At 43.2% G+C, this 71,713-nt stretch overlaps 4 protein-coding genes across 10 annotated transcripts; 2 read left to right on the top strand and 2 right to left on the bottom strand.

Annotated features, from left to right (window-relative positions):
• Window positions 1–32,031: 32,031 nt before the first annotated feature.
• On the top strand, window positions 32,032–32,658 carry LOC139657394 (GTP-binding protein Rhes-like). Its single transcript, XM_071535212.1, has one exon. The coding sequence runs from the start codon at window positions 32,032–32,034 to the stop codon at window positions 32,656–32,658; it is 627 nt and encodes a 208-aa protein (XP_071391313.1).
• Window positions 32,659–36,426: 3,768 nt separating this feature from the next.
• LOC139657386 (phosphoribosyl pyrophosphate synthase-associated protein 1-like) lies at window positions 36,427–49,373 on the bottom strand. 7 transcript variants are annotated; one of them, XM_071535201.1, is made up of 13 exons: window positions 49,258–49,338; window positions 48,897–48,962; window positions 48,659–48,762; window positions 45,756–45,808; window positions 45,534–45,600; window positions 43,698–43,870; window positions 43,422–43,537; window positions 43,163–43,218; window positions 42,701–42,846; window positions 41,394–41,435; window positions 38,604–38,674; window positions 37,995–38,141; window positions 36,464–37,324 (listed from the first exon to the last, which is right to left on the bottom strand). In XM_071535201.1, exons 3-13 carry the CDS (start codon window positions 48,739–48,741, stop codon window positions 37,166–37,168), a joined length of 1,113 nt encoding a protein of 370 aa, XP_071391302.1. In that variant the 5' UTR covers window positions 48,742–48,762; window positions 48,897–48,962; window positions 49,258–49,338; the 3' UTR covers window positions 36,464–37,165. The 7 variants fall into 7 exon arrangements, with proteins under 7 accessions (XP_071391304.1, XP_071391299.1, XP_071391298.1 ...); XM_071535198.1 differs by having other exon boundaries at window positions 36,463–37,324; window positions 48,659–48,962; window positions 49,258–49,339; XM_071535200.1 differs by having other exon boundaries at window positions 48,897–49,373.
• Window positions 49,374–50,766: 1,393 nt separating this feature from the next.
• On the bottom strand, window positions 50,767–56,443 carry LOC139657393 (uncharacterized). The gene is made up of 7 exons (XM_071535211.1): window positions 56,346–56,443; window positions 55,254–55,376; window positions 54,331–54,472; window positions 54,063–54,171; window positions 53,160–53,250; window positions 52,858–53,043; window positions 50,767–51,802 (listed from the first exon to the last, which is right to left on the bottom strand). Exons 1-7 carry the CDS (start codon window positions 56,380–56,382, stop codon window positions 51,675–51,677), a joined length of 816 nt encoding a protein of 271 aa, XP_071391312.1. The 5' UTR covers window positions 56,383–56,443; the 3' UTR covers window positions 50,767–51,674.
• Window positions 56,444–60,099: 3,656 nt separating this feature from the next.
• On the top strand, window positions 60,100–70,640 carry cygb2 (cytoglobin 2). Its single transcript, XM_071535209.1, has 3 exons — window positions 60,100–60,296; window positions 68,934–69,165; window positions 70,476–70,640. The coding sequence occupies exons 1-3, from the start codon at window positions 60,100–60,102 to the stop codon at window positions 70,638–70,640; spliced, it is 594 nt and encodes a 197-aa protein (XP_071391310.1).
• Window positions 70,641–71,713: the final 1,073 nt, after the last annotated feature.

Below are 71,713 nucleotides of genomic sequence, written 5' to 3'. Positions count from 1 at the left end.
CTAAGATAAGACAGGATGATACTTTAATGATCCTCTTGGGGAAACTGGGTCGTTCCAGCAGTAAACACTGATATGATACAGCAAACAGAATATAAAGAGAAAAAACGAGCTACATAAACACATGCAACCCACAAGTGCAACACTAGAACACATTAAGTAGAAGGTATGAATGAAATGTATGGGGAAAATGAGGGATTATGAGGGTGTCATTATGAGGGTGTCAAATTTAAAAGCAACAGCATTCACTGAGACAAAGACAAGAATGAATGCAGAGTATGTAAATTGCAATTTTGTGACTCTTATGAAACTCACATTTTCCCGTATTTGGTGCCTTTGAAAGTGGATACACACATATATACTGTATGTGTTCATGTGTTCATGTGCCCCCTCACAGTGAAGACATAGTGTTTAAATGCTGCATCTGAGCATAATGCTGTGCAGTTTTATTGGACACACACTGGCATTATTCAGCCTATATGATACTTAACCTGATTTGTGTTGTGTTTGCCCAGTACAGATGTATTATGGCATGAAGTGAGCTTAGATAGATAGATAGATAGATAGATAGATAGATAGATAGATAGATAGAGTTTAATGCTCATCAATTACAATACAAAAGAAGGATGTACAATGCTGCAACAAACAAACATTTGCAGCACCACAGTCATCAATCACCATTAGCATTGCCTATGGCTCCTTCAAAACCTCCAAGGTCACACCTATATAATCGATCCCAAGGCTCCCATGTGTAATAAGGAGTGCCGCTGCAGCTGCCTTGCATGGGTTCAGTGATTTCTCTACTCCACTGGTGCTGGAACTCATTGGAGTGCAGCAGACATCATCAAAGGAAAACCGGCCTAGTCAAATAGTTAAGAAACTACCTAGACATTGTTGTTTGTACTCGACGGATTTCATTAATGCATGAAAACCAATTACCAGTCTTCAAATTGACGTCCCTCTGCTTCCTCGGCACGGACCTCTTATGGAATGGGTCTCGGTATTTTCCTGCCATGAAATATGCATAGCCTATTGAACTGTTCTGAGTAATATGGAATCGATATCTCAACGTGTTTCTGTGTAATCGCACATAAATGCATGACATCAAGCAGACAAATGGCATTAGCCAAGTCTCTCAACAGCACGTGGCGTCATTTATCGACACATACCAGGTTTGAGGGAGTGAAATCTATGAGAATGGATTGCGCAAGGCTTAAATTAAGTCCAATTGCCATCTAATGCCAAGGCCCTTTGAGTCATATATGGATCAATAAGCTGCATCTACCCTCCCTGTTACATAACACACAGAATCTGTGGAGGATTGGCCCCCAGTTCCCGCATCCGTGGGCCGTTGATTAGCTCATATCAAAAACTCATCTCTATCTTTTCTCTGTGTATCCTGTATAACCTTCCCATTTATCTTCCCTCGTTTTCGGCTCGGAGAAGAAACAAAAGAATTCTCGGTAATTTGCGCTCGCCCCCGGTCTTTCCACACATCTCGCCACCAGCCGTCCATTCTCTGCCTGAGAGGAGGGGGTCAATACCCTCGCCGCAGCACCGGCGTCTGATTGGCGAGACGCGGGTCGATGTACGGAGGGAGTATAGCCCAGATGGTCCTCATTACCGGGAGACCCCAACAACTTTACATCATGCTCCACTGCTCCAGCCATTTTCCTGTCAATGGTCATGTCTCTGTGTAGTTATGTAACCCGGGCATTTATGTAACACTTGGCAACCCAGACCCTTAAACCAGCAAATCCCCCATCCCCACTGTCCCTTATTCTACGGACTTGAAAGCTTTGAGGGCATGCTTTCCTGTTTTGTATTGATAGGGCGATTGCCTCATCCATTAGGTCTGAGTGCTTTCAGAGCACAACAGATGACTTTGAAGTGACTGAGGGCGTAGGAGGAAGAAGAGCAGGAGGAAGAAGAGGGTTGCTGGGCCTAGCGAAGGCCAAATATGGTGAGAAAGGACAATGGCAGGATCCCCTTTGAAGAGTGAGGAACCTTAAATTGAGGTATCTTGACATCTTGCTAGGATGTAAAAAACAAATAACCCAGTCATTCTAAAATAATGCTCAATTGGCCTTATATGGCGGCCATTTTGTACACTCAGGGTGGGAAACTCTACCAGGAAGAGCAATTACAGCCCAGCTGTCCTACTGTTGTGTACCATCATACAAACATTTGTCATTTCACAGACTCCCCACTGATAAACATTTATATATTAGACATTTTTATATTAGAAACAATCAGGAGTGATATCGGTTCACATTTTAATATGGCGCATTATCACTAGCTACCAGAGTCTAGCCTAGCTAGCTAGTATATTACCTAATTAGTAAGCTAGCTAATGTCCTTGCTAACTTCTAGCAGTCCTGGGCGTCTTGGGTTTGAATACGTCCATGGACCTTTGTCATCTCTCTCTCCCTCTCTCTCTCTCTCTCTCTCTCTCTCATCAAATAAAGTTAGGTCTATCTGAAGTCCACACTTATGTGTTGAAGTAATGCTAGTTTTATATACTGTATGTCAATCATCTGGGTAGAGTTTCCCACCCAGATATTCAAAATGCCATGTGAATAAGGTCAGTTTCTTGCTGTACTACAACTTTGTTTTCACTTACTTTGTTGGTAGAAGAAATATCCTCAGCTGTTTAGATTTTGCATCCCTGCTGTCAAACTGTGGGACTGTGTAGCTGTCCATCCATCCATTTGAATGCCACTTATCCAGCTTAATGTGTGGCTGTAAGAAAAAATCAGAGGCAAGCTGTGCTATATTTGTCATCTCTCATGCAGTTGCTTCATTTTCTGATATCTTTTTGTGCATGATGTAAGCTTTGTTAGTAATAGTTCTTATGATGATTCCAGTTCTGACCATATCTTTCCTGCAATGGAAAACCATGTAATTAGTGATAGTGAAAGTTAATGTCCTCTTTAAGAGACAGTATTAAAAAAGCATAAGGTCGTCACATATCTTATCACCTACAATACCTGGACTGTTATTTTATATCAGTTGTCCTTGTTCAACAGTTTACATTGGTGAAACTGAACGTTCTCTTAAACAACAGATATCTGAACATAGAAGTTCTATCAAGAGGGAATACAAAAAATCCTGTACAAGGCACTTTAACAAGGACACATTGGTTTTTATGTACCAATTAAAGACGTTTTTTTCAGAACATCCAGCTGAATTTGTTCCTCCTTTCTACAAGATCTCACTTGTCACACCGGAGCTGGGGAAACCTGCAAACTTGTTAAATGAGCATTACTTGAGCGGTAAAACTAAACAGTGATACTGCAGGTCTATTTTTGGTTAGGTACCTGGAGTATAATCCAGTGTTAAAGTGATAATTCTTGATTTTCATCTTTGGAAGGCAATGCTGACGTTCACTCTGACATTTATTCATATGAAAGAGTTGCAGATTATTACTTTAAAACACCAGAGCCGTGAATATCTGAGGATACCACCTCACTCTTGGATTCCAACTTTTGCCTTTAGAGAACAATACGTCATGACATTTATTACCCGTTGCATTCAGCATGTCACACACCTCAAAAACCTTCTTCAAACCCCGTGAGATAAACACACTAAAGGCTTCCTGTTATGGCAAAAGTAAACAGAAAACCTTCCGATGCAACAGACACCATGACGAGGGCAAAGAAAAGCGGGCCAGACACAATGTTCTTAACGCACATGCACATTCACACACACACATTCAGGTGCGCGTACACACACCGAACAAACCCGCACAAACACACGCTTCACGCCTCCTCCGCCGGACATAGTGTTTCTATTGACTTTGCTTTAGCAGGAGGAAATGTGCCTTAGTAAATCCTTTTCATCATCACGGGCCTATCTAACCCCACGCTGTCTTTCACTCAGTCACATTTCATTTATACAGCCTATTTTTGTACAAATGTTTGCAATGCGATGTCCTTCACACACACACACACACACACACACACACACACACACACACAGTCAGTCGCAGTGTTTGGCAAGATGACAAGGCACGGGCCAGACTGGAGGTCCAATCTGCCTGGATCAATAGCACAGGTGGATTAGGTACCAGCTGGCTGATCACCACACACATACACACACAATCACACATATTCACAAACATATCCGCCTCTAAAAACCAGACTAAATATTGATTCATGACACGCACATCTCTTATGTACCAAATCTGTCAAACCACATCCTTGTGTTCAAATATATCCGCACATGATGACATGAGATTACATCCACCCCATGTCGTTTTTCAGAAATAAATCTCCAAATATAACTAAATAGGTCATGCAGCAGAATGACGCCTTTTGATCGCAGCCGTGTCCCGTGACAATTCATGAGTCACAGCACAGTGTTTGACAGCCGGACAGAGAGAGAACAGCATATGCATAGAATTCACATTCTTACCTGTTATTCTTGTGGGTTTGGGCAGTTCAGTCTATTGTGTGAACTTGGACGAGACTGTCCAAAAACCAAAATTCATGCGCAGAAACATGACAGCAAATCCTGAAAATGGTCAATTGAAAGTGAATGGGAGACCACATTTATGGACATAATAACAGTACACTAGGTGATTTTACAGCCAATACAGTTAACACTACAATAAAATGAAACGTATTTGGTTGTAAAAGCTCAAACAAGTCCTTAAGGTCAATATACAATCATTGCCAATAGAACAGGTCTGAGTTTTCTACTAAAACCTTTATGTGGGAGACTTCTGTTCATTTTCAAGCCTCTGTCCTGGTTCCAGGATGTTTTATATTCTGCTCTGCAGTCTATTTTATCAGCACGTGATAATTGAGAGTAACGCTGAGCGAGGCTCAGTGTGTAAATGCATGCGACGACGTGGATATGCAGAGGAAGCACGGGCAGAGTAACACCCGCTGCTTTCTACTCCACATTAATGTGCAACGGCGTGTGAAATTTTAATTGCATAGTGAAACACTTTATCACCTCTCTATCCTTTGTACTTATTTGGTGATTAGCGTGCAAACTTAATTTTTTCTTCTTATTTAACTTCTAAATTATTTCTTAATAAATAAGAGGTGCCATTTTCAAGCCAAAAACTTTTCAATAATTGAATTTTGAAGAAACTGAATTCCCTGACTTGAATGAAAGTTAATGAAACCAATCCTCCTTCCATTTAAGGCTATTATTAGGTACTCAGACCGGTTCCAGATGCTTGCTCTAGATCGGAGAAACAATCCAGCCGATCAGCGACTTTAAGTTTGAATCACATTCAGTGTTCTCGTAATTAAGACACAATTTACTTGAAAGTCTTCATTGCAGTGAGGCAAACAAAGATCATAGAAGTGAAAGGCGAGTCATCCTCCGCAACATTTGTCCCTGTGTGAATTAAACATTAGGGCTAAATGGAGATACAGTTCTGTAAAAAGTCACGGCTGCATAAACAGGCCCTATAGCAAATAAGAAGCCACTGTCAATACAACCCAGCTGATTAATGCAAACACAACAGGCCTTAGGGGAAAAAGCCTAGCTAGAGATTGCACAACAGCAGGCTCAGTGAGGCTGAAGAGGACTGAGGAGGGCTTTCAGGGTCGCTCTGACCTCTCCAAAAAGAAACCTCTGCGGCACGATCAATCAGTCCTGCTTCTCTTTACAGAAGCCCTGCAGAGCTTTCTAAATGGATTAAGACCTCAGAACGACGGGTCATCTTACACACATACACACACACACACACACACACACACAAAACCAACAAGGACACGGCACGGCGGCTGTCAAAATCCAAAATCCTCACCGTTTTTTTTTTCCTTTTAAACCCAGAGTCACATGAGGTTTGCTGTTTGTTTGACATTTGATATTCATGCTTGATTGATGTCTTAGGACATGCAGAGTGATAGTGAGGCAGGGTGAATGTGAGGGTGAGTGTGTGCCTCATAATCTCTAGCTCTATTTTGATATGCTGTTTGCGCCATTCTTCACACATCGGCCACTTGACCTTAAAACTTAATACATTTTTAAAGATCATTATATTTTTACAAAAATTTCTGCTTCCACTGATAGAAAGTGACAGGAGACAAAGAAGGGGGTGTGGGGTTGACATGCAAACTCACATCACAGATACCAAGCCACCAGAATTCTCCTTAACTTTATCAATTTTAATAGTGAGAACATTACGTGTGAGTGGAAAGTGAAACATCTTCATTCATCTCCTTAGAAGATAATGTGTCCAGTATGACAATAGTATGGCAAAAGAGGCCTGTTGATACCTCCTCCCTGTCTAGAGGTCTTTACATGTTCAATGCCGAGCTGCTGGGCTTTTAGGGACTTGATTTCTGATGCTGCTTCTGTGGCTTGTGAGCTTGAACGTTGTACCTAACAGGCAACACGGTCTCATAAAATTCCATGAAATGAACAAGAAACTCTAAAGTGCAGATTACATGCTGTGGACATGGATGATGTGAACAGTATGTTCCTCCACCACTAATTGGATTATCAGACAAATTGGACATGGTTTTGGTCAAGGTAAAATAAAAACTTCACTCACAGCAGAAAACTTCTTTGAATTGAACCCAGTTTGTCAGAGTTGAAGGTAAATGTATTCGCCCATCCACCACCCCGACCACAATGCCCTTAATTTCCTCCTCGCTATTTCAACATCAAACTGCCTGTTTCTAATTGCGTCTCCTTCACATGGGGGAAATGTAGTTCTGTCCCTTTTCTTGCACGGAGCAGGTATTCGCATTTGAAGACATCGTACTCATTTCACAAAATTTCAGGAAACCAGGCTCTAACAAAAAAGTAAGGGAAAGTGTGGCCTTTAGAGGTAAAATTACACTGAGCACAGTGTGCACACCTGTAGTTGCCATCTGGAATATCAGGTAGGAGCACCATGTTCTTATGAGAAGGAGATTAGATTGAGCAATCATAAATATGATCCGGGGCTCTTTGAACAACCGTTGCTTACTATGTGCCAGTGCTCTTTGATCACTTTTTCAAATGTCCATGCTAAAGGTGAATATTGTAGAAGACATAGAGGTTGGTTACAGGTAAGAACAATGCCATTCGAACATGAATGGAACCAAATAATCGCACTGGGACACCTGAAGGAGACGTATTGTGGGTCTCGGCCCTCTTCCAAGCAATCTGTGGTGCAGTTCATTGTGAGAACGTAATCCGAACCAACTGCAGAAACAACCCCCAGACATACGGTTTAAACTGAATCCAATAATTGAATGGGTATAAGATGTTGACATCTGATAGTCAGTTCCTCATGCATGGAATTTCCAGCTATTTATTTATGTGTTCTTAACTGGTACGAACACCAGAGAAGGTAAATTACGTCCAAAGAGCGCAAGACGAGTCCATCATGCTTAGCTAAAGTTACAGGAACAGGAATCGGATTTGTTTTGCTATCATTTACTGTCATCCAACACTCTTGCTTGCAAACCTGTCAAGTCAAGCCTAAAACATGAACTGCTTAGTCACGGAGCTGTTCAGCTCGAGGCATAATCCAAAGCTCAGAGACTCACTCTGAATATTATTGGTATGCTACAGAGACTTTATACGTGCATTTTTGCCTTTATTATTATTACAATAAACAACAGTCACTGTGTCCCAGGTGTCAAAAGCTTTCCATGACCCAGGGACCAAGCCAATTTATTAGGAAAATTGTTAAATATCGAAACTTTACAGGCATCCATGGGAAGATCAATCAGTATTTGTCCATTCCTAAAAAAGATACAAGATCACTGCAGGACATTGACGATATAGAGACTACACTGAACACAGAGATGACCTCTCTTTTTTCACTGTACTATCCTACTATTTTTTTACTGAACAGTTTGTGTTGTGTTTGGTGTTGCGCCAGCCATCACAGACTTCCCCCATCATCCTGCATTAGCGCCGCAGTAACCAGCCAGCGCAGACAGTTCTTTCTCTGTGGCCAGGTGGGCTTTGTTTCTCTTTGCCATCCCACTTAGCGGAGTTTCCATGGTGACCGATAACAGGTATCAACCGAGGGGAGGGAGGGAGTGAGAGAGAGAGAGAAAGAGAGAGAGAGAGAGAGAGGTGAGAGAGGGCAAAAGAAAAAAGCAGGGTAGCATCGATTGGTGCCAAGAACTTCAACCCAGAACAAACACAATTTGCTGTACAGTCCAATAACACACCGACCCGGCTGAAACAGAGTCTCAAGACTCCAGGCAACTGCTATCATTCATTAGTTTAGGGAAATATCAGAGAAGTCCTCTTTTTGCAAGGCAAGCAGCATGAAACAACATTAGTCTGCTGCACACTATGCTCACACCAATGCCAGTCAACAGAAAGGTTTGTTTGGTTTCAAAGTGCTCCAGGGTGAAGGTGGTCTTAACTAGACATCCTCTGTACATCCCATCCTAGACATCCCCTCCCCTTTCTCCCTTCCTTACTATTGGTGGAGGAATTCCAAAATTCACCCTAGGTGAGTGTTTACAGGCAATTTCATCCTTCTCTAAAGATAGTGCTTGGGCAAATAGTGAGATTGAATTGGCCTACCTTTGAGCCTGCAAACAAGGATGCCGGGGTACATTCATCTCAACCCTGACATTTACTTCAAGACATCCTATAAAGGGATTGTGTGATTGGGAGCAGTTTGTTGGTCCTTGAGTACAAACAGAGCCACTCAAAATCAACGCAGATACACATTTTTCGAACCAGTCAGTCCAATCCGGATCCAAGTGTCAAGTCGTGACCCTCATGATTGATGTCATTAGGTGCCATTATTTAATCATTCAAAAAAAGCTGGCAGGTGAAACCGTAAACAATTAGCTTTGAATTTCTATGAGAAGATGAGCCATGATTGTTCAGATGATGCCAGCGTACAAGAGACCCGTGATGAGGATCTGCTCTTTTTGTTTCGAATCCACGGCTTCCATCCTAGCAGAAAGGTAGATGTAGGGGCGTATGGTAATATGGGGCATTAGCATTAGAATGTGCTTGTGCTCTGTTCCTGAGCTGCCACTGTGTTTACCATTTTTCAGAGGGCATGTCCTTTCCCCTCCGCACCTGCCTCTCTCATGATGGCTCTCCTGCCTCCTGCTCTAACCTGCAGGGGCTTTCAGTTCGCAGTACCAAGGAATCTATAACCTATATCATTACAGGTTCCTTGTGCGGCACCTTTGGCTATTGGCTGAATGAGGTCTAGGTCATCCGCAATCACTAGTTATTAACACGTTGATCATTAATCAGTGACAAACAATCCATCCATTCAAATTAAGGCATTTATAATCCTGATTGCCTGCATGAATGTATGTGTTTCAGGAGCTGTTATTATGTTTGCCGGAGTAAGGGTGTAAGAGTGTGTATGGAGTGCGGGCGCAAATGAATGCAGTCGTGTGGAACTGCACAATAAATGCTAATTACATTCACGGGAGACTGTGGACACATGCTGTGGACACACACTCACACACAGTAGACCAATTACCTATCCCCAAGCACATGCATTTTAAGTTTTGAGGGCCATTATCCAAATTCTGCCATAGCCTTCTGTCAGAATGAGTCCTCCTATAGACTCAAATGCATAACTCCTATGCCTGCTGCCATAATATACAGCCACACTATCAACCCAGCTAACTCTAAAGACAGAAATTAAAGCATATGAGGGTTTTGTTTTTCACCAGAGCAGTGAATATAACACACGTTTCATCTCTGTTACACAACAATCTTACAGATAGACTAAATCCATTGTCTGTTTAGTGTAAATATGTGTGTGTGTGTGTGCAGGGTTGTGGATGAGGTCGTGCGTGTATGTAGGTGGGTGCATATTTTTTTGTTTGTATGTGGGTGAATGGGAATGTGTATGCATGTGTGTGTGTTGTATATGCCTCCCACTGATTGCTTGTGCTTCCAATCAAAGCTTCTGAGGGGGCTGAAGTCGTGAGAACCTCAACTAGGGCATTAGGTTCTTCCACGCTGGGAGGGTCAGGAGAAAGAGCAAAGCCGTCTCTTGTGTCCAGAACATAGCTTCAGGCCTGTCGGTCAGTCTCTCTCTCTTTCTCTCTCTCGCACACACACACACACATAATCCTCTGATGTCTAACCTCAACCCTCTATTGTTTATCTTCCATCACTATTCCTCTCCTCATTACCCCTTTTAACTCCACCTGAGCAGTGACTGAGTAGAAATTGACCTAAATCCATCCATTAAAGGAGTACATAGGAAGGAATGTTGTGGGAGATTGGCCCGTCGGTCAACCCATAAGTGATGAGAACATAAACACCAAAATCATCAATGTGTCCCTGGTAGATTATTGGCTCCGGTGCTCCATGGTAACAGTTTAGCATACACTATGGTGAATGATAGTAGGCCTCTAGCATTATCCAAAGCACGGAGACTGACTTTTAGTAGTATAAAATGTTGTCAGTGGTTTTTATTATATGGCCTGTAGATTCATGCATTTTAATAATGAAATATCATTAACTCAATATAACTAATGTATATCCTGTTTTATTTTTGGAACTATTTCAGGTGAGCAACCATGTATTCATCTGCTGCATAGTGATTTTTAGCTGCACACAGTCTCCCATGACCTGCTACCGTCACTTCTTTATGGAAACAGGGAAAGTCCCTGCTAGTTCAAAACACTATATTATTTCGTATCATATTTCATGTAGATTTTACCTCATCTCATAGACAAAACCTCCAGACTTAGCTGCATATCATTTAAATTACTTACCATTTAGCTTTAGAGCTGCTACAAGTTCTCATTTTCTCAAACTTGCATTCCTTCAGCAGGCTGCAGGCAGTGGTGGCAGGTGGGCATCAAGTTCAGTTAGCCTGATTCCACGGGGTATGGGTAAAATATTTACAAAACCAGCGCAAAGACTCTCCTCAGTGACAGTCACACTGACAGAGTGGATTGCTTTCTCTGCCACGATATTGGTTCAGTCATCTGCTTGAGTGCAATGTCAGAGTGGTTATCATTACTGCAATATTGATTCTGACTGATCATCTGGGCCCTCCAGCTGTATGATGGTGATCATTATCAAGCTGCTCAAACCATTCAATCATTCAATGTCATCCTTGAAGACACTTATCATCAGGAAAAATGTTATTTAGGATAAATACAACCTCTCAGAATCAATGCTAACAATGTTTAGAATATCCCTGGCCCTATGCAACAGGTGGTTATTGCATAATATTCAATTTTGTGGTTGTGTAATAGTGAACAAAACAATGAATACAAACTAATTGAAGTGTTCTTATTTAGTCTAGCAGCAGTTTCAAATGGGTTTGATAATGCAGTTACATCAGCAATTACATGTCTATTGTGCATTAAGATGCCTGGAGGTATAGTAGATAATAGAGATGTTTACAATGAGATGTGTGCAATTCAATCAATTCAAAATAGCAACAGCAACTGCAATTCATTTACTGACAATATTCATTTTGTTTTATTTCTCATGTAAAAAAGGTTCTCAATAGAACATTTTGTAAGAAGAATTCCCTTTCTGCATCGACTGAGTTTAAAGTAAATTCACTGCAGCCCCGATGGTGGGAAATTCAGCGATGCTCTCCTGCTCATACAGAAACAAGCAGATTGATGTGCATGAAACCTCTGTGTTTGAATGAAGAAGAAAAACCCTCTGGAAATGCCATGGAAACCAATCACCGCTCCGTGGAGTTCATTATCTGAATTGGTGGCGAGGTGGAGAAGGAGATGCGGGAGGGGGGGGGGGGGGGGGGGTCAAAATAAGAGGAAGGAGAGAAGATGATGAGGAGAGACAGGTGGAAGGAAAAAAAGGGAGAGGTAGAGAAAAGTAAGGGGAATGGGGAGAGTGCGGGAGAGAGAGAGAGAGAGAGAGAGAGAGAGAGATCCAGCTGAATGAATGTGATCAATATTCCCTCTGCTGTGCCGCGCTCACAGACTTGGGGAGCGATAAGGCGATGCGGACGATCAGATGTGGAGGACATAATGAGCTTTCAGGGAGGGAGAAATTATTCATGCCGAGCGCGATGTGCACACAAACCCTCCATTTCTCGTCACCCGGGGTGTGATCCTCTGACATGTGCTCTGCAGGGGATTCAGAGGTCTAGCGGTGGCAAGGGGGATGGAAAGAGGGAGGAATTCATGGAGTAGCCGTTGAATTGTTGATGTAGGAACGGAAAGAAACCCCAGATGTGCAGGGGGTGCAGCTGCGCCCGGGCCCTCCACAGTGTGTGTGTGAGTGGGGAGGAGGGGGGGGGGGTATCACAGACCCTCTAAATACAGAATGGGTCCCCCGGCATTCAGATTTGAATTAGTAGTTTGTAAAACATCTGTACTATCTTGCAGTTTCGAACATCAAAACTGTACCGCAAATGTGTGTGTTAGCTTGGAAGTCTTGAGAAAACAACAAAAAGCTAAGATGCTTCATCAAAACTGTGGTGCCCAAAACAAAAAAACAAAAAAAACAAAAAAAAACAAAGAAATACAAAAAAAAGGTTGGGGTACAGGGGGCATGCTGGGATGAGGGGGGGGCATAACAAAATTCTGAATAAACGCCCCTGAATACTTACATACCTTAGCAAGAACAATCTGATAACAGTAACATTTTCTCCACTACTGACCTTTTTTTACCACTATGCATTTAATGTTACGCTGCATTAAAAAGCTGTATGAGACACATTTTAGCTGTATGCTTATATTGGATTGGATTGTTAATAGTGGGGAGGCAGGGGGCGGCATTAACTGTTATCTCTGAGAGGAGCGTGAAGATTGCTAGATAGCTCAATTTCTCCTCTTTGACATTCTGACAACTCAATACTACATTTGCCCATGATATTATTATCTCCCTTTTAAATTGCATTTACTCGTATTTACCCTTGAAATGAAATTTGTGATTTCCACGAGAAACCTGCAAAAAGCAATTGCAATGTACTCCATGTGGCACGTGTAGTTAACTTCCCATCCCCGCACCAGATTGCCCCCAATTTTCAACAAAGACCTCCATTTCCACTCACACACGGAGGCAAGAAAAGGCAATTCCAGAGCCAGCATCACACAAAGTGGAATAGCCATTCATCTCACAGAGAGTGAGTGCCGTCCATATCCTGTGAATTGTCACATGGACCTGATTGCTTCTATTTGCCTTTGGGGCCAATTGAAGGACGGGACTTGTGTCTGCACAGTGATATGTGGGGGCTTTCACCCAATCACTGAGGCACCATAGAGGAGCTCTTCATCACGCTCTGACTCCGGGTGACAGGATCCAGATGGCACGGTGTAATTCAGGTCTTTGTATTGCCAGGAACCATCATTTTGCAAGGAGACGCATAGGCGCTCACTAGCCTGGGTGATAGACGAATGACTAACAATGGACTTCAGCGGATGGTAATAACCTCGGAGATGGAAAGGGTAGAGCTAACAACACCTGACCAACTTTGGGAAGAGCTACAGGCATTATCCAGAAGATGGATACAGACTCAATGAGCATGATGAGAGAGAACAAGACAGAAAGAACGTGATTACAACACAAGGAAAGGCGGAGGAGGAAATGAAAGGAAGGGGCTGGAGGGAGGGGGGGCAGAGTGGAGGAGAGGCAGCAATAATCAGGATTAAGGTGTAGGGATGGGGTATGCACTGGTCTGTGTGATAACGCAATGTGTGTGTGTGTGTGAGAGAGAGAGAGAGTGAGTTTCTCAATGTCCGCTCCCCTGTGTGGAGACACGCCCGCTGTGCAGCCTGCGGGCGTTTTCAGAAGATCGGTAAGGATCCCTAATCTGTTTGTGGGCGAGGTGCGAAGAGGCCCCGCGGGGAGGGGGGTGGAGGGAGGGGGGAGTTGTTGTCAAGGACAACTTCATGTTCTGCCCATCACAGATGATGGGAAGCTTACCGTGGAAAAACGTTTGAAAGAGGCAATGTGTTTGTGGGATTTACCTCCATCTGGTGTCCTTCAATCTAACATTTGGCTGTCTGTTGCGTCTGCCAGCTGCAGCATGGTGAGAGCAGCGGTGTGCGTTTATACACACACACACACACACACACACACACTGTGTAGGATGCACAGTCTGGACCTTCACCTTGATCTTCACAGGTTTGCTCTAAACCTAAAGCCCCCATTTTTTGAGCATATTAATATTAAATATACATACATGTGTTTTTAGAAGACAGGACTGACCAGCACTCCAAATGTATGGACTAATATGTCTTCATTTATTCTTAAATGCAGCAGTAGCACCAGACAAACGTACAGTATTTCAGCCCTCCAGCATACTACAAGACATATTAGTCCATACATTTGGAGTGCTGGTCATTTCTTTCTAAATTCAGTATCAGCTGGACCTTGCACCCATTCTAAGATATTGTTTATTCTTTGACATTTGTTTGGTTTTATCGGGACAGGTCTAAAGATAGCTAAAAAAAACACACAATACACCTTAATGTTTACTTCATTTCAACCATTTTGTGAGAATAGGTGACACACTTCTGAGATGGATACCTCATTTTGGAATGGGGACCCATCAAATATTAGGTCAATTTGTTACAAAGAATAGTAAACAGTAAACAAACCTGCCGCTCCTAAATGCCTTTACAATCAATGGAGTTACTGTCAATCAGTGTATCAAGACTCTCAGTGTAATGATATTTTCTCAAATCATTTCAGAGTAAAATATATTGTCAATGAAATGATGAAGACCATAAACAACCTGAAGTGAAAGTGTCTCGGCAGCAGATTTAGCACAATTGTCCATTTCCAGGTTGGGCCCTTTGACAGAAAAACATCAAAGAACTTGCGTAGCCTATTGGTTGCGTTAAATGCTCGTATGTCCCATACAAGTGCATGCATAATCAGCACTGGCAGCTGAGTAGACAAATCTACGGGATAACACTTCAATCAAACAGACTGAAGGATTTTGGGGGAATCGTGCCCGAGCCGAGAGGAAAGAGATCAAACTCTAATTCATTTCCGTCCAAAAGCAAGATTACCTCTCATCTTTCCGATTCCTTCCACAGCAAGTTAACAGCCACAGTACAAAGTCGGCGGTTTATGAAAGCAGATGTCAGAGGATTAAGCACAAAAGCCCATGCAGGCAGTACCAGGCTCTCATTAACATTCATTACCCAGATTAGACCCCATGCTCCTTGGGCTCCATACTTCAGAAAGGTCACGTCTTCTTCTAAATCTCCTCTGTGAGCCTGCCACTCACACCTGAACGAACCAATAAGGCTGGAGTCTTCACTTCCTTCATCTTATCGAGTGACAACCAGCTTATCCCTGTGCTATATGGACTTGAGGCGGAGAAACTACCTGACTCAAGTTTTCGCTGACTCTGGACATATGGATTTGTAGGCTTCTTCAGGCTTTTCTCTCAAAATTGTCAAAGCATATACAGTATATCATGAAACAACTTCTGGTGCACTCTTGTAAGGGACAACTAATTGATTACTAATGACGGATCGGACATTTCTTCAATTCAGTCTTTACCTTACCACCTCGATGTAGACAAAAATAGTTCCACAAAAGACACAGGGAATTATGACAGCTCAGAGAAGGGGGCAGTCAGTTGTCCATATTTGTATTATTTTTATGTGTTTACACAGGGAAGGGCACAGTGTTAGAGAATGAACAAAGTCCTTTAAGTCCTTCAAGAATTCACACCTCCATTCCTCTTTACAGAGTTGACTTTTAAGCAAAGGAGTAAACAGAAGTCCGTTGGGCCGGGGCTGGCTGTCGGCTTCAGACGCAGAAGGCGCCAAAGAAACACGAAGAACGAGCCCCGGAGAGCGGGAGGCACTAATGATTTGATCAACTTGACAGTCCCGACTTCCCCTCCTCCCGTTTCAATAATGAAATATTTACGGACTGACTGCTCCCAGACAAAAATAATAAGCAGCCCTCCTCGTGCCTCAGTGCCCACTTGGGACAGTAATGCTGACGCCCCCCTCCCGGCTCATCCTACACTGTGTGGTGTCTGAACTCACACATCAGAGCCGCAATCGGAAACGCTTCTTAAGGGATAGTTACTGACGTTTGTTGACTTGTTTTTTTCTCCAGTGGCTAGCAATGACTTTCTGTCTGCCGCAGGGGAACTTTGGCTCCGCTCGTCACCTCAGCATGAATTTGAAATTGATAATGAGCTGCTTCATAGCTCCCAAAGGGCTTCCAAAATGCATCTTCAAACGCAGAGACTTAATTTTTCAGACATGGCCCCAAAACTGTCCAAAAAATACAGAGATGAGGTGATTCCTGCTATTTCCACCTAACCACTGCATATTCATAGAAGCTGTTTCTTCCCTGTTGGTGGTAACGTTGTGTTATTATAGAACTACAAAATCACAAACCCAAGACTCTTGACAGCAGGGTAAGAAATTAAAACATTTTCAGAGGGCATTTTTTGCCCCCTTTTTGGGGGTGTTTTTGTCTTTTTTGGTCACAATTGCATACATTTCTATTGTAAATTGGCAAATAACACTCAGTTTGTACAAGTGAGATTTGTTTTAACAAATCTTCTTTCCCTCAAAGCCTTCTTTTCCACTGCTAGAAACTGGCGGCAGGCCTAAGAGGATGGTGCTGTTTTCACCTCTGTGTCCCAAACGTTCCACCCCTCCATTACGGAGTTGTTTACGATATTGATTGTTTTATGTTTTGTTGATGCAGTGGTTTACGTGGGTCGGCATTTTCGTTTACTGCTGGCTGCATGGTACTGCTTCAGGCGATGCGCTCGGTTGTTCTCTGATCAAAAACAGCTCAATTTTTCCTCACCCAGAACGCACGGGTCACAGGCTCCCACGAATCACCTAGTGGCCCACGGGGGAGAGTAGTCACATGAACTCATGAATATATGACTCAACAAACAAATGTTACTGCAAATTATCTACTCCCTGCATTTTAGATGGATTTTAGATGCACTTACGAATTCTATGTGCCAACACAAACTAACTGGGTGAAAAGGTGAACAGCAGACATTTACGTACGCCAACAAGCAATTATGATTAGATGAATAAATTACGATATGAAGCTGGTACATGTCAGTATCTGAGCTTAGAATTAATTTTTACAATTATCTGTAATTCAACAATGGCACAAACTAATCTTATTGGACATTGGATTCACGGTAATAGACCCATCTTGTCTATCTTTTGTCACCTCTGATCCATGTTCTCAAACAACATATAGCTGTGGAAGAGAGATGGAGAGAGAAAGACAGAGAGAGGGAGAGAGACTTCATAGGATAGTTGACAGGAGCATTACATTACCAAATGTGACTTGTTAGCACATGGATGCCTGGCAGGCTCCGTTTCTGAGTCTGCACCCGGCATCTGACAGCTTACCTGTCAGCAACACTCTGCCATGCAGGAAGGCTTACACAAGACGAAAGCACCACTCTCATCTCAATCTCATAGCAGAAAAGACATAAGACTGCGCTTTTCCGAGACACACACACACACACACAAACCCAGAATGTAAACACAGACAGAATCTCTAGTCTCCCCAACTTCATAAGCACAGGGGACAATTGAGTTTCTGTGGTATAGTCAAGGTGAAGGAACACTTTTCATTCAGGCAGGTGCTCAAGAAGATCTTTGATGTTCTTGGATATAATTCTTACACTTAGATAAAATTATGAGAAAGCAGAGAGGGTTACAAACACTGAAGTGTCACAGTCGGTAATCAAAAACACACCACAACATGGCTGAAATGGATTGATTTACACAGGCTTGAGTCTTGGCTTCCCTATAGAGTTTGTGCGCCCCTTCCTGCACACAGCTGATATTCTTCCGTGTTTATCATCACGATTGCATGAACTTTTAGGATCTATCATTGCACAAAACACAATCAGATGTATTGTTATTCACCGTTTGCCACTTGAAAGGCCCTTGAAGGAAAAATGTAAACGCCAGGTTTTGGTGTCAGTCCCTGAGAATCAAAGAGCGAGAGCTTCTTTCTAGACTTTTGTTTTTCTGCACCGACGTTCAACAATCATACAGGGAGAGATCCATCATAGAAGAGGCACAGAGACCAATTCATTGTGGGAAACGGAGGAAATCACTAACTGAAGTAGAAGTAGATGAGGCAGGTTGAGGGAAAGCGGGTAGAGCAGAAAACACTTCATCACAAAATAACTCCTGGAATGCACTGAACATCGCAGACTGATGATATCTAACAGTGGAAAAGTATCTGAGGGGGTGGAGTTTTCTTTTAATCATGCTTTCACTGACATTTCTTGCTGGGCAACGGGAGCATTTCAGCCAAAACAAAATGGACTTTCCCCACGGATATTTGGGAAATTCCAAGAAGATGGGCCGACCATAATGTGGTACACGGTGGTCATTTGGTGGAATACACTGTGTACCCGGGTAATAGTGTTTACCTCTCTCACCTGGGTGCCCAATGTAGTTATTAGAGCTCAGCAGATCAGTGGTTTACTGCTCTTGCCTGGTGAACTTAAGCTGTCACTACACCACACACCTGCATTCGAGCAGGGCTTTCCTGCACACACACACACACACACACACAGAACACGCTGATCCATCACATAATGCATGATAGGATGAGGGGAAGGAAATGACAAGAGAAGCTGGGAGAGCTTCTTGTTGAGGCTGATTAAAAGGGGTTATTCACGGCTCTCCACCCGGGACATTGTGCTCATTTATTGTGTGTTTTTTTTTGTTTTTTTTTCCTACCCATAATGAGGCTGCTTAAATATCTCTTGTCATGCGGCCCCCGCGCACGTGAGAGTACTACTGTGTCGGGGGTCGGAGGGGGGGTGGAGGGCCAACCAAAGGACAGCCAGAGGGACGGAGGAAAAGTAAACCCTGTGAATCATGGGATACGAGCCCGCGGGCCACAAGGCATCGCCGTGTGCTTTCCGAGGAACGTGTCGCTCGCTGTATTCCCCGCTCCCGCCGGACTGTGTGAGCGGAGCCGACGTCTCGCGCATAAAGAATCAGAGAAGAGGGAGCTTGTTAAAAATTCCCGATTCTCAACGATGAGTCACGTTTTTCAAATACGCCGTCCGTGAAGGCCTGTCCTCCGAGGGAACGTGGACAGAGCAAATCGGTACGTGCGATTAAAACGTAACAGCGGTCCGACGGGCAGCAGAGAAAGAGCAACTTTCGGTTCGGGAAACAGACCGGATCGGGCCCGCGAAGCTCTCCGTTCTCCATTCAGCTGTATTTCTCGCACGGGTTCGAGTCAAAGTCAGCTAATTCTATGAGAACCCAGGCAGAAGAAAAGACGGGATTAGCTCTGTCAGTTTGTTGTCAGGAGCGGTTGGCGAATACGACCGAGTAAATCGAGTATGAGGGCCTCTTGCTGAGGCACCCACGGCGCATTAAGACCTTCTCTCGGCCTAAAACTTACAAAACCTCCTCTTCCACTCGATAGCGAAGATTCCCGACCAGCAATAACCAATGTAACGAGCGTGGTACAACTCCTCAAGAGTCATCGACACGCCGCGACGGAACTAAGCGGCAAGTACGCGCCGACGGGACAAATCGACACACTTGGCATGGAGTGTTTTTTTTTTTTTTTAATGGGCCGCCGATAAAAAGTCGAGTCATTTTCTCTCCGCCTAGATAAACAGACGAGAGAGGGTGACTGACACAGAGAGAGATAGGGAAAGAGCATGATTTCCCTCTTCTCGTCTCCCACGCCCGTCCAGAAAAGTAGGTCAGTGAACGACTAAAAGGGGGGGGGGTGTAGACAGGTGGTAATAAACCAGTACGGCTTACGGAGCAACATGTCAATTTTGGTGCAAGTTTATGACTCAGCAGACTGATTCACGCTCCTTAGATTTTGACTCACGAACACAAATTTGGAAGATCAAGGGTTAGAATCTTTAAAAAACACACTAAAGAAAACAGCTATTGGCATTGTACCTTGCATTTTGTTGTTTAGTGGTGTATTATTGTGTATTATTCCCACATTTGACCAAATGTTATGGAAGCCCATTCCCACCACTCAATAAAATAAAAATTGACTAAATTCTGACTTTATATCTCACAATTCTGTCTTTTTATCTCACAATCCTGACTTTTTACCTCACAATTCTGACTTTTTATCTCACAATTGTGACTTTATTTCTCAGAATTCTGACTTTTGTTCTCAGAATTCTGACTTTATATCTCGGAATTCTGACTTTTTCTTGCGCAAAAAAAAAAAACAAGTCAGAATTCTGAGATATAAAGTCAGAATTGAATCGTTTTTTATTTCATTGAGTGGCGGGAATGGGCTTCCATAAAATGTTGACAATGTGACGTCACACAAAAATATTTCCAGTGCAGCTACAATGGAGTTTACTGTAATAGCAGAACAATGTTCAGCTATCTGAAACATCAATGGTAAACGTCTAGACTCGCCATTTTGAACCGATATTCAACAACCACACAGGAAGAAATCCGTCGTAAAAGAGGCAGAGAGACCAATTTCTCCACCGACAGCAGCCTCAATAGACCAGAATGCAATGCATATTGCTCCCCACTGCTATTGTTATTGCTTTCTCCACATATACACCTATAAACCATAGCTGAATGCAGGAACTTCATACCCGTTTTCTGGGGGTTGTTGAAAGCCATTCTGGGAGAATGTAGGAAATCACTAACTGCAGTAGAAGTAGATGAGGCGGGTTGAGGGAGAGTGGGTACAATAAAAAAACTAAAGTACAACACTTCATCACAAAATAACTCCTGGACTGCATTAAACATCACAGATAGATGAGATCTATCATGTGTGAGAGAATCTGAGGGTGGATTCTTCCTTAAAAGTGACATTTCCCTTTCACATTTCACTTTTTTACAGAACTTTCGAACGGTTGTTCCTGCAATCAGTAACCATGTCATTTGATAACTTTTGTTTTACTTTCGGGTGTCTGCAAGCCACATTTCTAGCACATATGAAAAAAAATGGGTCAGACTGTGTGCAATTATGGCTGAAAAGTATGTGTGTGTGTGGGGGGGGGGGGGGCAAAAATACTCAAACTTCATTCCAGACACAAATCAATCTTGAACTGAAATGTCTCCTGTAGACCATTTGTTTGGCAAACAGTGAAAAAGCTCTCCTCATGATGAGGGTTTTGGTGAACTGTGCTACTATCAGCTCTAAACAACCACTCTATCCTCAAGTAACACAGCATCTGTACCCTCACAGTGCCACACTGCCCTAGATATGTCTCCATCAATGACCACACTAAATGGTACTGAGGCACAATTTACTAATGATAACCACAATTAACATAATAGCACAATGCCAAGTCAGTGACCTCCAGTGATTCATCGCGTCAAGCCTCCTTAATGAAAGCGGAAAAATGAAACTGTAACTCACGTGTGCACGATGGAGCCCGATAAGGGGTCTAGATGATGCATCCATTTTTTGGTTTCTGGGTCAGAGCCTCGGAGCCTGCATGTGTACGCCGTAAACTTATCATCTTAACTTGAGGGCAGAAATATATGGGTCACTGAAGTGCTGGTTAATATTAAGTTTGCTGACGCCCAAGAATGGTCGTTTGAGGTAAAAGCCCTTCGGACTCGTTTGATCCGGAAACTCGATTCGAACTATAAAGCGAGAGGAGACTGAACGTTGCTTCACTTCTTGAGGGAATTTGTGATTTGTAAAGGGGTAAAACCCTCATGACAGCAGCACACTGGTGCATTTGTGTTTGAAGCAATATGTTTTTTTGTGGTTTAATGGAGCCGAGTCTGAGTTTCCAAACAACTATGGGGTAACATTGGAGAGGAAACGTGCATCGAAGAGGCGGAGGAATAATATGTGGGGCAGCGGATCTAGGGCAAGTTCTACAATATGCTCCTACTCGGTGATTAACACCCTCGCTCCACACACACCCGAACCCGCTCACCTACATGAGGACCCTTCACAGCATTTCATGGTGGATGACTCGTTGTATATGCTAAAATATGACACAGCTTTGAGATGATTTTTTTCGGGCTAAGTGTCTGCTAACATCTGCGGTTCCCTTGTTTTCTCTGATGAAGCATCATCGCAGTCCTCCGCCATGAAATGTGGGTCAGACAACAAAAAACGAGCGCCAAACATTTATCCTCACAAAATTTCTCCAAACTGTCTGGAGTGTTGCTGGATGTACACAAGAACAGGGAATCACACTATTTACTCTACGTAAACCACATCTAATCGTTACATTAAAGAGGAATGCTGCCCATTTTAAGAATTCACACACGTCAGGCAGTACTTGTGAACATGCACCACTCTTTCCTAAAGCTAGACATTGGAGAACTAACCTGTGAATTTGTGATGTCATTGGGATGTAAAAACTGCTCCATAAGCAATAAATAGGGCGCTGACCAGTGTTCGAATTGAGTCCCAAGTCTTGGGGGGGTCACACCCAGAAAGGGGGTGGGAGGGGAGGAGTGGCGGTTGCCTGTCATGAAACCCTCAATTTGATGACTTATGAAGGAGATTATCTAAGGCTACACCCGCACCAATAATGGTATTCATTTACGATACATATTTCTAACTTGGAACCAACTACCTGCCACAGCACACAGCATTGTACAGGGATGATGTGCAACTGATCCTGCTGCCTATGGTCATATAAAAGTTGAAAATCACAAATCCCAGAAACCACAACACTTACAGTATTGATGTGCTGCTGCTGTGGGACAGGTCTGGACTGAGTTCTGCTGAGCCCTGCCTGTGCTGCTCTGCTGCTGGACTGGGACTGGTCTGGTCTAGTGCTGGTCTGTTCTGCTGAAGTGTGTTGGCTTGCACTGGGCCGCTCCACTGGAAGCTGAACTCGACAAGATGCAAATTAAAATTGTGTTCTAAAGAGAGTGTCAGTTACTCTACATTCACAGCCGTATTGAAGCATAAATATAATTTTATGACGTGTTTTTCAACATGGTTGAAGAAATAAGTTGACCATTACTGGGGGGGGGGGGGATTACCTTTCAGAAAAGTCTGTCTCCGTCAGCCTCCTCTTCTCCCCTTTCACTCTTTCTGTTCATTGAAGGTAGTTGTGTGTCTAGCTAGCTAGACCTAGCAAACCTTGGCTAGTGTAAACCCAGTCGTGTATAACAGTTAGATTAGGTAACTACCTGGCTACTACAAGTGTTCTAAGAAAACACTGTAAATCGTTGAAGAGACCAACACAAAGTGGACATTTTTATGATGAAAGTAGGCTATTTACTAAGCTTATTGATGTACACCAAATGAGGAATTCCACGAGTTCATCACAGTACCATGTGGGAGATTTATGCTGCATTCAGTGAAACTCGGAAATTTGGAAGACTTATGGAGAATTAAACAATGTGCTTGGAAATTTGGGCTTTATCTGATTACGTGACATGAGACCCCCCCAAAGGTTAGATTATCTTCCTTATAGGGGGTTCCTTGAACCTTAGCACTCACTTTGTTGACCCATAAGATTTTTGTGTGAGTTCTTGCACTCAAATGAGGTTTAAATTCTAGTTCACACCTGTTAGCATTGCTAGAATATGAACTTAATTTTGGTGTGGCAACTTAGATTAGCATCGATTAGCATCGTATGCCTCCACAAAGGCAGCATCCCATTCATTGTCTATGGAGCCCTTTAAATCTGTATCACATATGGTTAAAAATGAGATTTTTTTTCCGCCTGTGTGTGACTTCTCTCCTTGTCATGTGAGCCTGCTGGGTGGCTCTTGCACTGGCTGCCTGTCCTCTGTCAAACCAGGGTAGCATGACAGACTCTGAATGCCTCCAGTCCCCTACAGACCTGAACATCTTATTCACCAGACCTTAAAAAAAAAAGACAGATTGCTCATCTTCATCTTCACACAGTGATAAAGGAGCCATGAAGAGGCTTGCACTTAGATTGAAGATACTCAGACACACACACACACAAAGACTGCATATGCACTGAAAGCACATACACACACACACACCTACATTTCCGCATGCGGCAGCTGAAATGAAATTTGAAATGAAACTTTTATTTTAAGGAGGCTGTCTTCTTCCTCTCTGCTTAGCCGGTGCACATTTGTCATTTTGTCATGTGAACTCTCCCCATGGATCGGAGCTGTGGCGGATCCAATAGGATGTGGCATAACTGATCGCCCAGCTGTCACACTGCTGAGGCCAATGCAGACTGACAGGCCATCTGACTGCTGCTGAGTCACGTGCACACACGTTAACACACTCACACACACACACTAGGCAAGATTTGAATGTAAAAATACGGCCATCTTATCAGGAAATGGCGCTGCAACCATGAATAGCGTCCCATCCCCGCTGATTGAGACACCATAGATTCGTCCTATTGGCCCAAAATAAGATCTTAAAGTAATAGTTCGTCAAAAAAAAGAAAATTTTGTCGCACCCTCACCCCCTGAAACAAAAGTAGCTTTTTTGGTAACTATTTCAGAAACCAAGTGTTACAAAGCTACTTTGTGCAGCAACGGCAGAATGAAGAGGAGAATATTTATTTATCAGTTTTGTAATTTGTATTTTAATACGTTTATTGGCTAAAAGTCGTAATACATGGCACCTAAAAATTAAACAAAAAGAGAATGTCACATTGTGGCATCTTGGGCATCATGTAAAATTTGACTTTTCCCATTTGCATTCGCCACTTACTTGGGTCGTTCAAGCGCTCTACCCGTAATTACAATATTTTCAACAGTTTTTGAAGGCAGCGTCTGCTTGCTTTTGGACCAACAGAGCAATTGTTTGGCTTCAGAACACATTTGGAGTAATTTTGTGGTAATTTTTTGCCCTTTTTGGAACTCTAAAGAAACAGCTCTCTAGTAGTAGATAGTGACAAAATCTTTTTTTGGGGGGGGACTATTATATATACTACCTTTAAGAGATGAACCTGCTGTGAAAAAATGTTCTTCTTCCTCCATCCCCGCCAGCCAGAGGAAATAATTTAGGTCTGAGGAGTGTGTAGTTTACTGACGTCCACCTTACATGATTTCTGGATATTTAAGTCCTCAAACTACAAACAGTAACCTCTCGCTGCGATTTGGGGCTGCCAATGCGCAAAATTCCCTAATGCAGCTTTAATATTCCAAATCCCTTTATCCAGACTTCCATCCAGTCTTTCTTTCTTTCTCTCTCTCTCTCTGACACACACACACACGCACACACACACACACACAGCGAGTGTGTTGTGTGTAGGGCTCAGTGCCTGTCTGCTGCTCATCTCCTTTCCAGAAATATCCCAGCGCTGATTCACTCTTATAACAACAAATTGATTAGAAACAGGATACATTAATCCATTCACATTTGGACGTGAGTCATCAGCTGAGCTGCCTGAATATTTGAAAAGTTTTGTTTGCTTACTTGTTGACTCTCCATGTCATGTGATATGTCCACATTTTAATTGAAGATGGAATAGAATGCCTCGAACTTGGACATATCATTACTTGATAACAGTCCAGCATTTGGGCTATTTACATTTTGAGCTGAGATATGTTAATGTGGTCTTACTGAAGCTGAGTGTATCATTTCACCGAAATTTAATATAGCTTCACTACCATCAAGGTGCCATTTGAGCAAGGAAATTAATCCCCAGCTATTTGACTGGAAGCTATCAGTGTCCAGCAGTACAAAACTGCAATTGCGTTGACTAGTCTTGAATAGTGTGAATGTAATGAGGGACACAGTAGCATAGATCTTCCATACCTCTAATTATGAGGATGTAATTAAAGGGGCATTTCACCACAAAGTCCTATTTCACTCCTACCTTGGGTTTAATTTGCTCCTCTGGAAAGATTTTCACTTAATATGAATATGTTCAGTGCAACTGAACATATTCAGTTGCACTGCTGGGATTTATTTTTAATTCCTGTGAAATCCCATCTGCCCAGTTAAGTATATAAAAGCATTCACTCACTTAAACATTTTCTCATCAGTATCCCTCACTGAGGCCTTAAAGTCACAGTAAAACAGCATTTTGAGAGCATCTTGCTTCCTTAATGTGATGTTTTTCCTGTTGAAACAGGATGTTGGGGCGGGACATAACACGGAAGAGATCAATCAGAAGGGTAAACCAATGGGAGATCAGTTAGGGAGAGAAAGGCAGTATTATTTGATGGGAAGGGCGGAGGGGCGGGATTGTTCAAAAATGATGGTGATGGTTTTATTGGTTGGAATTTTCCAGGAATTAAAAGTAATGAGATTTTGTTATAAAAATACAATAAAAAAAAATGTTTTGGTCATTTTTTGGCATAAGTCATCAAATAGGTGTAATAGGTATGATAGAATGAGATTTTTTTTTTTTTTAAGTAATTTCAGTGTGACTTTAATTAGTCTTCACTTAGTTGACTAATGAGTTGCTGTTAATGCAATTACATTTCTGCTCAGTGTCCTCCAGATGAATCCAAGTTCAGTAACTCTCTGACTCAACAATTCTCAAATCAAAGGAAAATAATCCAAACACTGGTTACAGCTATGGGAGCGTGTGAAATGATGTGCATAATTTAACATCTTTTTTTCAGCCATGGGCATGGGCTGTTCTCCCAGAATGCCCCTGTTCCCTCTGGCCGCCATCCTCCAGCATAATCTACATCTGTTTATCACCTGAGCCAGCCGCACCGGGAATCAGTATTCAAAAGTTGCAGCTTCAGAAAATCACACATTAACATATCGCCTGCGAGACGCTTTTTCTACACACAGCGGCTTATATCCACACACGCTGCTTACATCCATTCAGCATGCATAATTCTGGCACATTAATTTTTTGGACACCCTCGCCTGGTTGATTGAGCAGATGCTAGCGCTGTATGGAGGTGTTGGATGTTGGGTTATTACACCCAAGGCAGGAGGCATATTTTCAGGAGAAGAGGGTGTGTGTGTGTGTGTTTTCACAGATAAAATTCCCTGGTGGTTTGTTTCTTTTCTCACCCTGCCACCTTGTCAGCTGGGGGGTGCCAGCTAATCAAGATGAGACGGCTAATTACGGTGCAATGAGCATCTCAGCAGCGCGGCTTGGCGGTGCTTCCTTGAGAAAGATGGAGGATCGCTGCGTCTGGTTGGTTGGCAGCCAGCGTTACTTCTGCTTACCTTGTGGAAGTGCTTGTACTTTTCGGTTTGGGCATCTAATAATGACGTTTTTTGACTTAGCTAAACAATGAAACTTTTCTTGACACAGCAATGTCCATTTGGACCAAAGAGTGCTGGTGAGAAAACCCTTTCAGCGCAAAGTTCTTAACGAACCTGTTTGAAGGCCCCATATGGTGTAAAACAGGACTCCCCTTGCCTCTGTGATTATAAAGGAGTTGGATGGTCTATCTAAACATGGTGAAAGTATCAAAACGCACGGTCGCCAACTAAATCCACACAATCCATATTAGAAAAGCGAGCCTCTAAACGAGCCGCTTGGACTTCCGTAACTTTGTGGCGTCACAAAGGTTTGCTCATTATCGTTTTTGTAAGAAATAATAGACTAACAAAGTGTTTTTTTCAAAGCGGTTAAGCGGTTGTCATTGTTTAGTACCGGAGAGTTTTCCCTACCTGTAGCTGCCGGGCTGCGCTGTCTCATGTTTCACTCTTGAAACAGTTAGCCAATCAGAACAGAGGGGTCGTTAATATTAATGAGCCTTAAAGACACAGCGACAGAAACAGCCTGTTCTTGGTAAGGCTCAGAGAGATGCTGGAAAATGAATGTGTCAAAATGGATTGAGAGTGTTTTTGGTACATGACACCACACACATAACTTTGAATGGACCTCAAGACATAAAATAAAACACTGGAACGTGGAGAATATGGGACCTTTAAGAAAGAGAGTGTGTTAAAACGAGGTGAGCAACAGGTAAGAGTGCACTGCGAATCAAAAAAGAGGCGACATCGCGCTCCGCTGCCCTGAATCACAACTCACTTGAGGGATGAAGCCTTATGAATAAACAGAAAGAAGGCACCAATCCAACCTGCAGGGCACATGAGGAAAAAGAAATAGAAAGTGACAGTTTTTTTTGCATATTTTCATTTGATTTTATTTGATGTTGACAGCATCATTAGCCCAGCCGAAGTATAAAAATCAGCAGAAGAGAAGATGTATTTGACAGAAATGGGCCAAAGAAGACTACTATCTCTCCTGGCTGAGTGGTCGGTAAGCACCGTCAGTGCGTGCCTATCGCTAAGCTAAGACAAATATGAGCTGCTCTGATGGCGGTCGCCTATCTCTGCGCCCGCCAAGACAGGTGACCCTGCATGACTTTATGGAGCCATCCTGGCAGACATCCTGTCCGCCCGGCAACAAGAACGGCATCGCAGTATGTCAACGATCCGATGGAAAATACAAGACATGGGAGAAGAATAATAGGCGTTTTAATATGCAGCTAAATTCCGATATGAATTAAGAGGCCAAGTCTAGCCAAGATTTTTACAATATGTAGTAAAAAATTATATTAAAACAGCTTTGGAAACTGTTTTGAACTGACTGAAGACATTACATAAGCCCAAACTGTACTGTAGTACTGTACAGTCATGACCAGAGAGTTCCAGCGCACTGCATCAAGCTCCGGCCTGCGATTAGTGCAGCTACACACCAGCTGGCAGGCAACAGGTCAGCGGAGGGGCAGCAGCGAAGAGCCAGAGCATGAAGGACAATCCAACGAGACACACGGTCTCCAGGAATAAACTCTCTCTGCGTGTGTGAAGTGTTTCTCCACAAGTTTTAAATTCCACAGCGATCCGAGAGCTTAGAGACTCAGTGGATCCTCAGCGGGAAGACGCCTATTGTCCCGTTCTCATGACGATCTCGATATGACAGCGCTCCAGCAAAGGTTAACCCACATGTAGGCCAACGTTTATATTTGTCTTCTGTCAGATCGGAACACTGTCATCGTCTTCGGGCTTCATCTTGACAGGATGACAGCGCACATGTTTCCCACAGGAGGGCGGAGGCAGATGATCGGGCCGGGGGTGGGGGGGTGCAAGACGCGGACTTCTCCCTCGATAATACACAAGGGATTCGTAGCCATAGGGCAATGCGGACAAAAACTAATAATAGGCGACTTTCTCTCTTTGAAAGACAGACCCGGAAGCACTATAATTACAACTATTAAGTGAATACGGAAAATAATCAGCTCCTCGTACAAGTTTGAAGACGTATTCTGATCTTCATTAACAACAGGGATGGATACAGGCATCAGATACAGGCATGGATGGATACAGGCATCAATACTATTCCTGACAAACTGACTCTTAATGCAACTGCTTCTTCACTAGCATATGAATATATAGCATATATATACTGTAGTGCTAAACTCACCTACATACAGAGACCTACAGTGGAAGAAGAAGCGTTTACTGGAGCATTAGCAGTCAGGGAGAAGCAGCAGCAGGGCAATTAGAGGCACTGATTGTGGGAGGTCATGTTTCAAGGAACACACACACACACACACACACACACACACAGTGATGCACACACACAGTGAGGCAATACAATACACTCACACACACAGATCAGGTAGACAGCCACCTGTTGAATAGGCAATGAACAGAGAATAGGAGAAGTGAACACAGCAGAGTAGATAAATGAATAGAGGTCGTCACTCATGTAAGGATAAAGCATTGTATCAAACCTGGTTTAAGCCTTGACCTGGACAAAATAGTGACTTTCAATGTCCACACTTATAGGATATACAGTATGTGTGTTCTTGCTTGATAATTTGTCGTTTTTCCATGTGCAGGTTGGGCATCGGGGCATGCAAGATAGCAACATGGTCGTGAATGATGTCTTAAAGGAAAAAATCCACCTGTGGATACTCTCACACTGTTAGATATTATCATTCTGTAATGTTCAATGTATTCCAGGGTTAGAGTTAGATGTGTTGTGTACTTCTACTTCAGTTACAGACTTCCTACATTTCCCAGAATGCCTTTCAACAACCCTCAGAGAGGTGGGTTCTCTGAGCTATAGGTGCAGGTGGAGAGAGTGATAGAAATAATGCAGTAAGTGTTTCCAGTCGAGATAAAGTGCGTAGTGCCTGGTTGTTCAAATTACAAAAAAATCATCGAAGAGGTATTTCACATGCTACCAACAACAGATCAACTTGACTATGAAGTGAACAGAACTTGTTTCCTTCAGGAGATCGTTGTTTTGGAGCTTTGACACGTATGCAGACGAGTTTCTTCACCGCTGCAGGTCACGGCAGCCAGGACCATCTGACTGGAACCGATGACATTTCTGGAGCCCTGATTGAAATTCCACAGCAGGGACTTTGGCCATTAACAGTCCCCACAGTGTGTGTCGGAGCGAGGACGGGCGTCGCTCCTATTCCCACAGCGTTTAACTCTGCTCCGCTGCCCATCGGGACCACTAGTCTCACGGGGAGATAGTGTAGAGTGTGTGTGTGTGTGTGTTGTCGGTGGGAGGGGTGACGGCGTCCCCCGGGGGCTCGCTGAGGTTCCACGCTGTTGCCTAACCTAACAAGGCAGGGAGAGTCACAGTCGGTGAGATAACGCCGGTCTCGGGGGAAATTTAGGAGGATCACGAGTCAGGCTCGCTTCTCTAGAACAAACTCTGACAAAAGGCAGGGACAGGCGGGGATTCGGTCCGAGACGGTTACAGGCAATGCATCACATCTAATTGGACACCAAGGACAGATGAAATGCGAGCTGAAGGTGATTCACACAGACTCATGCGCCTCGTCATGTGTGACTGAATTGATACAGATGCTGCCCTTCAACTTTCTGTGTGGGAAATGTCTCTAGCAGAGATAGTTCTGCTAGAGATGCACTGAGGGCGTTTGGACAATCTCATCACTTAAACAAAGAACCAACAGCCTTGTCTAATAATGAAATATACATGAATGAGTGAGAGAACGAGAGTATATAGCAAACAGTGCAGCAACAGCCCAATGCAATTAGTTTAGATGTTGCTCAGAAATATAAGCAGCATTATTTAGTGATTTAGTTTTTCAAATCAGAAACCTGACCTTCAGATGATCCAATCAGGATTATAATAATCCAATAAATTCATTCCCCATTCCCATGTAAAATCATCTTTCATTTCTCCACAAAGGTGACCTGAGTATTACAATATGTCCTTGCTTTGCAGGGGGGGGGGGGTTCTCATGCATGTTCCTTTCCCAATGAAAGCATGAACCGAGTGAATTGATTTATTATTCACCTGATCTGCTGCTTGGCATTCCTGTCATCCCATCAGCTCTGTAATTGCAATTTGCACTTTTGTTGCTAGAATATGCCGAACACAATATTCATGCAAAGAGATGTCAGACACATCGGTGTATGTGACATATAGTTTATCAAAGGCTCAATTACACTTTAAGACATGAAGCAGTGTAACCAAACAGAACTGTACCACATGGTTAATCAATCAGTCAATCACACCAGCAGGGTGGATGGATTTAACTCTATTAATATATCCTGAAGCACTGAATTCCTCGCTGTAAACAAATAAAATCTTAAAAGACCTGCTCCTATTCATAGAGAATTTCTGATACTCTTCTCTTCATTCCTCTATATTCCCCTATCCTGCGAGAATTGAGGAATAAAAATGATGGACAGATGAATAGAAACGTCTTTCCTCCGAAGCGACTGAATTATAAACCGGCGCCCTGCTCATACAGCATTTTCCACGCTCCGCTTGCCATTGTTTATTCACTTTCCAGATATCACCTCCTTTTCTTCCCCTCCTGAATCAGTCCCACATGCCGATTTGCATGCCGCGCCGCCATTGGCCGCCCGGATGCTACACTCCAACAGGCTGCCTCGCGCCGATTGGTCGGGGCTGCGAGAGGGCATGGAAGCTCTGCCGTCAAAAACAGGCATAAAAGGCAGCGTGTGGGATCACAGACACAGATGAGCACACAATAAGCAACTTTGAGAGGCTTTGAGGGGGAAAAGCAACCGACGGTCTGAATATCTGGCATGTGAGAGAGAAGCTGAGAACGGAGCTGCAAGGAGAGACTCACAAGAAGCTGCTGAAGGGAAGACTTTCAAGCCAAAAAACCTTTTAAACAGAGGCAGAAGTCAGGGAGTGCTGACAGGTGTTGAGATTCTCAGTGTCAGTTTTGCAGCAGCTGCTTTAACCGCTGCAGTAAACTGAGCAGAAGTGAGGTAAACTGAGATTTTGGGACATTTTCTCCAGCAGTGACCCTACATAAAGCCAAACCCAGCATGTCTCTGGAGGTGAAGGAGAAGACCCAGGTGCGGCTGGTGTTCCTGGGGGCGGCCGGGGTGGGCAAGACCGCCCTGATCCGCCGCTTCCTCCAGGACACCTTCGAGGCCAAGCACCGGCGCACGGTGGAGGAGCTGCACAGCAAGGAGTACGACATCGGCGGGGTCAAGGTCACCGTGGAGATCCTGGACACCAGCGGCAGCTACTCCTTCCCGGCCATGCGCAAGCTCTCCATCCAGAACAGCGACGCCTTCGCGCTGGTCTACGCCGTGGACGACCCCGAGTCGCTGGAGGCCGTCAAGAGCCTGCGCGACGAGATCCTGGAGGTCAAGGAGGACAAGTACACGCCCATCGTGGTGGTGGGCAACAAGGCGGACCGCGAGGACGAGCGGCAGGTGTCCGGCGACGACGTGCTCTCCACCGTGGAGCTGGACTGGAACAACAGCTACCTGGAGGCGTCGGCGAAGGAGAACGCCAACGTGGTGGAGGTGTTCAAGGAGCTGCTGCAGCAGGCCAACCTGCCGAGCCGCCTCAGCCCGGCGCTGCGCAGACGCAGGGAGACCTTCCCCAAAGACACCAGCTTCCGGCCGCCCATGAACAAGACCAACAGCTGCATCCTGTCGTAACGGGAGAGGGCAAAGGGGGGGGGGGGGGGGGAGAGGCGTCGCTCGGGACGGTGGAGGGACACTAGAGGAGGAGGGGTGGGAAGGTGCCGGACAGAACCGAAGAGAGAAAGAGCGAAGAGAAAGACTCGGCTGCAGGGAGCGGGCGCGACGTGAAGAACTGTCTTCTGGAGATTCTGGAGCGACACAAGACTCTTTTGAGTTCGCAACACTGCAGATGGTGTTGCTGTAGGAGGAAAAACTGAGGAAGAGAAGTGCATTGAGACTGAACTTAACTGAATATGAATATGAACTGAACTGAATACATTAAACGGAGCGGAGAGACTGAAAGATGCATTTATTACTGTTGTTTACTTGATGTAATGTTGTTGCTGCTTATTTGGTGACATGCTGCTGGTGTTTAGATCAATGTGTAGCTTTTGCATTTGGACTGTTGCAGACAGATTTGTTTACGGATGGAGAAGTGGGGGAAAGTGTATATACTTTGTCATTTGTGCAAAAGTTTTAGCTTTCATGTAAAAATGTTTTAATTGACAAATTCACCTGTAGCACATCATGATGTTTACAATTTTTGTATCCACTATCTGCTATGAAGCATGACATTACTTTTATGTTTGAAGTGGTGAAATGCAAAATGTATACTGTAAATGCACTTTTCTTTTTGAAATTACCATTTACAATGACGTCTTTGTTTTTTCTTTTTATATTTCATTTTTTTTATCATGGGGTTTTTCTCACGTTGAATATTTTTGCTGTTAATTTTACAAATATAAATGGAATGTTGATCTAAATGCTGAATAAAAGCCAAAAGCACAAAAAACAGAAATTTCCTGTTGTCATTTCAGAGTGTATAAAGTTGATGGGTGCAAGAAGGATAAATAATGCTGGTGAAACATAGATAGGTCATCAGCAGACTTAAGTCTCACTGTCTATTTGCTGACAGAGGTAGGTTAACTTTTACGTAATTAGATGAAAACGTAATGATTCCTATGGGGAAATTGTGCAGCAGCAAAGAATAGAATAAAGATATGAAAGAACAAATAGAACATATTGAAGATAACACAACATATAGAACAAGTTGAAAATAAAGATACAGAATCTCTTTCATGAACTATTTGTTGGACAGAATTCTTGTTATTTGGACTAATTGCCATCATAACATACTGTATATTTGCAGTTTGAATACTGATAATTAATTTTCCAGTTGACACACATGGATTTGTGACAGTTTACAATGCATTTGTGTAACAAAGAGATAGCTTGGTCATGAGGTCAGGAAGCCTTTTCTAAAGATGGGGGATATCACTTGCAGCAGCAAGGGAAAAACCTCCAAACACAATATTATTCCAAGACATTGCTGTTTTGATGTCCTGTCAGATAGCAATTGCACCACAATGGGACTAATGAGAGAAGAAAAGTGTGAATGTGAGATGTAGAATACTGCAGAACAGCGCAGATTAGAAGCAGTGATATGGTAGTCATGCTGGCCAACATCCATCATCTACTTGTCTAGGCAATGCATGTAGGTACAGAAGGCATGCCCACCCATCAGCCTAATTACTCTTGGCATATTAATACGACTTAATATGAGTGGAGGAGTCTCAGCATGCTCACCGTCTCAACCATACATCTACTTCACAGCTATTGCTACACCAGTCATAAACTAAAACAAGGGACAAAAAACAAACATCAGATAGAAAGTGATAATAAAAATGATTCATTGAGCTGTTGTTCCCTCGGTGCACAAACGCAGCACTTCACATAAGCTGAAATAAATACACAAGTGTTGAGCTCAGAGGATAGCAGGAGTTTCCACAGTCTGTATTAAGATATATGTCGCCATCTATTGACAAAAAGCCCACACTGCATTTTCACTGAAATCAGTTCCAACTGTGTGGCTTTATTGCTATACTCTATTGATGCCTCAAAAAACGACATTTGACAGCAACCATGGAGCTGCTAGTGGGTTCAGTGCCTTGCTCAAGGACACTTCAGCAGGACCAATGCTACTGAACCCACAAACTTTGAATCATATCTCCACTGTGCCATGGAGTCACCTGCATGTTGACATACACGCTTCAGTTTTTACATCAATATTCTAGTTTACCGTTACGACACCCGACCTCATGTCAATTCCAACGAGCATACACAAGTTTGATCACAGTGTTCTGGTAAGCGGAAAATATCTGCTGACGTTATTATCCATCATCAGCCCGGACTAATTCCATTGGCAATGCATGGGAGGCTGAAACTGTGTTTACACTCAAATACGGTTTATTGTCTACTAGAGCTGACCGTTCTGAACAAGAAGTCACGCTCGTACGTTTGGATTAAACAACCGAATCATCCTGGAAAATGATCACCAACACATTTTCCATCTCTGTAAAGTGATTGTGACTGAAGGTGAAATCAGTGTGACATCCCATTTTAGGGGGGCAGTGCCATCTTATTTCAGGCCAGAAGGGAGAGCGGCGAAGGTTAAGCGATACAAACTGAACTGAACTGGCCTTGAGCGTAACAGCAACATTTGAATACTAAATAATTCAGCTGCACTACTCTTTCACCAGTTGACAGGCCGGTCCATTGTGCAGTTCCTGTATTAGATGTGTATGGTTCCCCTTACTTCAAACCTGCAGAGCAGAGACAGTTGCGTGGCACTCAGGTCCATGTGCGCCCCCCCCCCACCACCCACCCCCCCCGCCCCCCCCCCCCTCTCTCTCTCCATCAGATAGGATTGAACCAAGTTTCCTGTTTTATTTTGAGGAAGTGGCCGGGTAAACGTTTGCTCTCTAGTTCCTCTTTCAGGCCACTTTTAAACAGTCTTCCGCACTCCGCTCATGTTCACTTGCAGTCGACAAAGGGGAGCGGAGGCCTAGCAGCTTCACGGCCATGCAGGTGTGTGGACTTGTCATCTTGCTAGTAGCATGGAGTTGTAATTGTTCTAGCTTTATTTGAGATCTGAGATGGATATTTGAGTTTTTTCAGTGGACATTTTGCACAGATTAACCTCACTTTATGATTATTTTCCATTAGTATTACCATGGTCACCTTGTAGAGGAGCTGCAGTGAGGGAGGCCATTCATCCAGTGGTGACTGTGTGTCTCGGTGCCCAGTCGTCTTTGCCCCTGGACTTGGTCAAAGCTCCTCAGCGGATTAATGGAATCCTGAGGCGTTTAGAACAAGTTCAGGGTCCTGGACAGAATACAGCAAGGTTTCTCATTACAGTGTAAAGAAATGTAATCAATCTATGTATTGCTTGCATAAAAGAAAAACGACCGAAAAGCAGTTCTTTGCTCTGTTTGAATTAAATGATCAAGCTCAAGTTACAAAGTTACAGTTTTATTACAATAAAGCAGATTTATAGTTTTGGTTCTGCTTTAGGCAACAGCCCTTGATAAGCAAAAATAACTGTACACAGAATGTGTGACATGTCTGAACTTATTTAGACTAAGCCTCGATATGACGTGTACCGGTATATGAAATGTGCTTGTGAATTAGTCACCTATTATGCATTAAACTTGACATTTTATCTACTGTGTAGTTATTTTTGTATTTTAGAGAAAAAAAATACCCAGCATGTATATCATTAACCTTTGATGTTAGATAACATCTATGACTACACACAGAATGCAAAAACAGGGTTTATTAAGACTGCATGCAAATCAAGGCACATAGCAACAACCAAACCCCCACAGCTTCTTTTTGACACTGTGTGCTGCCCATATTTCCTGAGTAAGTGCCACACTATATATAAGCAAGTATAAAATGACAAAGCACCTGATGCAATGTAAAGCATTGCTCACTGACATAAGCTTTAAAAGATTTGTAATGACCATTAACATCTAATTTGTAGTGAACAGCAATGACTGAGATGTCATGCTTGTCCATGCTTCACAAAGCAAGAGGCCTCACCAGTGACTGAAACTGGTACTGAAAGTTGAGGTTCAGGTGCAAAGCTGTTCCACTACATTTTTAACACTTACAGTACATGCACAAACCTACGCTTTCACTGCAACAATATTAATAATAGTTGTAGCTCATATTGCCAGTTAAATTAAGACAACGCGCTTTCACCCAAGTATATGCAAGCTTTTATCATTGCAATTCTCCATGGTTCAAATAACGACAGAACTTTTCTCATCCAAGAATTGTTTTATTAGCCAAATGCTGCAGCATACTGAGAGGTTGCATACAATACATAATGTTGCGCTATTCATCTCTCCAGATGGTAGGAAGGAAATACTAATGAGGTGAAACACTTTGTGCTGTTTGAACAGTCCCCATATGTAACATATCATAGGAATGAAGCAGAGTTCGAACTGTTGAGACACAGAAACGTCTTTCATGACGTACAGTAAATACAAGCGACTCAAATTAATTGGCAAAACAAACAGAAACGACAGGGAAAAGAAACAACTGTGGTATGCTGAGGATTCTTGGTCCTGGGTGTGTGCTTTCTGTGTGTGCTCGGTGCGTTCGGGAATGTAAATGTGTGTCTGTGCGAGTTGCCTCAGTCGTCCACGGCGATGTTGCGGAACAGATAGGCCATGGACTCTCCGTTGTGGATGCGTCGGATGGCCTCTGCCAGGATCATACTGACGTCGACGGTCTTGATCTTTGGACACTGCAGCTTCTGCACCTCGTGAGGAACAGTGTTGGTCACCACCACCTGGAGGCGCAAAAGGACAGGCTCAGTCCGTCTCCCTCAGCCTTTCTCTTGAAGGGCCTCGTTCACTCAACAACACTGACAAAATCTATGCATACCATCGTGGACCACACGTTGTTCAAGTTTGTCAAGTGCATTAAAAATGCAATGTAGAGCTCACGCCCTGAACTCTCCACCTTCGTTTATCATTGGCACATCATGAGAAGCAGTATGACATGCATAAAATGTAGAAAAACATATTACATATAGAATATATATAATATGCTACAATTCTTTGTTTCAAAAATGCATGTCTTGACATTTAGTTAGACATGTAAAAGTAAACAAGACATTTGCTACAGTTACTCTACAAGAGATCTAAAAATGAATTACGTTTTCCTCTTGGGGAAGTGAATGGGGAAGATAACTACTGAAATATACTGGGGCATGATGGGTTTACATATAGTGAAGGCTATAGTGTTGCAGTTCTCAGCCACCTGTTTCCTGGTGCGTTTATTTTCACATAATAAATAGAATTAAAACAGTTCACTGAAACTTCACATTTAACTTACATTTCCTGTGGTGTTCACAAGCAAAGTGCAGTGACATTAAAGGTCAAGTTAAAAATGTGTTCACTTTGACCTTCAACGTTCTGGTTACTCTATGTTCAAAGGTAATGGTCTTATGGTTTTACCTCATCGATAGCAGACTCCTCTATGAGTCTCGGCGCCTCGGCAGACAGCAGGCCGTGTGTGGCCATGATGTAGATCTTGTAGGCTCCTCGCTCCTTCAGGAAGTCTGCCGCTGCAACAAAGTCCTCCACGTCATCGATGATGTCGTCCTAAGATAAGTGGCCACATGGATAAGAGTTAGGGATCACACGAACGGGCGGGATTAAATCTCAACATTCAATTTGTATTGTATCAGCATGTCATGTCAACGTTATTGAGTTTTGGTCAGTTTTGTCAGTCTCTGCTGTCAACAGTCTGTAAGATGGTAAGAATTAATACCTTTGTAATGCTAACCAGCATTAAGAGAGACATTAGTCACGAGTTAGCTGAAAGTCTGTATTGACAAGCAAAAGTGACAGGACCTGCACAGAAATTTATGTGCAAGTATTCCTCTAACCAAATTGCATTAATGATTCAATAAGTGAAAAACCACACTCACATGACAGTATCTCAACCCTTGCACCGCATATTACCAATACAGTTGTTTTGTGAAACCCTATTACTGAGTCCAAAGAAGGAATTACTAAATTGTGTTAAGTACATGTAAGTCACATAAAAGCTCAAGGTCTTACAACAATGATGGCGATTCTGCCTCCTACATCTCCTACAACAGTGATCGGTGGCTTCTCCTTCGCCATCATCACTGGAAAACAAAGATAAGAGGACGATTACTTTGAGCACAGAAGTCGATCGATCGATCCAGTGTCTCAAAGATCAGGGGAGGATACTTGGATCACATAAAAAAAGGGAAGGAGATTAGGTGAGAAGGGATTTGGTTAAAAACCTGCAAACATCATGCAAGGCAGCTCTACCTCAACAAGCACCCAGCTACCACAGCACCAGTCCAATTGTTTCAGGCCTCCAGAAAACTTGGAAGACTTTGGGGAAATGGAATATGTCCATGTGGGATGAATTTTGAGGATGAACTTGTCATCCTGCTGAGTCCAATCCAAGATCTTACAGGGTCTTGCATGCTATTGCATTTGGTATTGTAGTAGATGGGAGAGGTGAGTGTAGAACTCACCCCCTTAGGAGCCACCAAACCAGGGTCAAATCACTATTTGGAATCAATTCAAATACCATTTGTAATGGATAACTATAATGGAATAAATTACTTACTCAGTAATTGATCTTGCCCGCCAAAGAAATCATTTAAATTGCCCTATTCTGAAGTCTTCTAACTCCAGGCAGGCTTATACAAATGTTTGAAGTAGTTGAAAGGATTTCAAATAATAATCGACCCCGGTCTACACACCACCACATTTGAAGTGTAGGGACCCCCACACTGCAGCCGACCATGCCAAAAACCTTCTTCCAAACAACAGCAAGGCAGTTTTAGTGGTCAGTTCCCAAATCCGTCACAGATCATCCAGCAAGGCCTCTGTCCATTTAAAACTCCTACAAGGGTGTCAGTCAGGTGGTTATGGATTTCTGGGTAGCAAAGGAAGCCAGGAAACTGTAATCCAAACTGAGCTTTTAAACAAACAAGACTCAAACTGTTGCTGAGCAAACAGTTTGGACCCACAACTCAAAAGACAAACTAATCAGGCAAAAGGATGCAAATGGCAAATATGAACAGAATACAACAGTGTCCAGCAAATTGGCTCATATTAATTTTGGTGCAACTCAAACAGCATTACAGTCAAATCAGGATATTGTTGAACATTACTTTGTTCATGTTCTGTAATTCATGAATTGTTATCTGTAGTTAATAGATAGTATAGCAGAAAATTGAAATGTAATTTCATAACTTGAATCTAGTAAGAGGATTTTGAGTATTAATTAGTGTTAACTATTATAATGCAATGCAATGATATACATGTGAAAATTTCTATTGGGTTTTTAGGCTAATTTTTTGCAACATTCAGCAGCATGAACACTAAATGTCAAGATCTTGACATATCTATGTGATTGAGGGCAGACAATTCATAATATCTTTCAGGTCACGATTTCTCAGTCCTGTCCAGTAATAAAAATACAAATAAAAAATAATAATTAAATAAAAGTTTTATTTCTCAAGAACCAAAATCAGTTCAACTTAAAGGATCTGAGACTGAGGGCTTCCAAAAATGACCATGGACACACAGGGGAAACTATTTTCATCTCATGATCCAAATGCGCCTCAAGGTTGAATCACATCAGAACAGTGCAGCTCCCTGTTCTAGAAACAATGTTAAGTATTTTACTTTCTCTCACCAACAACCAACCACAGACATACAGACACACAGACACAGACACACTTAATATCAGGGGCTGAATATGATATGCATCCATTGACAGATTGGTCAGTGTGTCTCAGTGACTTCTATTTGACCAAAGTGCAAAGCTTAGCCTTCAGCAATGTGCTGTATTGCACTGCACTGCCCCTCTTCACATCACAAGTGTTTCTCTTCTAGCTGACACAGGAAATACATGAAGTCTTTGAGCCAATGTGCACAACGAGATGGGAATAGTGAGACTGGATTATTCATTTTTGCTTAACGCAATCTGAAAAGATATGACCAGGCAGACCCGATTGAAGCTTATTGTATGTTGTTGTAAGCTGCAAGTCAACAGACTAGCGGCTTAGTGGCCTAAACAACAGTAGTCTGCTGTGCCCACATCCTCCCATGCTGGACGTACAAAACTAGGACACAAATGTTCATGGGTTTCATTAGCTTTCCCCACCCATTTGAATCTCTTTGCACACCAAAGTACTCTGACTGACCCAGATGTAAACTCACAGTGTGAGTTCATTAAGAAATATAATATGCCACTTTTATTCTAGTAGATGAACACATCTACCTTCCACTTCAAACGTAAAGCAGCAAAGAAAAGACATAGTGCTAGCTAAGAAAATATAGTTGGAATGAGTAAGATATCCATGAAATCCCTTAATAATCTCAGCAGTAAACTGGGATCAGTCTGGAAAACCTTACATCAGTAAGGACCCAGCAATATTCAAACTAGCTTTGATTTAGCTGTAGGGTGAACGCAGCAATAAAAGGAGCTGAGAGGTTTGCTGGGTAACCTCAGCTTGCAGTGCAGTGAAACAGACTTAGCCACTGACATATTTAGATACTATGCAGTGTGTGCCAACATATTTCCTTCCTTTGGACTAATTGCTTTCTTCAAAACATCGACCTAACCGCTTATTTTAGCAACAGTAAAACAGGCAAGAGAAAGAGCCCAACCTAGTCTAACATCAATTGTCATCTAATATTATACCACCATTTTCATTCTAATTTGGTTTAAGACAATTCCTCAGTGTCCAGATATAAAATGTATTAGAAGCCCTCAGTAGCTCATTCCATCATTCCATGCAGGGAGGCAAAAACAATCTAACAAAGAAGCAGAAATGGATTCAAGCGTTATGGTCATACTTGGGAGCTCTATCCCAGGGAATGGGACATGATGTCTGCTGCCTGTGTTGTCAAAAGATAGGATGGTACAGAATATTAATGGTACAGTACACATACAAACACAAAAAACACAAAGTACGCATGTTAACACACAATCACAAAGTTGTGAAAACACACAAAATATTACAGTGCACACAGTGATGCCATGAAACAAAACATCTTTCTCAGAGATGGCTCTTTCCCCAGAGCTGTTTAGAGGGAGGAAACCTTCAAGAAATGAGAATTGACGTTTCATGGAGGGTCAAAGGGCAGAAGATGTAATCAATGAATCTGTAAAGGCAGCGAGAGATGGGTGGAATGAGTGTGATTCAGGTCATATTTCAGAGAAGCAAGAAAAGGCTGACATAAAAACAGATTGCCGAGTCAATGAAGGAAGGAGGAGGTGGATGAGAAATTCAGCTGAGAGGCGAGCAGCTGAGACGAGACGAGAAGAGAAATAAACCATCCGAGGGAGAAAAAGTCAGTCTTTGCCTGCAGTATTTCACAGCTGGCTACAACAATGTCCAGGTGAAGGGATGGGCTGTGCTGACCTAAGGCATGCTGAATAAACTGTGTGTGTGTGTGTGTGAATGAAATGCTGCAGGGTCAGCATCATGGCTACTCAGGTCTTCACTTTTGTCTTAAGCTGGCCTTTTAGGTTGCTTCTGGAGGAGACTGTCTGAAACTGTCTGTGTCAGAGGAGGCCAGCCTTCCTAATGGTCTTTAAAAGGGAGGGATCGGGATCTTCCAAGTGACAAGACTTCTTCTTCTTCAACGAAACAAAGATCCTGCAACGTCTGCCATTCTGTGTGAAGCATGTACCAGGTTTAAGGGTGTTAAGAAAGCGGGACATTATGCAAGATATTTCAAGATGAGTGTAAGATTCTGACAATGTTTGACTACAGGCACTACACTCATGTTTCATAGAGCGGCTCTCCTTGTTGAACAAACACATTTAAAAAGGTGTGAGGAGAGCAACACCCACACACATTCTTGGTCTCTGAGAAGAAGATTGAAGAGAAGAAGAGAGGCATGGGACAAAGAGGGGCAGCCTTGGTAGAAGACGTACAAGGTTTATGCGAGAGGTAATATGCGAGGGTCACCAATAATGTGAAAATGGGCTTCTCTGTGTACGTGCATCCAGAAATGGAAGATGTAATCCGTCATAAAATTGACATGTTTGCGACATTCTACACTATTAATCTGTATATGGCTGAGAGAGTGATGGAAAAAGGTAAAGAAGAGAAACAGCGGGTGGAGAAATGTTTTAACATGTGTCTCTGTCTTACATGGCAGCTCCAGGCCGGTGTGTCCTGTGGTGGTGCGGGACGAGGGGGGAGAGTGTCTACCGTCAGCCATGTCCGACTCCGAACACTGGGCCTCTCCGTGGATCACAGCCAGTCCCAGCCGCAGCCTCTCAGCATAGGACTGAGCTCTGAGACACACACACACACACACACACACACACACACACACACACATGCAGTGGTCAAAGAAACTGATAAACACAAACATATACAAACAAATATATAGCCAAAAGACAACATAAAGTAGTGCACACAGAAACTTGTACACATATACCAACAGACACAAAGTGCTAACATGTGACCACAAATACACAGCACACAAGAAAGAAACCAACAACTGTGACAGCGACATAAGAGACACACTTGTGTATAACAGAAAGTGCGACTAGAGAACTTGAGGACGTCAATACTTGCAAGTCCTGCATGTCCCAGGCTTGCTGTTACCTCTTGGCAGCTGATGGGGACTTTGCAACGATTACGGCATTCCTGTAGTCAGGGATCTGGAGAAGGAGAAATGGTGAAAATTTTCAATGCTGGAATATAAAGCTGATCATTGATCTTTCAATCAAATTTCAGGAAAACAAAAGGTTTTTTGTTGAACTTGAAAACAGTTACAACAACACTGTATCTTTTGCCACTGGCTCAGTGGCTGTTTGACAAAAAGGCACAATGTCATAGTGTGTGCCATGTAATGTAGCCGTACTTCCTCCTGGATGTACTGGATGAGGAAGGGGGAAGCCCTCAGGTTGTCAACAGGGAAGCTGAAGAAGCCCTGGATCTCCTTCTGGTGGAGGTCCATGGTGATGATGTGAGTTAGCCCTGCGACAACAAAAACAAGAAGCTTTGGTATGGCTTCAAAGTGCAAAATAAAAAGGTTTTATATAATACAACTTCATCATTCCCTTCGTGGTCATTCAGTTTGCAATATCCACTGAATCAAATAAAGTATAGCATTAAGTAAATAACACACAAACCATACCGGCTTTGGCTAGCATGGAGGCGAGCAGCTTGCAGACAATGGATCCTCTCTTCCTCATCTTGCACTGCTTGCTGTAAGGGAAGTAGGGGATGACCCCAATGATGTTCTTGGCACAGGAAGTCTTCAGGGCATAAGCCATGACCAGCAGCTCCATGATGGCTGTGTTGACATCTCTGAGCAACAGAAGAGATCAAATCAAGACGAGTGTACGTGACATATCTTGATCTGACACTGGCTACTGGCTGACTGGCACAGCTCTATGCAAATGGTTGTGGCCTACATTTATCCTCTGTTTATCGACAGAGGAAATTCTCATGAAGGTTAAACATAAGAATTAATTTTATGTAGCAGTACTACTACTTGGACAATAGTGGTAACTGTGAGCTACTGTGCATGACAAAGTAAAGAGCTAGGAGTATATACCCAGTAGATGGCCAGTAATTATTTATGCATGTATGTTTACATCTATGGGTAACACAAAACACCTTTGCTTTAAGGAGGAATCGGTTCTAGGATGATATGAATGATGAGCTGACAGGGAATGATGAGTCAGCAGTCGAGTGTTTGTTTACCCAGCAAGTACAAGGTTATTAAGCTTGTTTGGATTTCCTTCAGCCAAAATTAGCATTACCTGTGTTACAATATTGTCTTACTCATGTCTTTCAACACGTTACCAATTCCAAAATTATTCCGTTCAGTTCAGCCAGACACCATGCCATTCCACTGACTACAATGTGTATAAAGAAGACCAACTTGTTTTTATTCACCTTGTCTTGGCATGGCCTCTCTACTAGTGGACTCCACCCTTACCAGCCTTTCCACCCTAGCCACGCCAAGAGGCAAATATAACCTTGAAAGCAACTGGGTGTTTTTTTAAACTGTATTGTGGTTAGATGCGCATTAAATATCACAATGATTGTTATTTTGATGACTGGGACAGTTTCACTACATTATAAGGCAAAGAGTAGGTGGTTGGTGTAACGGGATAGTGTTTGTATCGCTTTTGGCCTCGACAGCTTGGTGAAACCAGAGAGCCAACACAGAGAGGTCAGTGGCCTGCTGTACCTGCATGGTTATTCATACTCTGTCTCACTTTACCAGCTGCAGCCAGTCAACTATAGACTCACTGTTGGATGGTCAAAAATGGTGTCCGTCCCCCTCCTGTGACCTCTGGTGATGTTTCAAACATGTCTTGACGTCATAGGTTAATAAAGAGAAATCAACTGATTCCTGCATGTGAAATGGTCATAGCTAGGTGTTGCCTTCCCTGGTTTACCTGCTGCAACAGGTAAACCTCATTTTGGTTGGAAGTGTAATCTCACCCCCCAGGAAATTGTATGCTAAGGGAAACTTAAATGAGACATGAAAACAAGTTAGCTGGTGGGCATAGTGCACAGTATGGCCTCTGTCTCCTAGAAAAGTTTCCAGCTACACCAGTTTTGACTTGTTTTGGTTAATAACCCAATAACGACAACTACAGTATATTGGCATAGCTACTGGAATTGTGACTGGTGGAGACAATATATCACTTTCAGAGGAACTCAGTCATGTGATTGGGATCATAAGCAGATGTTTATAAGCTGGCTGGACAAAGCAAATATGTACATGTACAATATGTGTGTTTCTTTTGGTATGGGGACACTTTAGTGTTTGTCTCATAAAGCTATGAAACGACAGAAATCTGGCAAGCTGAAGTGATCTTTATAAGGCAACACCCTATAGATGATTGAATTTGCATGTTTGCACGTGAATTAGTGAATTTAATTTTATATTGTGTCTATGCAAATTTGCAGAGGGCTAAGAAAATGTTATGAATAATATCTCTCTCTCTCTCACCTGGGAACGGTCTGGATGATAAAGATATCTTGTCCACGGACGGACTCTTTCACATCCACTCTAGTCTCTGACAACAAGACAAAAACACACGCAATCAATTTGGGTCCAAGTGCACAGTCAAGTGAGACAGCACGAAACCAGAGCTCAGCAGATAAACTCTGCACTTGAAATAGATATTCGATGTGAAATCGGGGGGACCTGAAGGATATTTCTCAACCTTACCTCTGTTTGACTCTTGATAAACCGTCGACTTGCCCAACTCAACACCCAAGCGTCTGGAAAAGAAAAAGAGAACAGAGGTGATACAGTGTCAAAACACACACACACACACACTTTTCAACACAGACTCCAGTCTAGCTGGAAACGTGAGGGTCGTCAACACACAATTATGTCAACCTTCAGTGTCAGCTGAGTGTCAGAGTGTGTCATTTTTTTGCATGGTACTTCCTTATCTGCTGTTGTGTAAGTATTCATTGTATGTCTGTACTCTAATATGCCTTGCTAAAGACCCATCGGAGGCTGTCAACAGGAGACAGGCCCACCATCTACAAACAGCAGTAAAAATCGGAGTGACTGCAAAGTACCCTGTCATAGTCCATTTAGTTGTCAACATATTAGACAAAATGTGGCAAACCCTCAGGCTTAAAACAATTGTACGCACAGAGAGAGAGACAGAGAGGAGAGCAAGCCCTCAAATATTGAAGTCTTTGTTCAGTTCAGTCGCTTAATTAAGATTAGAGGGGAATCAGGTTGTGGCATCAAAGAAGACAACTTCACAACAGCCACAAAAAGGTCAGCGCTGTGCATAAAATACACATTAAGCTGATACACAGCATAAATAAAGTGTGCATAACAGTCGGGTTGCATCAGTCAAGTCACAAGCAAAACAATCCCAAGCATTATGAATACTGCTCTGCCTTGGGCCGAGGTTACCAAATTATTATGCTGTCAAATTTGCAACTGCGCAGTCGCATCTCGATGCCAGTTCAAAGCAAAGAATGCTCTTGATGGCTCTTGTAAGCGAGGTGCAGATGACTGAGGTTTTGGCTTTGTGACTGAGGGAGGCTCCCCCAGTACATTTAGCATGGATCCCTGTAGGCAAAACAAGGATCTCTGGCCTCGCCCTGTTTACATGCCTGAACCCAGACCTCGGTCCAGTGTATGATACAGTGTCATTAACCAGTACGACTACATTGTAGTAGAACGCTAAAAACACTGATCAGAGAGGATAGCGTTGCCGGTGCTGGGCCTGTGTTCAAAACATGATCGCTAGATACTACTTGACTGTCAAGGGAAAGTTCCAGGAATGGTGCAAAGGCGACCCAGTTGGCAGCCTGAACACACCGCTTTCAATCTGCCACAGCAGTAATGACTTACAGGGTTGTAAAGAAGGAACGTTGAGTTCAATTCACACACAGCCCCAGTCACAACACATGCATGTGAGGGCAAATATTGTTCGTCTACAAATTTCAGCAGCAGTTTGTGCGTCCTCGCGTTAGCAGACTTCACCTTTGCACCGTAACAAAACTCTACTCAGCTCTGTAATGGCAACGCAATCCCCCTAATAGTGTTCTGCAGTGTTGCCAAACAGTACGAAGGGGGGTAAGCTCTTTTTCTCTGTGTGGGTAAGGCGATACAACTGCTGCTTGGCTGACTGACAAGTCTGCAGGGCTGGGGAAAAATGGTTGCTGCCCCCCCCACACACACACACACACACTTTGAACTAGACCAACAGAAAGAGATGATGGTGGCGGTGGCAGTGATGTGGGTTCATTCAGTGCTTTCACAGTTAAGGTCTTTTAACGGACTATTCCTGTTGTCATATTTTCATGTGATAATCAGATGCATGAATCCGGTTTCACCCGTTTTTTTTAACTGCACCAGAGAACCATTTAAATGCCCCAGGAATCACCGCTTAATACATTTTGTCTGGCTCCCACAGTACACAGTATTAGATGTGTCTGTGCATATTCCCTAGATGAATGTAAAGAAGTGGTGTCTGTGAAGTGTGCTGCTTTCATCGCTATGATTCTCAGTGACAAGTCCTTTGAATCTCCCGTGACAACGCCCTGATCAGTCCTAATCTAATAAAACTTATCTTTCATCTTCACCCCATAGGAGTGTTATTCATTTGCACAATGGTGGTGTATGATACTACAAGAAAAACTGTAACATATGCCTCTCACAGCACTAGACAAAAGGGTCGACCAGTAAAGTTTTTGAAGGCTGATACCCATACTTTTAGACTGAAAGTATTCCGTGTTTCCACCACAATATTATTCTTGTCAGGATGGAAAAGCCTCTGAAACAGCTTTTAGAGCATCATGTGACACTAAAACTCCACTGAAACCCAGGCTAATTCAATTATTTTAGGGTTAACAGGTTCTTAAGGCAGGGTGACCCCCACACACCTATTCAACAGTAGGGGAAACTCTGGGATAACAATTCAACAACAATGAATTTATAACATGCAAATAAAATAACATAGCAGGTTCTGCAGACTGTTTTTATGCAAAAAGGAGGAACCTCCATCATACTGGTGGTGAACAACACTGTCTGGCCAACACCCGATATTTAATAAAAAGCCAATATTGACAAAGCAATATATCAGTCTATGCCTAACTAGAAGTACCTACATTACAGTATGGGTGACATCCAAACTCCTAACCACTGGAAGTGTTGATGCCTTTCTACTGAACTAAACAGCAGCACAAAACTAAGTGAAGAACTTTGAGGGAATAAGACCCATAATGCAGCAGGCCCATATTCATCAATGCATTATCTATGAAAACAGGTGATGCCTCAGTATACATTATCAGTTGTTTCTATCTATGGGTTAACAACCCAAATAAGTCCAGAACTGTGTCAACAATACACTAGTCTCGTGTTATTGACAGGGTTAGCTGCATTTCTGACAAGCCCAAAGTGTTGTGTGTGTGTGTGTGTGTGTGTGTGTGTGTGTGTGTGTGTGTACATGAGCTGGATCAAGTTCCAAACAATACACACCCAGTCACTTCAGGTCACCTGCCGTTATGATTCCCAGGTGCGCTGTCAGAAGTACAGGAAATGACAATACAACCACGAATGCATGCATCTCTGTATTTAGTTACTGAAAGGCCACTTACTCTGTGATCTTCTTGGCCAGCTCGGCGGAGGCGGTGGTTGAGTTGGCAGAAAAAACACGGTAGCCACTTTTCGAGACATTCATTTTCGAGTAACCATACGACAGCTTTGGAGGTTGAGAGTGAGAGACAAGAGACTTGTAAGCCCCAAAACGTCTAATGGGCATGTTGTTTTGGAATCAATCTGGTATTTTATTCTTTTTTTTCCTCCCCCAAACCGTCAAAATGCGTCCGTTATTACCTGGACAATAGCATCCACACTAAGTTTAATGATTCTCAGGTTGAGACTACAACCTTGCAGGCACGTCTGCAGGGAGTCAACATCAACAAAAGTAAACAATTTAAAAAAAAAAAAAAAACATAAAACACTGAGCTAACTGAGGCTTTCTAAACAATATATTGCAAGATGAACTAAAACAACAAAGCGCACATGTCCCACAAGTAACCTGGAGTTACACTCGTCTTGGTTAGAGTGAGTCAACAACCAAAAAATCGATTATCACCACAAAAACTGGGTCTAGCACGAAACCGAGTGCAGTTAGAAAGCTGAGCTATGTTTCCACTCGGACCAAAGAGGGTATTAGAGTCAAATACACACGCACACACACTGTTTTCCTAATCTCCAACCGACCGACAAAGACACAGAAGCAGTTACGGCGCTGCTACAATGTAACAAAACAAAACTCCGCTTCAAGAATTCAAACGTGTCGACTGTAAACTTTGTTGCAATGCGGTCGCATCTAGCAGCAGGGGGAAAAAATGCCACGAGCACCCGTTCATTGGATGGCTGAGCAGACGTACTGACGCTCGAGCGATCCAATCAGAGGCGATATCGAAACAAAAGAGGGCGGTGCGAATATAGCCTCGACCAATCGGTGCGTAGCAGCCGTCTGACATCAAATTAAGGCGCAACGACGATGCATGTGGTTTCATAAGCACGAAAATGACTGTTGCGATGTCGTATGAAGTTTGTGACGTCCAGTTGAGGACTCCCAGAACAAGCACTTTATCATTATTATTGGGCTGTTTACTAGAACAATCATAACATGCCACTACAAATATATAAATGTTAACATATCATATGAGTTAGAGCTTACAGACAAGAACAGAAGTACATGAGAAGTGCATGAGAAGTGCATGAGAACTAGAAAGTAGAGTTAGAGAAGAAAGCTACATTCAAATTCTTATATCCTGCCTGTGAATTCCTATGTATCTCTAGTGTTTATTATTTTGGTCTAATATTAGGGAAGTTTTTCCTTTTTTTAGTTTTCACATTGGATTGGAAGGTAAAAAAAAAAAAAATACTTCTAATAATATCTATCTAGAATGTAGGAGAGGATGATTGAAAAGTAAATGTGAATTTGTTTCATAAATAAAATATTATCTTGTTTCTTAACAGTGCATGTTGCTTCAATGCCAGCTTCCAGTAGCATACATCTTTGCTTTTCTGAAAATATAATAGATATTCGTCTATAATGGTGGTTGTTTGTGTTATGATGACACTGACTGGCTGGAGGTCATAATTTACCCACCACTTTATTTACACCACATCACTGACATAATGTGACTGACATAGTACACTCTAACTTGTGATTTTCATTAGCATTTTTATTCAAAGCATGGTATTATCGATGATAAACATCCCTGTAGCAACTGATAATGTAATAACTTATACTTAATAATGTCATAACTTGCCAAAATGTAATAAAATGTCTATCTAAATGGGTTGAATATGTAATAAAACCTGAATTCCAGGTAGATGTAATAACATGTAAGAACATTAACTGGCGATTGTTACTTCATAAGGAGTGTAACATATTTTTAATATAATATTTAACTGTTTAACTTTTTGACTGATGATGTCATAATAATATTGAATAATAATGTATAATATATTGTAAGAATAAAAAGAAAGCAGTAACTTGACTTATGACATCAGTTAATATTATTAATTACATCATCAGTTAAAAAGTGTTACACACCTTCTGCAGTAACCATCGCTGGTTAATCTAATAATGTGATATTACTAATCCAGCAGTTATCAGGTGATTAAAAACACAAATGTCTGTACAAGAGCATGTTTTCAATTTATTAAAATACAAAATGGCATTTGTGATATAAAATTCGGCCATAGTTTCTACATTTTCTATACAATATAGGTACATACATTCGGCATGGCTTGTATTTTGGGGGATTTTGGGAGTAAAAAAGTGCAGACTAGCCTATGTACAGGCACAGCATATTAACAACTCACAGACAGTAACAGACATTGACTAAAGCTTGAGCTGACTTCTACTTCACAAAGAATCCAAATCTCTTTATAGGGAGGGAGAAATGTTTGACTTAAAGCATGCCTAACCTTGTTTAGTAATAAGCTTCATACTAGAGGAAAGCCCATAGCTTGACTAGACAGCTTTGTCAATAAGAGCGATTCTTCAACTTTGTCAGCCTGGAACCTAAGAGAACAAGACCTGTGGCTCATGACAACACACTGCTTGTGTCATATGAGGACACACCAAGCACACGACCGCTTCTGTGTAACACACTTATGAAACACTCGTCTATGCTCCTGTCTACTCTCTTAATGAGCGGATCACCACACCTAGGAGCTTTGCTACATTCCATCATCGCAGTAATTATTCTCTGAGTTAAAGGGTTTCAGGTCGATGCCTTGAAGTCACAGTCAGCTTTTTTCTCTGGTGTGTTGTGCAACATACACACACACACACACCTGCACACGCCAAGACACACACATGTCCCATTGGTGTGGCTGTAAAGGCAACTGCAAAATCCTGTATTGCTGTCTTTTCCTTCTAAATCTACATCCACCGCTCATCTCTGTCCATATTCTGTTGGATGATTTCAAACAACCGCTCATCTTTTCACTTCCTATTTCCTCGGTCTCCTCTCTGAGATCTTTTCCTCTTTGACCGGTCCGTCTCCTCTCTCCGTCTAATGTTTTGACGGCGATGCCATGAACTCCCGGCGGATGCAGTTTCTCTCTCTCTCTCTCTCTCTCTCAGCCTTTCAGCACCTTCTCTTTGAGCAGGTCCAGGATGACCTGCCTCTCCTGGCTCTCCAGCTCGAACCTCCTCTCCCTCTCCTTCCTCTCGGCGCCCAGGCGCTCCCTCTCCAGGGCGATCTTACCTGAGAGCAAAGGGAAGGGGAGTGAAAAATGGGAGAGCAGCGTAGCGGCCAGCACAGCCTTATTTTGTCGTATATTTCGATTCCATTTGAAAACTTCGACTGGTATTCATAGGGCAAACTGGTGCAAATGGCAAGTCTCCCTTATTTTCATCGCTCACTTGACAGATACATGATGTGATTTTACTTTAAATGTCACCCAAACTTCAGCAAGACTGTGACATTTTAAAATTGTTATTCCTTGACCATGCACCTGTCACAGTGTGGAGAAAACCTTCTACATTTTTCTTTCAGCATTCCTCACTGAAACCAATGGGCCAGCTTATCATTTATGTCCAAGAGGAATGCTAACAATACTATTACACAATTTTCTGATTAGTGCTGATACAGAAGCTTTTTCTCCACAATGTGACAAGTAGCTGGGCCGAAATAACATAAGAGATTCAAAATGTCTAAGCACGTCTTTAACTTTTTTGTGAAAAAATGTGTTACAGATATTACAGTCAAACTATAGACAAAACTATAGAAACTATAGACCACAATAGTGCTGTTGTCATTTAGGGGACTTTTGGATCCCTTTGCAGATCTTTTTTATTTTTTATCTTTGGCAGAAATGAATAGGATTTTTGGTTCACATTTACCAATCGTTTCATCCTTTAAATGACATCATGTCAGTAGAAAGGAAAAAAAATATTATGTTTTGTCACCTTAATCCATTTAAAAAAAATATTTTTTCTAACAACCTTGATGCTTTATTGCCACATGACAAAGCCACTGAAAAAATGGGACAAACGCTAGAATACTAAGCTACTGTAGGTTATGGCTTTTTCCTTTGCAACTTCAAAACTGATCAAAATCCACTTTAACAAATAGAAATATCCATATTAGAGGAAACCTCCAAGGCAAAATAGTCAATGTTTGACTCGGTCGTAATTAGAGACAATCGATTGTCATCCATATTAATTTTCATGTTAGTCTGGCAGGCGGTGGGATGCAGAATTCCTTGATTTGGGAAGAAAAACTATGTCAGGCTTGACCGGCCTATTTGAAAATCTTACTCCTCTGTATTTCCAGCTCCTCCCTCCGCAGGGCGAGCTCCTCCTCCCGCAGCCGCTGCTCCGCCTCCGAGCGTTTCTCCAGGAAGCTGAGGATCTCCGAGTAGGTCTGGCAGCAGCACTGGCAAGGCCGCTTGGCCGTGGGCGCCGTGGCAAGCTCCGCCAGCTCCTCGCGGTCCTCCTCCGGCTCTGCGGTGACAGAAACAACGAGGCTGCAATGACTGCAAAGTGGAAGCCAAAAATGAACGATGAGGGTCATGTCCTTGGATGCTTGTTCTGTTCAGTACATGCTGTTGTAGTCAGACCTGCAGTAGCTGCCTGTGTGATGGTGATGTTGGGTTTGTCCTGCTCAGGTAGATGCAGTTCTTCCATAGCTCGCTTTCTCAGCTCCTCCTCCTGGTAATGAGAAGGACAAGAGTAACAACACCAGTAGTAGTAGTAGTAGTAGCAATAGCAGTAGAAGCAGTAGTAGTAGCAGTAGTAGTGGTAGCAATAGCAGTAGAAGCAGTAGTAGTAGCAGTAGTAGTAGTAGTAGTAGTAGGGTAGAAGCAGTAATAGTAGGGAAGTAATAGCAGTAGTCATAGTGTAATATTGCAATCATAATTAGTAATTAATTAATCACAATTAATTAAAACTAGCGATAAATGGATGCTAAAATGAAGTACAACTGATAAGTGATTAATTTTATGTGCTCCCATTGGAGAAAGCTGAAATACTAATTGGATCTGTATAGATCTTCCCCCAGTACTTTGCATTGTAAGAGATGCTTTACACAGAACCAAACCTCATCCACCATTCATATGAAGTATGTGGGATGGGTAGACAAAAGTACACAAAGTACCTTATGCTGCCTATCAGCTTAATTAACTGAAATGAATTCAACTTTTTCCAGTGGGTTCTATAGCCTGTGGTTCCGGGTGAGAAAAAAGGAGCGGTTTCTGATCAGAAAACCACAGAGTACGCAGCCTGGAGCAGCAGAAACTGTCGGCAGTAGAAGAAAACACCGACCCACACAAACCACCGCCTCAGCAAAACATTAACAGCCAATATCGTAAAAAACAACTCAACAATCAAGGTATGAAACATAGACAGAGAGAGGGTGCTGCCAGTTTCCAGCAGTGGGAAAGAAGTGGAAACAAATCTTAGGGGTACAAATAGCGGTTTACCCCCCCCTTTCCTCATCTTCCACCCCCCCAGCTGACCCCCACCTGGTACTTGTTGCTCTCCCCGCTGGCCAGGAGCCCCTTCTCCGCCTCCAGCTCCAGCACCTCATGGAGCAGATCCTCCTTCTGGGCGTACAGCCGCTCCGTTCCGAACCTGAACGCGCCGAAAAAAAAGACACAAACAAACAAACACCTGTATGCCCACATGAAAGGATGGAGCGAATGTGTCGCTACATGTCAGGTGCGGTGCTGCGATCCCCCTCAGGTAACAACAGTGCATGCAAATTCATTTCTCCTATCGACTGGTGCCGACCTGCGCAGGCTGGGGTAGTCCTGTTTCTTGTAGTAGTCCAGCAGCAGCATGGTCCTCTCCCTGCACCGCCTGGCGTCCACCTCGAAGTTTTCATCCTGGAGGGCCGCAGTGATGATCTCCCCCACGCGGGCCCAGATCCGACCTGATGGGGTGCAACACATTCAAGCAGGGACTCCTAAACCTTTTCATCCTCAGACCCAAATTTTCTCACTGCAGGACCCTGGTTACTATAAATATACTATTCTTGTCGTGTGAGGAAACAGGCAAAAATAAACTGATATAAATACAGGATAATAAGTGTTGGAGGAGCCCCAAAACCAGCAGTGGTTTCTTTGGCAGTACCCCCCTAATAAGTGGCTTCCAAATGATCCACATTGCATATTTACTGTGAGAGATACAAAATAGCTGCAGATTGGAGCTATGGTCTAACGTTTAGTGAAGAATTGGAAGAAAAATCCAGTATCATGTAATTTAGTTTTTGGTGTGCCCACTTTCCCTCAACCGGCCTCGTCTACTTCTACTTCAGTTACTGATGTCCTACGTTTCCCAGAATGCCTTGCAACAACCCGCAGAAAAGGGGCATGAAGGCGTATATAGGCGTATGGGTATATAAATAGAGCTAGCTAACCAACCGGTTTGTGAACGTTGGAGTGTATCTATGATCACAGCCACGCCCTTTCAAAACACAACATGTCTTGTGGCCGCATTGCATTCTGGTCTACTGAGGCTGCTGTGGGTGGAGAAATTGGTCTCTCTGCCTCTTCCTCTCCCGGTATGATTGTTGAACGTTGGTGCAAAATGGGTCACCACCAAACAAAATAGACCAGAAATGCAAGGTGCATCACCGCTAGCTGTTTCTAAGTGTTCTAGGGTGGATTTTTCTGTTAAATAGCAGGCAAAAAATTCATGTAGGCAGTCCCAACCTGACTCTTTGGAGGAAAAGGGATTCTGGGCGATAACCTCCCGCAGGAGGATGATGTCGTGCCGGGCCGAGAAACGCACCTGGCGCTTCCGTGGGGTGGTGGAGGGGCCGGCCAGGGAGAAACCTGAGGGTGAGAGGAGAGCAGAATGGAATAGGAGATACAGCCAAGTAATATTTTGAATCGTAGCAAGGCGGGGTACTGAGTTGGGAGAGCATCCTTCAGCCGGACGTCCCGGTTCGAGTGTCCTTGAGCAAAACACTGAATCCCTAACAGTTCTATGGGTGCTGTTCTGTAGCTGAGCCTGACCTTCCTGTGGAGGGGGGCAAGAGGACAGAGAATTTCCCTACAGGGATCAATAAAGTCTCACATTATTATTACTATTATTATCATTATTGAGATACCAGTCTTACTTTGGGATACAGTCAGGGACGTAAACCCATTTTAACCCAGTTAACCCAGCTTTTTTATGTTCACATAAATCTTTACAATCTAAATTCATAGTATATATCATAGCAAGTGGATTAAACTGATGGAAGTTATGTGAGTATTGTATAATTTAAACCAGTCTTTATACTGGTGGTTGTTTACCCACATGTATTTACTGCTCCAGTTTACATAGTCTACATGCTATTCCTATGGAGATGCTACACAGTAACTCACACACAATGACAAGGAAAGACTTGGGCCTGTGAGGTGAGTGTTGACTAACATCTGTCAGCTGCAGCCGCCCTGTCTGACAGCTGACAGCAGCTAATTCGCTTTTTTTTTTTTTTTTGCCGTTCCGCCTGCCAAAGCGCACAAGTGCGAGCAGCCCGTCCTCTGCCCTGCAGGCACAACAAGCATTTCGAAAAAAAAGAAAAGAAAAGAAAGAAAGCAACCGGCGAGAAACGGCACTGTAAAGCATTGATAACGTTACATACAGCACGTCCATGGCGAACCGTGCGTCAGCGCGCAGCAGCAGCAGGAGGAGGAGGAGGAGGAGGCGGCAGAGGAGGATTTGTGCTCGAGCCGACAGAAGCACCGAACACCGGCTCGGAAATGTTAATCTGAGTGAAAAGGCGTGCTAGACGTGGAGGTGGAAGCGAGTCTCACCGTCGTTCATCGGCATTTCCACCACCACCCGTTCCATGTCTCTGTTTTGTACATCCGGGGTCCGCCTGACGCGCACTGTACACGTCCACTCACCAGTACAGGTTTCCTACTGACGTGTAACTCAACTTGGCGGAGAATCTGGCAAAACTGGAGAGCCGCTCGGGGCTTTTTTTTAGTTGCGCCTGCGCGAACTGGCCACAAGATGGAGCCAGAGAGCCGCGTGGAATTCAACGTGGTTCCAGTGAGTGAGCGATCCTGAAGGGAAGGGAAGAGCAGTGCAGCGGTTACCAAACTTTTTCACGTCAAGGACCCCCCCCCCCCCAAATAGATATGCTTTAGATCACAGAGCCAAGGTTTTGTCCCATCTGAAGCTCCATCTCAGAAGAGGACATGATGTTATGTGTAATTAGGCTACATACTGCCCATACTAGGTGGGGAGGTACTGTAACCACAACAGGGAGAATGAAAGTCATCATGATACGCTCTCTCATTGTGCCTTCTTCTAGGGACTAAATTAAACTAGCCTACTCCTCAATCCTCTTCAAGGACCTTTGGTGGTCCCCACTCCCCAGACCCCACTGTCACTGTGGCAACCACTGGACTAGTGCACATCAGGACAAGAGAATTTCAATAACATTACTCAGTTTTGAAGGACTATAGTTATACGGAGTGAGGCACTCACTACTTCATATGGGAATTGTTCGATTCTAAGGGTTTTTTTCAACATTCCCAAGAATCACGCGCAAGAATACTGATCAAGATCACTTGTCAACCAACAAGACACAGATTCCATTCTTCAATCTAAGATAGGATTGGGAATTGTGACCAATTACAAAATAAACCCACAAATACTGTGGGTCATATTTTGTAAATCTTGTGTGGTCCTGTCACAGTGATCCATAGGCCCATAGTCTCTCTCTCTCTCTCTCTCTCTCTCTCTCTCTCTCTCTCTGTCTCTCTCTCTCACACACACACACACACAGAATGCCTTCTCCTCATCGTTCTCTCTCTCTGCTCCCCCAGTCCTCTGTCTGTCACACTGATTTGATCCCAGTGCACAAACTATAATTCTGGACTGGTCTAAGTGGCTAATCCTTTGTATAGATTTGAGAGAAAATATGAGGGGAACAAGAGACCCTGTTGAGTGAAACACCAATCGTTAATAATTACAGTGATGAAATAGACATCATAACGGTCTGTGTTCCCCTATGAGAACAATGCACTCCAGTATGAGAGTCCTGTAGATATTTGGAGATGTGCTCCAGCTCTGCTGACCTATTTGACCAGTCTCTTGAAGCGGATGGTGAAGTTTTTACATGTTGGTGAGCAAATGTGCACTGTGACACTGGCATGCTTTTTAACAGGGTGAACTCCCTTGCAGTGTAGTGGTCTGTGCAATGTTGGAATTAGTTACCATTTGGTCAGCTGTTGCATTGAAAAGAGCAAATTGCAGATCTGGATATTTGGCGGTCATCATACGCCCTTGTAACTCAAATTATTTGTCACAATTGCCTCAGTTGAAAGGAGCTTCAGTGATGAAATGTTATTTGAAGTGCAGTAGACACAGTTACAGGGCTGCAGCAGTTAAAGCTCCAGTTTTGTGCTGGAAGGACAGAGATCCAGATGAAGTTAGCTTTAGTCCTAATCCAATTTCCTCTCTTTTGACCAATGTTTTCAGCCTTCTTCATTTGCAGAAGAAATCCTGCGTTATATAGCAGCACATATGGCAGATATACTGTTGGGTACGCTACGCAGATACAGTAAATCTAAATGGACACAGTGGTACCAAGTGGCTGATTCAAGGTTTAAAGCCTGATTCTCCATTAGTGCAGGCACATGAGGGCATTTTGTCTTCAGCTTTGTCCTCATCTACTCTTACTCCAAGTTCACTTACAGTACCTCCTGATTTCCACATGAACCCCTCACGTGTAGCTACATCAGTCACAAGATAGTAGATGGAGTATATTCTCTCTGACTCTCAAGCCACGTACTGAGCACTGGCACAGCCTGAGTGACAGATGCAAGATGTCTGAGTGAGTTATTTCATCTTGTCTTGACGAGTGACAGAGTGACACCCTTTGGTGTTGTGCAGAAATCTGCCATTTCGCGAAAACGCTGTGACAGCTCCGTCTCTCAATTGTTGGCTTCCTCAGTCGCCTCGGTGGCATAATAGACCTGTCATCGGCGGCGTCCTCCACCATCCCTCTTCTCCCTTTGTCTAGACGGCACTTTATCAAACATCTCCAGGCTTTATGCGCGCGCGAGACGAGGAATGTCAAATGTGGCGTTTTCAATACCGCCGTGCCAGATTGGATGGAGATAAATGTTTGACCTCCTTCGGGCGCCGTCTTCGGTCGTCTTGTGTTTTTTTCGGGGGAAGGTATAGGATTGAAGCGCTCTCTTGACATTTGCTTCGATTCGCTTCTGAAGACGTTATTGGACACTGATGATTTCATTGTCTGAGTGATGAAATTTAGGACTTTAAGGGAGGAAAAACGAAGCATTTTCGTCCCTTAGCTCCCTGTGCATTCACAATAGAGTGACTTTACCTTTTCCAACATCCCCCCCCCCTTCTCTCTCTCCTCTCTCTCTCTCCCTCCATCTTCTTTACCTGACAAGCTGTCTGCCACAATGTCCAGAGAGAGTTTGTGGAGAAGCAGAACCTTCTTATTGCCTTTTCTGTCTCACTGTATGCTGCCTCTCTCCTGAGACAGAGCAGGCACCCTTCACACACACACACACACACACACACACACACACACAAAAGCACAGCGAATGAACACTACCACCTCTAATTTCTCTGCTTGTGCCCTATGACCATGCCACCTGCATCCCTTCAATACAAGCAGCTACAGTATGTGTCTCTGAGAGAGAGAAAGAGAGAGAGAGAGGGAGAGAGAGAGAGAAAGAGAGAGAGAGAGATACTGACTGGCTATGTGCTCTCCCACATGTGCATGCTTCAGAGAGACAATTAGTGTGTGTGTACTGTATGTGTGTGTGGGGGTGCCGCCAGAGACCCTTGATGCTCTCTCTCTCTTTCTCTCTCTCTCTCCCTACCCTTCTCTCTCTCTATTTCTCCACCCCCCTCTCTCTCTCTCTCTTTTTCTCCCCACCCCTCTCTCATTCCATCAGGTCCTCACAACGCACACCACATCCTCAAACGCCTCATCTCCTTCACCGGAGCGAGTGAATCGTGGAGAGGGGAGAGAGTGAGAGAGCGTAGAAGGGAGAAAACAGCAGCACCAACGACAAGCATCTCCCTCGCCGGGGGAGAGAGAGAGAGAGGGGGGGAGAAGAAGAGAGGAGAGAAAAAAGGGAGAAAGGAGAAGGGATGGAGGAGAGAGTGCAGTGGAGTGAAGAAACAAGTTTTTAGGTGGAGGGAGGATAAACTGAGCGGAGGAGCAGGAGAGAGAGAGTGTGAGAGAGAGTTTGGAGGAGTGAGAGAGAAAGACAGAGAGAGAGGGTAGCAGTAGCTTGGTGGGTGGTGGGTGGTGGTGGGGGTTTGGGGGGTTCCTTTTTTTTTTTTTCCTTGTTTTGGGGGTTGGGGGGGGGGCTGTAGGCACCGGCTGCCTCCTCTCCTCTCCTTCTCCTCCTCCTCCTCCTCCTCCTCCTCTCTGCCCCTCTTCTCGTCCCGACTCTCCCTCCCCCAGCTCCCGCCGTGGGGTCTCAGCTCTCCGTCTCCCTCCCCCCCTCCCTCGCTCCCTACCTCCCCCGGGCCCTGCTGGGAGCCTCCGAGCTGCTGCGCCGCAGGAGGATGTCTCGCAGGGAGTCTCCGCCGCCGCCCTCGCCGCCGCCGCCGCCGCTGCTGGGCGTGCGAGGGGGGGAGAGGGAGCGCGAGGACAGGCCGGAGCGCGCCGAGCCGCTGTCCGACGCCGAGAGGGAGATCATCCAGGACACGTGGGGGCGCGTCTACGAGAACTGCGAGGACGTGGGCGTGTCCGTGCTCATAAGGTGAGTCCTAGGGTATCGAAGCCTGGGGTTCCCGTGTCGATACTTGTGTCCTTGTGCCTCCTTGTTCCTAAAGTTGTTGTTGGTGTGCACGAACTTCTGAAGATCACAAGATCGGCGAAAGCATCTGTACAGTTTGAGATGGGCTGTGTGCTGGACATTGTACCATCAATTGTACCATCTTAGTACTACAGACTGTAGAGCTGTTTGGATGTGACGCATTCTTCTCGCAATGAATCTTGGGGTTTTCTTTCTTGGGAATCTTGGGGCAATTGTTCTCGTTGGCCCGCTTGCCCCTTTAATACCCACTCAACCCTTGATGACCCAAACACTTACGTCTGCAAGGGCTTAGTCTTCTGCTGAATCCAAATGTGCGGACTACAACTTGCGGACGTAGCCCTCGCAGACTATGGTTTTACTTATTCTGAACGTTGACCGAAGGGCTCAGCGTGACTACGTGAGTTCGCAGGGGTACAGGGGTGAGGCAAACGGGACAGGCCTAGTCAGCATCCTCGATATTTCGTGGTTGACAAGTAAACGTCCGTGATCTTTCTCTTTATCCATCCGCGACATTCTTTTGTTTTAGAATCGTACTTCAGCTGTTAGGTATTAAAAGACATCAAACACGGATACAAGAAGGGACAAGAATGCATATTGAGAAAGACCTTATACAAGGCTCTTCCCCATTAAAATCAGCAGGGGTGTCAGGCACTCACCACTCCTGAGCCTAAATGAGTCCAAATATGTAGTTATTATTGTTACAATGGAGAGCAAAGATCTAAAATGTATTTGAAAGCCACATCTAAAAGAATTCACATCAATTCACTAGTTCAGGACAAATGTTCCTTCTAAGCTGAGAGTCCAGTGAGCTATATCTGATAACCTGATAATCTGACCAAATAATAATATCTTGTCAGTCATCATTCATTGCTCAATTGACGCCTTGATTAAAAGCGAATCCTGCTAAAAACGAAGTGCTACAGGGAAAAAGACCATTAAAAGCAGGTAAATCACAACGGGAAAGGAAAATGAAATGCAAAGCAAAAAAGAGGCAAGATATTTAGTAGTTCACAGAAAATGCGCTTCTGTAAAGAAAGGTTTTTAGAACTGCTTTAAAGCAGCCCAGAAAGCACAGTCCCTGGTGGTGTGGAGCTTAGTCCTGGGGGCTTGAAGGACAAGGTTGTGCCATATTGAGTTACATTTGCAGCAGGTGATGTATGTGGCAGAGGTACTAATAATATATGTATTTTGTAACTGTTGTCTGTCACGTGATAACCTTTTTTGATGTGAAATGGAGCTGCTGAAATCTGGCATGAAATGAATGAATTCATGCACTGATATAGCCTAGTCCATCTCAGTGAGAGGTATGCAGTGTTGAAGTTTGCTTTGCCAGTCCCCTAGGCTATAGCCAGGGTGCGTTATGTTTGTGTTTGCAAGTTGGTTTTGCAACTGGGTAGTCATAACCATTAGAGCATATTCATAAGTACAATTGTTGCTAATATCCACAAGATATGCATGGATCATACAAATTATACAGGTTCCCCACTGAAAACATAATAGAAACAAATGGATCTCAAGAATTTGGAGGGACATACAGTAGGCTCACATTTTAAGGCAATATATTTGGCCCACTGTAGCTAGCTACCGAAATCTAGGCTAACCATAATAGACGTAAATTCAAAATGGCTGCTATACGGTCAATAGCAGTGTCAATGATATGCTCCACTTTTTTCTATGTTTTTTAGCAAGTTTTTAGAGATTTTGTTCTGTGGACACAGGACACATATACATTAATTAGGCTAGCACACACACACACACACACACACACACATACATACACACACAAACACGCACACACACTCAGAGATATATATATATATATATACTGTATATTGAGAGAGGGAGAGAGAGAGAGAGAGAGAGAGAGAGAGAGAGACCCTGATGATGTGATCTCTATTCTTCTATAGAGTCATCCATGTATCTCAGCATCAGGCTGGGTCAGCAAACGTTATTGGCACTTATGTAGGAACCCCAGTAATTATGGAGGGTGTAATCTACATATACCACACACACCCGCATGCATACATACACGCGCGCGCACGCACACACACACACACACACACACACCATGTTCTGCACCCATTCGCTCAGTCTCTCACCAAAAACCGAGCTGTGACAAGTGTAGAGAAGGAAGGAACATTGCATTCCTCTCTCATTAAGATGCTGTAGAAATATTCCATAGTCCACTTCTTCTTTCCACTACTTTCACACTTTGAGAAGACACCCAAAGAGTCAGAGATGGTGAATTTATGCCTCATACATTTTCATTTATCCTGAGTGAAATTCATCTACAGGAGACAGTTTATGCCTCATAGTAGTTAAATTCACTTGCAGAACACGCAAGCACCTTGTTTTTATATGATTTAACAGCCCTTAAAGGCATCCTCCATGACCACTCTCTCCTTCAGTTATCAAAATATATCCAAAAAACATAAAATCAAACAATTTTACAAAAGGTCTAATCTTCTTAGGACAGAGAAAGATTCTCTGTGAAGCCTTGCTGCCAATTGTTGCAGACCGATTGGATGTTACACTGCTTGACTGTGTTCTTCTTGATCCTTTTCATGTTCTTTATACCTCAGAGGAGAGAGACAGATCCGTTTGACTGTCCCTAGCTAAACTGTCTCAGTGTTACACTAGGAATGCCCTAAAGGGCTCGTTAAAATGGACAGTGTGTCGTAGCCAAGGCGACTGATGTGAGTGAGACAAACTGATTTTCGGTTTTGGGTGATGAGAATCCCTAAGGGAGAGAGTGTAAGGGGCAGAGAGCATTCTGTTCTGCGCGTATGTGTGTGTGTATATGCGTGTGTGTGTGTGTCTGTCTGTCTTGTGCTCTTATCTGTGGATGACAGCAACAAGCTTTGGCACTTAAATATCTCTCTCCTTGCCTCGCGATCCGTCCTCTCCTCTGTCACTCCTTTCAATTTCTTACACATCTCTCGTACTTTCTCTCTCTCACTATCTCGCTCTCTCTCTCTCACTCTCTCTCTCTCTCTCTCTTTTGTTCTTCCTCCCTTGATGAAAAGATGAAATTCTCCTTGCGTGTCCAAAATTTATTATGTCAAAACTGCCAAGCACATACAACGTCTAGGAATTTGTCTTGGTGACACAGGCGTAGGTACATATTGACAAGTTAGAGTTTCACAGTACATACTGACACACATGGCTAAGAGACAGCAGAACTCACATGAAGTACCAACAAGTAGTGCAAGACCGACTACGACAGAATATACACAACTACTGTACAAACTGGGATGCACAGGAGGTAGAATTATCAACAATTGGCTGGCAGTTTCTAAGTTACCTAACCTAAGGCTGACACTGGGTCAAAGTCTTGCATGGCTGAGTTCTGATTCTTAAGCTCAGTGCATTACATTCCCCATGTGAACACAGATTAGCATTTGCATGTCTGTCCATCTGCTTGGATGCATGGGGAGAATAGACAGTGACAATAGCCTCGGTTGATCTCACCAATGCGTACAAATGCAATTGCACCAAAGAGGGAGAGCACCCCAGGCCCGGCAGCACAGTGCATATGGCAGCTTTGGAAAAGCAATCAAAGTCTGAATTCTTTGATTCTAACAGTATTGGGGACGGTGCTGATGGTAGGATTAAAGCACATTTTTGTGGAAGCCAATACATTTCCAGAAGATGATACTTCAAAGTATACAGTTCATTCATTTGACAGTACTGAAATCAGGACTATGGAATGAGCAGGGTAAAAAATTACCTTGGTAGTTCCACAGTTTGTCTATGCCCAAGTCATTGATATGGAGTCACAGAGGCTGCCTAATGAAAAAGGCATCCTTCAAGAGCAGAGTGCGTGGCTCAGGGTTGTTCTTGGTGCTCCAAAGAATTATAAACCCCTTAAAGTCTAATCAAAGCATGATTAACAAGACCCACTAATGGCGCTGCTTTGATGAGTTCATTTAAATGCAGAGACAGGTGCAAGAACGTGTTCAATGCTCTCCAAGATCCTAAACGCTGATACTCTTCTCGCAGAGGGACAAAATGTTTCATGGCATGCCTCTGCATAGATAGAGTATTACATTTCTAAATCATATTAAGTTATCAAGCAGCCTGCACTGTGGCTTCCAGCCTTTTCCTGCAGGTATACCTATCTCACCACAACAAAAATACAATGCATGCCACCCACCCCATCATTGCAGGAGAAACAGTCTTTCAGTTGACAAATTATGTAAGCTGACATTTCCTTTAATAGGTCTACAACAGATCAATCTAAAATTACAAGAGACTACTCTTTCTGTCCCGAGATAGCTCTGTCCAGTGAGTGAGAATGCTAAAGCTTTAGCATTCAGTATATTAAGTAATCATTGGCAACTAGCCAATGACTACTTGTTTATCCTACAAGTGAGAAAATGAAAACTTGCAGCAGCTCTAACGTTGGATGGTTAGATAATTTTAATAACACTGTCTAAACCTGTCAGGCTTGGTTTGGGGATTGGTCAGATTTGACAAAAAGAATGTACTTTCAATGGCAGAAGATCTTTCTTCCAGAAAGTCTTTAAGCATAACTTGTTTTGTTTATACAGGAAGTGAGTGAAGTTAGCCAGACAGTTTAAGTTTTTTGCACTGTTGATTTGTAATGGACTACACTAATGATGAAGATTGAGATTTTGTTTTAAGGAGTTATGAATAAAAAGACAATACTAAATTACTAAAGGGTTTATCTTCACACTTTGGATAATGCTAATCTCATACAATTATGCTACTTAACATACTGAATGCTAAAGTGTTAGCATGTGCACTGGACACAACTATCTTCCAGAGACAGAGAGATGATTTTGGTACCAATCCTCTTGTCACATATTGGGTCAGGTGACCAATGGGTCAAACTACCAAAAAGTCACCGTAGACCTATAATGCATTGCCATCTTTGCTATTAGTGAAAATACTTTCTTACAGTTGGTAAACAATTCAAATCTTAATTTTGAGTGTCATGGGAACCCCTTCCCCATGGAGACACCGCTCCTCAAAACCCCAAGAGTTCCTGTCATACCCTGGTAGAGTCTCTTGGATATTGAAACACCAGATAAGAAAAAGTGCCTGGTGGTACGCCTGTAGCACATTTTTTCTTCATGTACTGTAAACCAACTTGGCCGAAGGGGATTAAACATTTATCATTTCAACACAAAAGGACAACCACAAAGAGAAGAACATTTCTTTAAAAGAAAACGACAGTGAGGAAAAACACCCCGTTCTTTTCTCAAAGTGCTGCAGTTAACTTTCATGTTTATCTACCCAGGGCAACAGCTACTAGCGGGTTTATTATTCGCTAAGGAAGAGAGTGTATAGTGACAGCTGGGAGAGCCAAGCTAGGAGCGCTACAGGCTAGGTAGGGCCTCTGTTAGCCTAGCATGTCATAGGATCTGGGGGATGTGGATGTAGTGTAGCAGCGCTGCCCAGGGCCAAACTCAAACTGGGAAATAACTGGACTAGCATATCCAGTCAGCTGCAAGCTCTCCAGGGAAAGAGCACATACTGACAAGAGCCAAAGTGGGTCAGGACTGAAGAGATGAGGTGAATACTTGTATGTGTGTGTGAGTGTGCATGTGCGCGTGTCTATCTGTTTTTTCTGTCAGTGTTTGTGTCTGTATGTCTTTTGTTAACAATAGAGCTTTGCATTGTTGTCAATGAAAAGATGAAAACGCCTAAAATGCCATCCATTTCTCCCTTGGCAATCTCTGAAAAGCCCTGTAGCTAAGCTTATGGAAACTTTCTTATTGCCTTGGCTTACGAACACACACCGTTCTCCAAGAGGTGCTAGGGCTTGTGGTCGGCTCTGACGTACATTACCAAAACCCTGAATCAAAACAAAAGTTCATTCCTAGTATCTCACAAGACGATTCACATTTTCTCTCTGTTTCACTCTGCTTACATCTACCATGGTGGTTGGAGAAAGGGATTTACTACATGCCCCTAAAATAACTCCCAGTGTAAACACTGGTTGGAGTTCAAGCAGGGTCCAGAGACGTCAGAGATATCCGTCATTGTCTTCCACATTATAAGTCTGTTACGCATGTAGTGGAGCTTTGAACTGCTTCAGGGAAATAAATGCTAGGCAGTGACTAGGTATCTGCTTCTTCATTACTTCTCCACAACTACACCATCAAAGGGACAACTGCAAGATTCCAGTACAGCCAATGGACAATTGCACCTGGCTTAGTCTTACTCTGCTTTTTAAGTTGGCCCTTTTGGGGTAATACATATTTGATACATGACAAAGCAGTGTTGTTATTACCGTAATTTGTATCATAATGTATTACCTCTTCACTAGATGATTCTGTTGGATCTCTGTGCTCTAATTTGCTAGCTGGCTCATTTCTATTGTGAAAAGGTGATTGTACTGATTTTGTCAATTACAGGCCACCGTAACTCAGGAGGATGGGAGGGGTTAGAGGGGTGGGGGGCTGCGCCAAGGACCTGTTGTTGCAATTCCTACTGATCACGAGTGGAGGTCAATGAAGGTCATAAATTACTAAATGCCACTTTAAGTTAACTAACATGAAATGCTCCAATTTATCCAGGATAATAGCTTAGTTAACCAAAAAAGCCATCCATCCAGCTATAGTATTATTGATAAATCTCTTTCCACCCCTGCTCCTAATCAATATTATGTAGTTTTTAAACTCCTCAATATGCGTGTGTGCATGAAGTTGTATCTTTCAGGATGACCCACTCTCACAATCTGTACCAGAAGTGCTCCGAAATGCTCCCCCAGTAGCACACCTGCCTCCAATTACACTCAAAGGGACTGAACAATCTTAACTATAGCCGTGTCATCCGCACTACTTCACTGTTACAGTTCCTGCCAGTCACCACTTGTACAAATGGTGCATAGGGTGGATTCCATTCTTGGCAGATGTGGAAAAGGCGCATATTTTTCTCACCGAACGTAAACACTTAAAGCTAGGGTAGCCAATTTATTTTAGAACCATTTTGGTTTTGGCATCCCACCCCTACCTGTCAATCACATGTGCACAGCCTAGTCCTGCCTGCCCTGCAGGGCAGAGAAAACTAATATATCCACAGAAGAGATGAGGTGAAATCCAAACTGAATACTGGGACTGGAATAAACTTGTTGTGTAAGGAAGCCAGTTATTTTTCCCACTGCACAAGACTGTTCATCAGCAAGGAGTCACATTCAGGTCAGTCAGCTGGTGTTAGCCCACTGCTTTGGCTTCGCAACTGTGGTAGCTCATCTACAGTACAAAAAAATAGTTTCGCCGGCGAATGTTTTAGTTACAACTAGATTGAGCGAGCTTGTAAAAGGTTTGGAATGTATCAAGTTTGGCTAATGCATAGACCCGGCGCTCTCACTCTCCATATAAAGTGAACCTAGCTCTACCAATGTCCGTATAACAATGTGTTTTTGTAACCGTACTGACTAATCTACGCTGTCAAAAATAATTTTTGCTAGCAAATGTTTTAGTTACAACTTGATTGAGCTAACAGAGGTTTGTTTTGAATAAAAGCCTGAAACTGCATATATGCGATATATATGCATATATCGCAGTGTTAAATATATTATTTTAACTAGCGTGAGCTATTTGTGTTGAAAGGATGTGTTTTAATCGCTTTTTGGGTTTAGTGGAGATTGTGTTGGCCCTCTTGGGGTGTATCGGAAAGCTCCTTGCGAACTAGAAATACTATACATAAAGCTCTAGAGTTAACTAAGTGACCAAATTTTGAACACAATCAATCGCCATGATGGCAAAAACTGTTTTGATTTGTTTGTCTTCTTAAATAATGTTTTGAATAAAAAAATAAAAAATAAAAAAAAACTAGGAAAATATGGCCCAGGTTGAAAATAACCGGAATTCGGGTTATCCTTTGCAAAGTGGCTGTGGGTCACACTTTGGAACGAGTGCCACAAAACAGTGTCTTTGTAGCCTTGGGCCATTAGTTTCTTGGGTAGATTCTGAGTGCCTGAGTGCTGTGGTCAAATGTTGTGAAGCATACATGGTTCCCGATAAGATTTTCACTTGCCTTATTAGAGGTTTGTAATGGTTTTGTCTCAGTTATAAGCATATTAGATGTCATAGCTCTCATCCCATTGGGTTTATTGCCATTAGTTATATGTGAACATTGCTTTCTTATTCTTATGATGAGAGTGAACCTCTTCCTGCACCTCTCTTTCTACTCCTATCTTCCCTCACATACAGGCTTTTAAAACTTTTTCTTCTCCGTCTGTGAGATTCCTCACACGATATAAGCAGCCACAATATTTTCCCTCTGATCCCATTCTAATTTCTTTGCTCTTTCTTCTCTGGATTTCCTTGTCTTTCTTGCACACAGGTTCTTAACAGGGCAATAAATAAAATCTTTACTTCCCCGTAGTACAAAATGACCATAATATATCTGCTGGGGTTTGATAGGATTGTTGATCAATTCCTGTTTTGGGACAAAACTCCCTACCCATTAGAGTTTCAAGATACTCCCAATCCCCCTCCCTGCTACTCGCATTTTGGGTTACATGCCAACATGGCATTAGAGAAAACATCATTGATGTTGAATTTTTCTGGTCTAAAGTGATCTACCATTCATTCACCTCCTTAGGTTCTTTGTGAACTTCCCATCAGCCAAGCAGTACTTCAGCCAGTTCCAGGACATGGAGGACCCAGAGGAGATGGAGCGAAGCAGCCAGCTTAGGCACCATGCCCGCAGGGTGATGAACGCCATCAACACCGTGGTGGAAAACCTCCACGACCCGGAGAAGGTGTCCTCTGTGCTGGCCCTGGTGGGAAAGGCCCATGCCATCAAACACAAGGTGGAACCCATGTACTTCAAGGTAAGACGCATGGGAACCTAAAGGACAAATCCACATCTGTTCAATGCATTCCAGGAATTATTTTGTGATGAATTGTTGCAATTTACCCACTTCAACTCTGCCTCATCATGGCTCATTATCAAATCCAAGAACGGCAAGTCGATACTCGTGTCCTTGTGGAGAACGTTCGTCCCAAGTTGTCTTGGGGAGAACGATCTTCTCATCAAACTAAGCGCAGAGAAGCTTCCTTACAGTCTGAGATGGACTGTGTGCTTCACATCGCGTGTGTGATTAATTAAGACACACAGCTGTAAATCTTCCCACCTGTTAACCGGCTCTGTACTGTAGACTACAGCACTGCTCACCATTGCCGCACTGAATCTTGGGAATTTCAATTGGTTCTCATTGGTCAAGTCACCATCGGCTGCATCCTCAATATTTTGAGGTTGGCAAGGAAACGTCCGGGTTTTGGAATCGTACTTCGGCGGTTAGATATTACGTAAAACGCATCATGGAGGATACAAGAACACGCAAGAATGCATATTGATAATCAGCCCATGTTCTACTTCAGTCAGTGTTTTCCTATGTTTCCTAGAATTCCTAGAATTTTGGGAACTCCCACAGGCCTAAACTTGTTGTATTCAGCTGTTTAGGTGGAGAGAGTGATAGCAATAGCACTAGAGATAGCATAGAGTTCTAAATAACTGCATTTTCTGCTATTAAACTACTATATGTCAATATGTATCATCATTGTGTGAAGACTGGGGAATTTTGTTTATGTCCCGATTCTCAAAGGTTGTTGAGTCCAACTTCTACTGAATGATGTGGCATTAGATTGTGAGAATGCTGTTGCTGTATAACAGCACTGGCAGTCTACCTCATTTATATCCACCTTTCCCTCTTTACTTTCCCTTCATAGCGACTCCTTTTTTTACTTCTTCCCACCTTTGTTGCCTTTCTTTCTCTCTACTTTTTTTCATTTTGTCTCTGCCCTTTCTATTACCTGTTCGCCCACTACTTTTGTTTTACTGTTACCATTTTCAATTCTCACCTGTCTCTCCCACTCCTTCCATAACATATATTGGTTTCTCTTCCTCACTTACCTTCTCTCCCTTTCTAGCCCTTGTTTACCCAATATATGCAACTTCACCTCCTATCACTCCGTCTCTCCTCTGTACTCATCCCCTCCTCTTCTTCCTTCCACCTACCATAATCTTAACAGCCACATATCCCCTTTCACTCTCTCTTTCACTATTCACTATCTCTCTACCACCTCCCTCCTCCTCCCATATTAATCACATATTTCCTTCTCACTCTCTCCCTCCTCCCAGATCCTGAGCGGGGTGATGCTGGAGGTGTTGTCTGAAGATTTCCCAGAATGCTTCACAGCAGAGGTGCAGATGGTGTGGTCCAAACTGATGGGGGCGGTGTACTGGCACGTGACAGGGGCCTACACAGAGGCGGGCTGGGTCCAGGTCTCCAGTTCAGCTGTGTGAAGGGTTTAGAGCGGAGGCGGGGCAGACGAGTTTCCAGCGGACTTTATGAGAATGATAAAAAAAGAAAATGATGTGTGTGATATATTGTGAATGGAGGAGAGGGGGGGATCGGTGAAATCTAAGTTCTATGAGGATGGTTTCATAGACATGGATACAAAGTTTAAAGTGGTAATCCGCGAGATTCTATGTTTTTTTTGGTGGTCATAGCTGTGGTGTTTCTGCACTGCTCTTCCCAGAGATCACCTGTCAATCAAACAGTGTGTCCAGTACTGTGACGTCTTTTTCCTTGGATTTTCTGTTGATGCAGTTTGAGTTTCTGTAGGTGGCGCTCTTTTCTCTGTCTGTTCAGTCATGGTGGCTATCACTGCTCATGCTAACTGCCCAGTTCTTCTATTTATTCCAAACAAACCGCTGTTGCTGCTGCTGGAAACAGAAAAAACGCAGGAAAGTCCTACCTGAAACCAGGTGTTTAGAACAGCAAATGTAAAAGCTTTAATGAACTGGGTATAGGCTGAATCACTGTTGTGTTATATCAATCAAGATCGAGAGAGCGACTGAGAGTAGCAAATGCCACGGATTATTACTTTAATCGTAGACATCGAGGTTCATATCTGTGGAAACCTACAGAGAGAGAAGCGCCTTCTACCCATGAATCCGCCTCATGACATTTGCAAAGAGGGGTTAAGACATGTTAAGACAAGGAATGATTTTCTATGAAGGGGGCAGTTAGGTTAAGAAGCCCCAGCTATGGGACCATGGAGCTGCTGACTGTTAATAGATTCTCTTTGTGTTCTAACTACTATATCCTTATGTTCAGGGGACCCGCACCCCTTTCTCTCTCTATTGATGCATTGTGTGCTCTTAATGTCTTGTTTAACTTTACTGAGGTGTCGTCTGTATAAGTGTACAGTGGGCAAGTGTGCATACTCTTCTGCCTTCGTTTACAACTCATTGAGCGCTGTTGGAAACTCTCCGCTGGGAGCATTTTTCTTTTGCTAAAAGTCCCACGTTTGGCCTCACGCCGGCAAAACCACGCTTTGCATTTTTTTCTTGCCTATCACTATCCTTCCTTA

The sequence above is a fragment of the Centroberyx affinis genome, unplaced genomic scaffold (genome assembly GCF_046629955.1).
Source record: "Centroberyx affinis isolate AG114_WGS23_722 - 3 ecotype Tasmania unplaced genomic scaffold, CSIRO-AGI_Caff_v1 ptg002676l_1, whole genome shotgun sequence".
NCBI lineage: Eukaryota > Metazoa > Chordata > Actinopteri > Beryciformes > Berycidae > Centroberyx > Centroberyx affinis.
This window is presented reverse-complemented; position numbering and strand designations above follow the sequence as displayed.

What these genes read in the sequence shown, in the direction of transcription:
- LOC139657394 (XM_071535212.1), top strand. Translation starts at nt 32,032, where the DNA reads ATGTCTCTGGAGGTGAAGGAGAAGACCCAGGTGCGGCTGGTGTTCCTG.
- LOC139657386 (XM_071535197.1), bottom strand. Translation starts at nt 48,822, where the DNA reads ATGCCCATTAGACGTTTTGGGGCTTACAAGTCTCTTGTCTCTCACTCT. An exon ending in CTGGCCAAGAAGATCACAGA is followed by an intron (nt 45,809 to 48,658) that starts GTAAGTGGCCTT and finishes TTTCTTTTCCAG; the next exon opens with ACGCTTGGGTGTTGAGTTGG. An exon ending in ATCATCCAGACCGTTCCCAG is followed by an intron (nt 43,871 to 45,533) that starts GTGAGAGAGAGA and finishes TCTGTTGCTCAG; the next exon opens with AGATGTCAACACAGCCATCA.
- LOC139657393 (XM_071535211.1), bottom strand. Translation starts at nt 56,382, where the DNA reads ATGGAACGGGTGGTGGTGGAAATGCCGATGAACGACG. An exon ending in CTTTTCCTCCAAAGAGTCAG is followed by an intron (nt 54,473 to 55,253) that starts GTTGGGACTGCC and finishes GCACCCCATCAG; the next exon opens with GTCGGATCTGGGCCCGCGTG. An exon ending in GACTACCCCAGCCTGCGCAG is followed by an intron (nt 54,172 to 54,330) that starts GTCGGCACCAGT and finishes CGGCGCGTTCAG; the next exon opens with GTTCGGAACGGAGCGGCTGT.
- cygb2 (XM_071535209.1), top strand. Translation starts at nt 60,100, where the DNA reads ATGTCTCGCAGGGAGTCTCCGCCGCCGCCCTCGCCGCCGCCGCCGCCG. An exon ending in GGCGTGTCCGTGCTCATAAG is followed by an intron (nt 60,297 to 68,933) that starts GTGAGTCCTAGG and finishes TCACCTCCTTAG; the next exon opens with GTTCTTTGTGAACTTCCCAT. An exon ending in TGGAACCCATGTACTTCAAG is followed by an intron (nt 69,166 to 70,475) that starts GTAAGACGCATG and finishes CCCTCCTCCCAG; the next exon opens with ATCCTGAGCGGGGTGATGCT.